Source organism: Syngnathus scovelli, unplaced genomic scaffold (assembly GCF_024217435.2).
Source record: "Syngnathus scovelli strain Florida unplaced genomic scaffold, RoL_Ssco_1.2 HiC_scaffold_32, whole genome shotgun sequence".
Lineage (NCBI taxonomy): Eukaryota > Metazoa > Chordata > Actinopteri > Syngnathiformes > Syngnathidae > Syngnathus > Syngnathus scovelli.
Window position 1 is genome coordinate 262,924 of NW_026061412.1, and position 72,089 is coordinate 335,012.

Below are 72,089 nucleotides of genomic sequence, written 5' to 3' on the forward strand. Positions count from 1 at the left end.
ACTGAACAACACCATGCCGCACTGAACAACACCATGCCGCACTGAACAACAACATGCCGCACTGAACAACAACATGCCGCACTGAACAACAACATGCCGCACTGAACAACACGACGCCGCACAGAACAACACGACGCCGCACAGAATAACACAATACCGCACAGAACAACACCATGCCGCACAAACAGTTTTAGATAATATTACGTCGCAGTCATGCGACGCGGACATGACGTCAATAGGCGGAACTCATGGCAAAATTATAATCCGTGGGCGTGGCTTGCAACAGGAAGTAGGAAAGCGGCAATGCTGGCAAACAAGACACAGCGGTTAGTAACACGACGACTAACAAGACAAATATTTTTGTTTTCAGCTTGCAACTTGACCGTCTAGAGCGTACAAGGTAATTACAACTCATTGTTTTGAAAAATATGTTTTTTTGTTGGCCTGAAAAGCGAGGCAGTGTGGCATTTGGGAGGAACGTCGAACTCGGCGTCTGCTTCCAGCCACAGACGCCAAATTTCGACGATTATTTCGACTGGTCAACGTTTGTAAATTATTGCGTTGATTAAAAACTTTATTTAACTCTACTCTTAACTTTGCCGTTTCAGATATGCGGGTATTACACCGCGGAAATGACGTCAATAGGCTGAACTCTGGCCAAAATTCAAATCTGTGGGCGCAATGGCCTTGAGCGAGACAACGGATACAAACACGACGATTATCAACAGAAATATCTTTATTTTCTGCTTGCAAGTGGACCGTCTAGAGCGTACACGGTAAGTACAACTCATTGTGTTTTAAAAGATTTATGTTTGTGTAGTTTGCGTTGCGTTGTATCTGTGAATGTTGGTTGAGGCTAAATGTTAATGTTTAATTTCCTTCCTTTAGGTTCCACGGTGTTTGTTGGCTGTATGTTTTCCACTGCAAGAAGAGGCTCGTATCATTGACCAGCAGGAGCTACAATGGTGAGTACCCCTTTCGTCGTCCATTTATGTTAAACACTTCCTGTTTCATGTCTAACAGTACTCGATTTAACAAATAACCATAAATAAATACAGTGTGGGCAGTCAAGTTAACATATGTGATTATCCTGCCTAATATGTTTATCACAAATATGTCACTAATATGTTTATTTGTTTATCACAACACCTTTGGACCTTCAGCAATCGATTATTTCCCTTCATCTACATAGAGACAGAACGATGGTGTCTTAAACATCTCATTCATTTCACCAAATAACTTCACGCAGGTGGATAACGGCCGTCTCGGTCACGCTATGTTGCGTGATGCAGTTTTGAAGAACCAAATGCATTTATTCAATGAATAAGTCAAGCTAGATCTATGTTTATGATGTTGTACGTTACGGTACCGATTGAAGTTGAGTCCGAAGCCAGTGGAAAACAGCGCTGCGTTTGTGCTCTCCAGGTACAAATGTTGTGATCTCTGACTGACGACCGGGCGAGACTCGAGTAAGAGATGTCCAAACGAGCTCCGGCAGGGCGGGTCAAGGCGGAGCGAACGGACGCCTTTCAGGCCGCCAATGACGAGCTGAGAGCCAAACTGATGGACGTCCAGTTAGAACTTCAGCAGGAGAAGAACAAGGTGAAAACCTCAACAGACAGACACTGCCTTCCTCCCTGCCTGCTTCCCTGCCTGCCTCCCTGCCTGCCTCCCTGCCTGCCTGCCTCCCTGCTTGCCTCCCTCCCGCCCTCCCTCCCTCCCTCCCTCCCTCCCTCCCAGTTTCCCCGATGTAGATTTGACATGCGTGTGCCATGACTGTGTCAGCCTACGTCAACAAATGCACCGAGGACGTCAGCACCACTAAGAATATCATCACCCGGGGCAACCAACGACCCTGGATGACTGAGGAGGTACGTCAAACGCTACGAGCGCGGAACTCTGCCTTCAAGTCTGGCGACAAGGAGACACTGAGGACAGCGAGAGCCAACTTGAACCGTGCCATCAGGGTAGCGAAGCGAGACCACAGTCGAAAAATTCAGGATCGTTTCCACGACGCCAACAACACCAGGAGTATGTGGCAAGGCATACGGGCGATTACAGACTACAACTCACCCTCCCCCCCCGGTGGGTGAAGTTGATGCTGACTTTCTAAATGGTCTAAATAACTTCTTTGGGAGGTTCGAGGCACTAAACGGCACTCCAGCAGTTAAAACTGTCCCCCATCAGGAAGAGGAGGTACTCTGCCTTGACTCCGCCGATGTGTTGAAGACCCTGAGGAGAGTCAACCCCCGTAAGGCCCCTGGCCCCGACAACATTCCTGGGCGTGTGTTCAGGGAATGTGCAAGTCAGCTGGCTGGGGTCATCACAGACATTTTTAACACCTCGCTGGGCCAAGCCACAGTGCCAGCGTGCTTTAAGACTGCCTCCATCATTCCGGTGCCGAAGAAACCTCAAATCACCTCATTTAATGATTACCGGCCTGTTGCACTGACTCCGGTCATGATGAAGTGCTTCGAACGGCTGCTTAAAGATCACATCGTTTCCAGACTCCCCCCATTATTTGACCCGTTCCAGTTTGCCGACCGGCAAAACCGCTCCACTCAGGACGCCATCTCCTCCGTTCTTCACCTGAGCCTGGCTCACCTGGAGGAGAAGAACACCCATGTTCGGATGCTGTTCCTGGACTTCAGCTCAGCGTTTAACACCATCATCCCACAGCATCTAGTAGGAAAATTGGAACACCTGGGCTTCAACACCCCCCTTCGCAACTGGCTGCTAGACTTCCTCACCAACAGACCTCAGTCAGTCCGGGTCGGACAGAACACCTCTGATGTCATCACCCTCAGCACAGGCTCCCCTCAGGGCTGCGTCCTGAGCCCCCTGCTGTTCACCCTGATGACACACGACTGCGTCCCCAGGTTCACCACCAATCACATCGTGAAGTTCGCAGACGACACAACGGCGGTGGGGCTCATCAGAGACAACAACGACCTGGACTACAGAGAGGAGGTGGAGCAGCTGGTGGGCTGGTGCAGAGACAACAGCCTGATCCTGAATGTGGAGAAGATGAAGGAGATCATCGTCGACTTCAGGAAAAACCAGCCTCACCACGCTCCACTGATCATCAACAGCTCAGCTGTGGAGGTGGTCAGCAGCACCAAATTCCTGGGGGTCCACATCACAGAAGACCTCACCTGGACTATGAACACTACGGCACTGATCAAGAGGGCACAGAAGCGCTTGTACTTCCTGCGGAGGATGAGCCCACCTGCCCCCACCCATCATGAGGACGTTCTACAGGAGCACCATAGAGAGCATTCTGACAAGCTGACTCTCTGTGTGGTGTGGAGGCTGCACCGCCTCCGATTGGAAGAACGTGAGGAGAGTGGTGAGGACAGCAGAGAGGATCATAGGGGCTCCTCTTCCCTCCATTCAGGACATTTCATCTCAGCGCTGCATGTCCCGTGCCCGTAACATCATCAATGACCCATCACACCCCCACCATGGACTGTTCTCCCTGCTGCCCTCTGGGAAGAGGTTTCGCACAATCCGCTGCAGGTCCACCAGGTTCTGCAACAGCTTTTTCCCTGCTGTCATCAGACTGTTGAACATTAGAACTGTTGAGCTCTAAACTGAACTCTGCATCACACATTCACAGAACTGTACTTTATGACACTACGGACCTCTATCTTGCACTATCTCGCACTACCAACTTTACTGAACTTGTGTAAACCCTTTAAATAGAAGTTTAATACATGGTTTAGCATTCCTCTGCACACTCTTGAATACTGTTTTGCCTACTTGCACTATTGCATAATTAGCACTGCTGCACTTTATACTTATTTGTAATATATATATATATACAGTATATGTATATATATATTTTCATAGGATATGTTACTTCTATTCAACTGCAATATCACTACTTTGTTGTAAGCCGTGTGCAACGAAATTTCGTTTTGTATGCACCATGTGCAGACAAGATGACAATAAAGTTTGTCTAAGTCATGTCAGGTCAGCTGTCTGGAGAGAGAGAGAAGTCAGGACCTGCGGGCGGAGCACCACCGTGCCACCGCCGCCATGACGGAACTCAAAAGCAAACTCCATGAGGAGAAGCAGAAAGAGTTAGCCGTTACCAGGGAGACATTACTGCGGCAGCATGAAATGGAGCTGATGAGAGTGATCAAAATCAAAGATGGAGAGATCCAGCGACTGAATGCCTTGGTCCTCAGCCTGAGGGACGGCTCCATGGACAAGGTGATCCGCTCAATCCGTGTCTGACTATCCGCACGCCACGTCGGGCTCCGATGCGGCCGCTACCGTATTGTGTAGCTTGTCCTCAGTAAGCGTCGCGGCGCTCCGTTGCGGTCTCAACGGCCCGATGTGGCGCAATGTCTGCTCAGGTGAGGAGCGGGGGCGCTTTGCTGGCGGAAGTGGAGGAGACGCGGCGGTGTCGGGAGACCGAGCGGTGTCGCCTCCACCAGGAGCGCGGAAGAAGCCCTGGCAGCGGCCCAGCAGGCCTGGCAGTCCCGAGCGGCCGAGCTCCGATCGGCTCATCACCAGCATCGGGAGGAGCTGAGCCGAACCAAGAGAGACTGCGAGAGGGAGATCCGCCGACTGGTAGGACTGATCAGATGCGCGGTGCGTGGCTATGTTCCCAATTTCGTTGTATACCTGCAGTGCAATGACACCTAAGGCATTCTATTCTATTCTATTTCACAAGAAGAAAACGTCCGGTTGCTCGCTTCGCTTTTGTCACAGCAATGGTGTTCTAGTCGATTCAAGATAAAAATTGGCCGGTTGCTCTCTTTGTTTTTGTCACAATTCTGGCAAATGAGTTTGCCCGCCTGCCTGAGCGCTCCCCGTTTGTACATCCAGATGGATGAGATCAAGCTGAAAGACAGAGCGGTTAGTGTTTTGGATAAATCCCTGGGGCCGGCCACGTCCACCGCCTTCAGCTGCAGACTCAGGCTGCCGAGCAGCAGATCGCTGCCCTGAGGGATTCCCAAAGGGCGGGCCTAAACTACCCTGGAAGTGGGGTCAACGGCGCTACTAGCAATCCTCTTCATAGCGTAAGCCACCTCATCACACACTTGCAGTACGCATGACTTAGTTCGTTGCTGGAGGAAGGTAGCACAAAAACAGTTTTGAACTTTGAACGAGTGGTTGTGTGTGTGTGTTGCGGGGCGTTTTCAGTCTCAGGAGGATCGGGACACGCGAAGGTTTCATCTGAAAATCGCTGAGCTCAGCGCAGTCATCAGGAAACTGGAGGATCGAAACGCCCTGCTTTCTGAAGAGCGCAATGAACTGGTAATTTATTGACGGCACGCTTGAAGGTTTGCGCTACGTTTGATGCGCGCCATCCAGCGAGGCACCCATTGCGCTTGCTTATTAGTTGAGCGGCGCGGCGAGTCGGTTGCCTGGTAGATGTCTTTTATTGGGAGCCAAAGCCACGATTCCGTTCAAACCGATGCAAAAGGAATGGATACGTTCTGGCCCGCGTGTTGTGCGTCTTTCGCATCCCGCACTTCATGCTTGCAGCTTAAGCGACTGAGAGAAACAGAAAGCCAGTTTCTGCCACTCCTGTACAAAAACAAACGCCTGAGCAGGAAGAATGAAGAACTCTCACTGGTGCTGTGTCGCCTTGAAAACAAAGTGCGCTTTGTCACCCAGGAGAACGAGGAGATGGCAAGCTTGGTAAGTCGACGCGGACAACGGCGGCGTGCCAACAGAGTCCACTGCATTTGTGTTCCACAGAGAAGGCCTAGTTCGCTCAATGACCTGGAGCGCGGTTGCGGCCAGCAGGACGGTGAAATGGAGTTCCTTCAAGTTGTGGAGCAGCGGCACATCATCGACGACTTGTCCAAGGTCTTCAGGCAGGTGACTCGGTGCACGTACGGCAGCGCCGCGCTCGCTCGCTGTCGCCAGGAAACCTTTTCCGTCCAAAGCTTGGCCGGCGGCCGCCATCCAAAAAATTGGCCCCTTAAACTCCGACCTTTCAAGCAGGAGCATTGTGCGCACGCGTTTGAACACGCTTTAGACTTGTTTTGCCGTTTTCAGCAGCTCAAAGCTCCCGTTTTGTCAGCGCCTTTGCCACTCGCTGTGCGCTGAAAACGACGGACTCGCCCGGCTGCTCAGCCCGTCAACCATGAGCCGCGAGCGCGACGTCATTGTCCGTAGGCAGCTAGTGGCAAAATGCACCCTGTTAGAGTTGCGCTCGCTCCAACTTATTTTGCAAGAACCACACGGGAGACAAGTAAGTTCTTTTGGACACCTGCAGGTGGAGAGTCCATCCGTTGTACGAATGAAGTCTGACTCTCGGCTCCCGCACGAGCATTTTTATTAAGAGAAACAGGGTGGGTGTAAGAGTGGATTGAATAGAGAAAGCCCTTGACCTCTAGTCAAAACATAGCAAGGGATGTTTTACGACTTTGTGTAGGAAGGGATAAGCGATAGGGATAAATAAGGGATAAATAATATTATTTATTACAGGTTGCAGTCAAAGTCAAAGCAACATAATCATACGATAAAGATAATCTGGAAAACCCTGACACACCCTGTAGTTGTCACTTTTGGAAAAGACGAGCGTCCCTCCAATCATCGCCGGTGACGGGTTTTTCAGGCTCTGGAGACAGGAGCTCATGTCAGAAATGTCATCGTGAGTCGCGTTTGTTTCTGCGCCGGAGCCGTTCGTTCCCTTTGCATCCAAAGAATCTCAAAGGCGGATTATTTGTGTCGACAGGAGAGAGATTTGCTGCTACGATACCGACGTCGAGAATCTCTGAGGAGGAACAAAGCGTGAGGTCCTGCAAGGTGAGTCTGTTTGTTTGCGGCTGCTTGGTGTTGCGCAAGATGAAATGGCCTTTTTCTCGCTATCGTTCCTCTCGTCGATTCATCGTGAGGTGTCGCTTCAGTTTGTTCAGAGAGATGTTTGCTTCCGCGCCCGCAGGTCATCGAAACATTTTACGGCTACGACGAAGACGTGTTGGTGGACTCGGACGGATCGTCCTTGTCTTTTCACACCGACAGAACCCCCGACACGGAACCCGAAGAGGTAGCCCGCCATTTCTGCCAGCGTATTGGCGCCAAACATTCCTCTTCAGCCTGGAATCGGACTCGTCTTTGCGTCGCGGGTGCTTTGTCGCCGGTCTGACTGATTCTGGTACTAGTGCTGTGTTGCATTGGTGTGTGCATGAGGAGGCGGAGCTTCGCTACCGCCAGCTGACGCAAGAATATCAAGCGCTGCAACGAGCCTACGCTCTGCTAGCCCAGACCAGCGGAGGGGACTACGACGCCGAGAAGGAGATCAAGGTGGCGCCCCTTCCCGCAACCCCCGGCCGGGTCGCAGCCTCCCCGTTCTCACCCAGCCTCGGGTGTTCTCTGGTCTGAAAGGAGGAGGAGGAGCCTCCCTCCTCCTCCTTTCAGACCAGAGAAAAGCTGATGGTAGTGTCAAACGCACCTCTTTCAATAATCACTCTTCCCTTAAATATCTACGAAAGTTATTTAATTCTCTAACATGTTCGGAGTTACTTTTTACGCGGCCCGTCAAAAGGGGAAACGGGCCTGCGCCCTTCAAATAATTAAATTACTTTCAGTTCTACACCAAACCGATAATCCGATTCAAACACTTCCGTTAATTTATTCAGACGAAGCAAACTTTCAAACGGATTGAAATTCACTCGTGTCTCAAATAACTACGAAAGTTATTCAATTCTCTAAAATTGTCTGATGTTACTTTTATTTATTACGGTCCTATGTTATACCATAATAACCCCCCGCACATTAATCAAATTGTCAAATCAACCCCGAACCATCGATTGTACATTCAGTACAAATCAGCGCACAACAAAGTAGATGAATATACACAACACATTTATTGAAGAAACATGAAATAGAATTACAAATCTTAATCACTCCAGAAACCGAACAATTTCACCCACTGATACCCGTGTTAATAAAATCATTCAATCCCAGAACAATTCGATTGCAAAACACAGTTCATGAAAGAGGGAATCAATTTTTAGCCAAGCAAAGAAATCAAGAAGTAAAAATCACATTTGTGCTTCTCCAAACAATTTATGTCACGCCACTATTCTCATAGTGACGGGTCCCTTGATCGAATTGACTAACAATATTGCTTTAAGCTGTTACAGAATACATTTTTAGCCAAGCAAAGAAATCAAAAAGTAAAAATCACATTTGTGCGTCCATGCGTGACTCACAATCCGACACCGTGTTCCTGTTTTATTTCTATTTTAACTTGCTTAGCTTATTTTGGCCCCTTTTTTGGTCTCATGTTTTGGTCTGGCGCCATCTTTTGGACAAATTTGGAATTTCAGCTCTGCCAATTTATTCCTGTGAACAATCCATATTTTACCATTTGCACCATCTCTTCCCCCCATGTTACATGACAGTAGAAATGGGTCACTATCAAAGCAGAGTAGCAGATCTGGAGTCAGCGCTGAAGCAACAAGGACAGGTAAGCTTATCAATGAGCACACCTTTTTCTCAGACAAAATAGCTACATTCTTCAGTCACTCATTCGTCTGGCATTACTGGACCAACACCCCCCCCCCCCCCCCCCTGAACGTGGCTGGGAAAATGTGGAGAAAAGCAAATGTCATTTTCCAGTCAACCAAAGAATTTGTGGATGAAAATGACACAACATTCCAAAGCTGTCCACGCGTTTGTCTCTTCTAGAATGTCAAGTGGGTGGAGGAGAAGCAGCTGCTGCGTCAGAGCAATCAGCAGTTGGCCGAAAAGGTGACGGAAAGAAAGGCGCTGGGCGGAGTCGCTTGGCGTCACACCCGTCCGGAAGCCCCGCAGATGAGGTCTGACTGTCTTTTCAGGTCAGGCGGATGGAGGCGGAAGAAGCGCGTCTGAAAGAGCACATCCAGGATATCCGAGACCAAAACGAACTGCTTGAGTTCCGCATCCTGGAGCTGGAGGTGGGAAGACTCGCACAAGCGTTTTGAGGCCAGAGATGTGACGGACGGACGGACGGACGGATGCATGCCTCTGCCTTTCAGGAGAGGGAGTGGCGCTCCCCCGTCTTGAAGTTTCTGCAAGTCCGTTTCCCAGACGGCCTCAGCCCTTTGCAGATCTACTGCGAGGCCGACGGCGTGAGCGTACGTAAGGCGTCCCTCGCAACCCTAACCTTAACCTGAGGTCCCAGAACACCTTACATTGCTCCTTGCGCCTTTCCCCAGGACATCGTCATCAGTGATCTGATGAAGAAGCTGGACATCCTGGGCGATAACGCCGTAAGTGTATGTCGAACTCCTTATGTTCGCACTCCACGAGACTCGGCGGCTCAAATGTGACTTTTGGAAGGCTTTGCGCTGAAAGAACCTTGTTGACGCTGTGCCTTTGGGCTCTTGCAGAATCTCACCAACGAGGAGCAGGTGGTCGTGATTCACGCCAGGACCCTTCCCACCCTAGCCGAGAAGGTAACGCGCACGTCCACGCACGCTCTCGCATTCTGCTTATGTGACAGCAGCCTTTCCTCAGTGGTTAGAATACATCAAAGTGACCAAGTCAGCACTTCAACAGAAGATGTTGGACATTGAAAGTGAGAAGGTAGACAGACACGCGACATCAGCCAAGGGGAACTCGGGGCAATGTGCCCCAACAATTCTGACCTTGAGCTGTGCTAGGATATGTTCTGCAACCAGAAGGGCTACCTGGATGAAGAGTTGGACTTCAGGAAGCGTTCCATGGACCAGGCTCATAAGGTAAGCCGCCCTCAAATCTCCCGCCGGACTACTGATGGACGAGGATTGCGGCCCAGAGGATCATGGAGCTGGAGGCCATGTTGTACGAGGCGCTACCGCAGCGGGACTGCCCCGCCACGGACGGCGAAAAAGCCAGCCACGCTGGCGTGAATGACGTGCTGACGGCGGATCAGAGACAAGAGCTTAGGAGCGCCGTGGACCAATGGAAGCGAGCCCTGATGTGGGAGTTGAGGGAGCGCGACGCTTGCATCCTCCAAGAGAGAATGGATCTGCTGCACAGCGCGCAACAGGTAAGGGCCCAAAGCCAGCCCGGCACTTACTTGCACGCTTACTGGCTTTTGAAGGCTACTTTCCATTTGTCCGTCCTAGAGGAACAAAGAGCTGAAAGAATTCATCGAAGCTCAGAAGAGACAAATCAAACAATTGGAGGAGAAGTTTCTGTTTCTCTTTCTAGTCTTCTCCTTGGCCTTCATTCTGTGGCCCTAACACCAGCTGGTGAGTGAGCTCCAGCGGCACCGCACTCGACACCTCCGATACACTGCCAGCCGGTCTCAGACGTTGGCAGACGCTCCGATGCCGACGTATACCCCCCGCCACGGTGACAGAGGCACCGCGTCACACCGGCGCTCATCCAATCAGAAGGCAGGAAAGGCAAATTCACATGCAGGGCACTCTTGAACCAGAAGAGAGCGCCACAAAAAACGGTTGTTGCCCCAAACGCGCACTAAAAAGGGTCAGAATAACAAGAGTCCCACCGGCCAGCCGGGGCCACCCGTCCATCCATTTCTTCAGGGGGGGAAAAAATTGGAGTCACCGGTGAGTACATTTTGCATTTAGCTCTGCTTTTCTGCTTCTGTCTTCAAGTGTGTGGCATCCTGCGACCAAAGATTCAGCCAACCCCAAAGCGGTTGACCTCAACGTCCCACCACCATTCCTACCAGAGCAGGTGACGTGATGCTTTGGACATCCTTCCGTCTCAGATGCCCAAAAGTACTCTTTGCCACATCTGCGGCAATACGGTGTCTTTTCAAAGGTGCAAATAAATCCAGCGTGGGCGGAACACGCACGTCTTCGGTTTTTCCCGCTTTGTTTGTGTGACAGCTGTTGTGAAAATTTTACACAAATAAAGTTGTATAGTACAGGTTTGGCCAAGCCGCAACTCCCGAACCGCATGCGGCTCTTTTATGTTCATATCAACATTTGTGTGTGTGTGTGTAGGTGTGTGTGTGTGTGGGGGGGGGGGGGGGGGGGGTTGTGCGTGTTGGCTTCACTTGAGTTCAATTTAGTATTTTCGTCAAAAGCGCATGTGGTGAAATTCCACAAAGTAGTAAAGGAAAATGTGCTTTCGGCAGTTTGCAAACATATGTTTTAAGGTTGTGTTAAACTTATAATCATATTAATATCTAGTATTAGAGTGCTCGTGTGGATTGGTGGGGGGCGAGGAATGTGCAGACAAACTGCATGAACTTGTTTTCTTCAAAGTGTTGTGGAATAGGCCCGGATAGGGAGTACCGGAGGAGACCATCTCAAGGTCGGTTAGGAACAAGAACAACAGCACGTCTATGAGACCGGCCTTCGAGGGAAAAACCCAACTGTCTGACCTCAGCGACACCTGGACCGGGGAGGAGATGGCCATCGACCAATCATCTCACAATATTTTGCATGCTTTAATATTCATATTGTGTTTCTTTAAAACTGGGCAACCCGGAAGAATGTGTCGTCTTTTGGTGGTCACAAAAACGCACGAGTTTTAGTGTGAGGGACCCGGGACCCAGGCCTGTATTAGTGCGCTCTGTCAGGAATAAATAATTGGTAAATTTGGTCTGATTGATCTACTGGTCTTCTCTTTGACAGAACGAACTCGCAAAATTGTTAGGTGCGCCAGTGTGTGGATTAGGACATAGCAATTTATGTGTTAAGTGTTGATCGCAATTTGGAGTCAGATCAATAACTAGAATCCGTAACCTAACAGTAGGATGGGCAAACACATTCCAGTAAACTATTAGTGTCAATTGGGCTCTCGAAATGGCAGGGAAAAGATGCACAGCAAAACGAAAATATGTAGATGAACACAGGACGTTTTTATCAGAGTGGGAAAGTTTCTATTTTTTGTTGAACGTGATGGCAAACCATTCTGCCTGATACGTCAGACCTCAGCGCATTTCAAAGATTCAAATCTTCAGCGCCATGCACTTCAACTCACTCCATGCTAACATTGATCAGGCGTCGAACCCGCAACATCATGCTTAAGAGGTGGACATGCTAACCAGTGCGCCATTATGTCAACGCATAACAACTGTAAGAACTTCCGCCGGAATTCAAATCCGCGGGGAGAGTTAACTTGTTTAAAAGGGAGTGGGCAGAAGAATTATTTAATTTATTTAAATCTATTTGGAGTGTGCGCCATTATGTCAATGCATAACAACTGTAAGTCTACTAAACAAAACAGCGGTTGCTATATGACGTCTGCCACGTCGTGGTCACGTGACGCGGACGTGACGTCGACGCCTACTTTACATCCCACCGATCACAGGACCCCTCGGCTGCATAACCGCGCCCCCTTCCCAACCAATCGGATTTGCTATACGCGAAAACGACGCCAATGGGCGGGCTCTTCCGCCAGAATTTAAATCCGTGGGCGTGGCTCGCAACAGGAAGTAGGAAAATGGCGATGTTGACAAAGACACAGCGGATGGTAACATACGACTAACGAGAGAAATATTTTTATTTTCTGCTTGCAACTGGACCGTCCAGAGCGTACACGGTAAGTACAACTCATCGTTTTTAAAAAGAAGTACTTTTGTTGCCCTGAAAAGCGAGTGAGTGTGGCGTTTGGGGGGAACGTCGAATTTCGACGATTCTTTCTGGTCAACGGTTGTAAATGATTGCGTTGATTAAAAAAGAAAACTTGATGTAACTCTACTTTTAACTGCCGTTTCAGATAAGCGGGTATTACGTCGCAGTCATGTGCCGCGGATATGACGTAATTGGCTGACCTTCCACCTAAATTCAAATCTGTTGGCGCGATGGCCGTGAGCCACTGAGCAACGACGAATATCAACAGAAATATCTTTATTTTCTGCTTGCAACTGGACCGTCTACAGCGTACACGGTAAGTAACACTCATTGTGTTTAAAGAGATTTACGTTTGTAATAGCAACGTGTAGCTGAGGCGCTAGCAGAAGTGTAGCCGCGTTGCGTTGTACGTGTGAATATTGGTCCAGGCGAAATGTTAATGTTTAATTTCATTCCTTTAGGTTCCACGGTGTTTGTTGGCTGCAAGTTTTCCACTGCAAGAAGAGGCTCGTATCATTGACCAGGAGCGAGCTACAACGGTGAGTAGCCATAACATTTATGTTAAACACTTCCTATTTCATGTCTAACAGTACTTGATTTAACAAATAACCATAAATAAATACAGTGTGGGCACTGAAGTTAACATATGTGATTATACTGCCTAATCTGTCACCGAGTATATTGTTGCAAAGTAATATAAGATCCAAAGTTGTAATTCAGAATAGTTTTCAAAAGAAGGCCATTAGAATTATATACAAGTCTGATTACCCTGAACATAACAACAAGCTATTAATTAAATCACAAATTCTTCAATTCAAAGATTTGGTAGATTATCAGAATAATAATGTCTAACAGTAATTGATTTAACACATCACGATAAGTAGATTGAGTGTGGGCACTCTCAAGTTAACATATGTGATTATACTGCCTAATCTGTTACAGAGTATGTTGTTGCCAAGTAATGTAGAATAGATCCAAAGTAGTAATCCAGAATAGTTTTGAAAAGGCCATTAGAATAATAAACAAATCTGATTACCTTGAACATAATAGTTAAGTGTTGAATATGTCCTATGAAGTCAAAATTTGGCACCATCATGTGGTGAAATTTGGAATTGCATCACATCCAATTTTGCCTGGGAACAAACAGATTAAATAAATCTTAGACTTAAATAAGCCACTCCTTCTCAAACAAGTAAACTCTGCCCATTTTGCGCAGTAGATGTTCTGTTAATATCTAGTATTTATACAAAGTCATAATTTAAATTGCTTTTAACCTTCATTCATCGCTTCAACCAACATTACTCGCTCTTATTACCAACTTGTATCGATTTAACTGAGCGTTTAATACTTCCTATCAGGTCTCAAGTCAAGATTTGGCAAAATACAATTTCAGCAAATCCAATTTTGCCAGGCAACAAAAAGAGATTAAATAAACTAAATAAGTCTTCTTCCCATTAAATAAATCAGAAAAGTCTGTCTTGCAACCAGTCCTCTTCAAACAAGTAAAGTCTGCCCGTTTTGTGCCGTAGATTTTGTGTCTATGCCTAGTATTTATACAAAATCATAATTTAAACGACTTCATTCCTTCATTCACTTTGGAAATTTGGAATTGCAGCAAATCGAATTTTGCCAGGGAACAAAAATAGATCAATTAAACTAAATAAGTCTTCTTCCCATTAAATAAATTAAAAAAGTCTGTCTTGTAACCAGTCCTTTTCAAACAAGTAAAGTCTGCCCATTTTGTGCCGTAGATTTTGTGTTTATGCCTAGTATTTATACAAAATCATAATTTAAAGGATTTCATTCCTTCATTCACTTTGGAAATTTGGAATTGCAGCACGTCAAATTTTGCCTAGGAAGAAAAGTAGATTAAATAAATTTAATAAGTCTTACTACTTCCCAATAAATAAATTAAATACGTCTTACTTGTTCCCACTCCTTTTCAAAAAAGTAGTTTAAAACGAGGGCCCTTCACTCAACCTTTAACCTCAACACCGCACGTCACATTGTGTTGTATCTGTGAATGTTGGTTGTGGCCAAATGATAGTTTTCTTTCATTCGTTTAGGTTCCACGGTGTTTGTTGGCTATATGTTTTCCACTGTCAGAAGGATGAAAATACAAAGTACAACGCTTGGACGTGGGCGACGACGTCACCGGTGAGTCCTTCCTTCCTATTTATTTACCTTCTAGGTGCTAGGTGCCGCACTGAACAACATTATGCCGCACTGAACAACACCATGCCGCACTGAACAACATTATGCCGCACTGAACACCATGCCGCACTGAACAACACCATCCCGCACTGAACAACACCATCCCGCACTGAACAACACCATCCCGCACTGAACAACACCATGCCGCACTGAACAACACCATGCCGCACTGAACAACACCATGCCGCACTGAACAACACCATGCCGCACTGAACAACACCATGCCGCACTGAACAACACCATCCCGCACTGAACAACATTATGCCGCACTGAACAACATTATGCCGCACTGAACAACATTATGCCGCACTGAACAACATTATGCCGCACTGAACAACATTATGCCGCACTGAACAACATTATGCCGCACTGAAAAACACCATGCCGCACTAAACAATACCATGCCGCACTGAACAACACCATGCCGCACTGAACAACACCATGCCGCACTGAACAACACCATGCCGCACTGAACAACACCATGCCGCACTGAACAACACCATGCCGCACTGAACAACACCATGCCGCACTGAACAACACCATGCCGCACTGAACAACACCATGCCGCACTGAACAACACCATGCCGCACTGAACAGCACCATGCCGCACTGAACACCACCATGCCGCACTGAACAACACCATGCCGCACTGAACAACACCATGCCGCACTGAACAACACCATGCCCCACTGAACAACATTACGCCGCACTGAACAACATTACGCCGCACTGAACAACACCATGCCGCACTTAACACCATGCCGCACTGAACAACACCATGCCGCACTGAACAACACCATTCCGCACTGAACAACACCATGCTGCACTGAACAACACGACGCCGCACTGAACAACACCATGCCGCACTGAACAACACCATGCCGCACTGAACAACACCATGCCGCACTGAACAACACCATGCCGCACTGAACAACACCATGCCGCACTGAACAACACCATGCCGCACTGAACAACACCATGCCGCACTGAACAACACCATGCCGCACTGAACAACACCATGCCGCACTGAACAACACCATGCCGCACTGAACAACACCATGCCGCACTGAACAACACTATGCCGCACTGAACAACATTATGCCGCACTGAACAACACCATGCCGCACTGAACAACACCATGCCGCACTGAACAACACCATCCCGCACTGAACAACACCATCCCCCACTGAACACCATCCCGCACTGAACAACACCATGCCGCACTGAACAACACCATGCCGCACTGAACAACACCATGCCGAACAACACCATGCCGCACTGAACAACACCATGCCGCACTGAACAACAACATCCCGCACTGAACAACAACATCCCGCACTGAACAACACCATCCCGCACTGAACAACACCATCCCGCACTGAACAACACCATGCCGCACTGAACAACACCATGCTGCACTGAACAACACCATGCCGCACTGAACAACACCATCCCGCACTGAACAACACCATCCCGCACTGAACAACACCATCCCGCACTGAACAACACCATCCCGCACTGAACAACACCATTCCGCACTGAACAACACCATGCCGCACTGAACTACACCATGCCGCACTGAACTACACCATGCCGCACTGAACTACACCATGCCGCACTGAACAACATTATGCCCCACTGAACAACAATATACCGCACTGAACAACACCATGCCGCACTGAACAACACTATGCCGCACTGAACAACATTATGCCGCACTGAACAACACCATGCCGCACTGAACAACACCATGCCGCACTGAACAACACCATCTCGCACTGAACAACACCATCCCGCACTGAACACCATCCCGCACTGAACACCATCCCGCACTGAACAACACCATGCCGCACTGAACAACACCATGCCGCACTGAACAACACCATGCCAAACTGAACAACACCATCCCGCACTGAACAACACCATCCCGCACTGAACAACACCATCCCGCACTGAACAACACCATGCCGCACTGAACAACACCATGCCGCACTGAACAGCACCATGCCGCACTGAACAGCACCATGCCGCACTGAACAACACCATCCCGCACTGAACAACACCATGCCGCACTGAACAACATTATGCCCCACTGAACAACAATATACCGCACTGAACAACATTATGCCGCACTGAACAACATTATGCCGCACTGAACAAAACCATGCCGCACTGAACAACATTATGCCGCACTGAACAACATTATGCCGCACTGAACACCATGCCGCACTGAACAACACCATCCCGCACTGAACAACACCATGCCGCACTGAACAACACCATGCCGCACTGAACAACACCATGCCGCACTGAACAACACCATGCCGCACTGAACAACACCATGCCGCACTGAACAACACCATGCCGCACTGAACAACACCATGCCGCACTGAACAACACCATGCCGCACTGAACAACACCATCCCGCACTGAACAACACCATGCAGCACTGAACAACACCATGCAGCACTGAACAACACCATGCAGCACTGAACAACATTATACCGCACTGAACAACATTATGCCGCACTGAACAACACCATGCCGCACTGAACAACATTATGCCGCACTGAACAACATTATGCCGCACTGAACACCATGCCGCACTGAACAACACCATCCCGCACTGAACAACACCATCCCGCACTGAACAACACCATGCCGCACTGAACAACACCATGCCGCACTGAACAACACCATGCCGCACTGAACAACACCATGCCGCACTGAACAACACCATGCCGCACTGAACAACACCATGCCGCACTGAACTACACCATGCCGCACTGAACAACACCATGCCGCACTGAACAACACCATGCCGCACTGAACAACACCATGCCGCACTGAACAACACCATGCCGCACTGAACAACACCATGCCGCACTGAACAACACCATCCCGCACTGAACAACACCATGCCGCACTGAACAACATTATGCCGCACTGAACAACATTATGCCGCACTGAACAACATTATGCCGCACTGAACAACATCATGTCGCACTGAACAACACCATGCCGCACTGAACAACACCATGCCGCACTGAACAACACCATCCCGCACTGAACAACACCATGCCGCACTGAACTACACCATGCCGCACTGAACAACACCATGCCGCACTGAACTACACCATGCCGCACTGAACAACACCATGCCGCACTGAACAACACCATGCCGCACTGAACAACACCATGCCGCACTGAACAACACCATGCCGCACTGAACAACACCATGCCGCACTGAACAACACCATGCCGCACTGAACAACACCATGCCGCACTGAACAACACCATGCCGCACTGAACAACACCATGCCGCACTGAACAACACCATCCCGCACTGAACAACACCATGCAGCACTGAACAACACCATGCAGCACTGAACAACATTATACCGCACTGAACAACATTATGCCGCACTGAACAACATTATGCCGCACTGAACAACACCATGCCGCACTGAACAACATTATGCCGCACTGAACAACATTATGCCGCACTGAACACCATGCCGCACTGAACAACACCATCCCGCACTGAACAACACCATCCCGCACTGAACAACACCATGCCGCACTGAACAACACCATGCCGCACTGAACAACACCATGCCGCACTGAACAACACCATGCCGCACTGAACAACACCATGCCGCACTGAACAACACCATGCCGCACTGAACAACACCATGCCGCACTGAACAACACCATGCCGCACTGAACAACACCATCCCGCACTGAACAACATTATGCCGCACTGAACAACTTTATGCCGCACTGAACAACATTATGCCGCACTGAACAACATTATGCCGCACTGAACAACATTATGCCGCACTGAAAAACACCATGCCGCACTGAACAACACCATGCCGCACTGAACGACACCATGCCGCACTGAACGACACCATGCCGCACTGAACGACACCATGCCGCACTGAACAACACCATGCCGCACTGAACAACACCATGCCGCACTGAACAACACCATTCCGCACTGAACAACACCATGCTGCACTGAACAACACGACACCGCACTGAACAAAACGACGCCGCACTGAACAACACCATGCCGCACTGAACAACACCATGCCGCACTGAACAACACCATGCCGCACTGAACAACACCATGCCGCACTGAACAACACCATGCCGCACTGAACAACACCATGCCGCACTGAACAACACCATCCCGCACTGAACAACACCATGCCGCACTGAACAACATTATGCCGCACTGAACAACATTATGCCGCACTGAACAACATTATGCCGCACTGAACAACATCATGTCGCACTGAACAACACCATGCCGCACTGAACAACACCATGCCGCACTGAACAACACCATCCCGCACTGAACAACATTATGCCGCACTGAACAACATCATGTCGCACTGAACAACACCATGTCGCACTGAACAACACCATGCCGCACTGAACAACACCATCCCGCACTGAACAACACCATGCCGCACTGAACTACACCATGCCGCACTGAACTACACCATGCCGCACTGAACTACACCATGCCGCACTGAACAACACCATGCCGCACTGAACAACACCATGCCGCACTGAACAACACCATGCCGCACTGAACAACACCATGCCGCACTGAACAACACCATCCCGCACTGAACAACACCATGCCGCACTGAACAACATTATGCCCCACTGAACAACAATATACCGCACTGAACAACAATATACCGCACTGAACAACATTATGCCGCACTGAAAAACACCATGCCGCACTGAACAACATTATGCCGCACTGAACAACATTATGCCGCACTGAACACCATGCCGCACTGAACACCATGCCGCACTGAACAACACCATGCCGCACTGAACAACACCATGCCGCACTGAACAACACCATGCCGCACTGAACAACACCATGCCGCACTGAACAACACCATCCCGCACTAAACAACACCATGCCGCACTGAACAACACCATGCCGCACTGAACAACACCATCCCGCACTGAACAACACCATGCCGCACTGAACAACACCATGCCGCACTGAACAACACCATGCCGCACTGAACAACACCATGCCGCACTGAACAACACCATCCCGCACTGAACAACATTATGCCGCACTGAACAACATTATGCCGCACTGAACAACATTATGCCGCACTGAACAACATCATGTCGCACTGAACAACACCATGCCGCACTGAACAACACCATGCCCCACTGAACAACATTACGCCGCACTGAACAATATTATGCCGCACTGAACAACACCATGCCGCACTGAACAACACCATGCCGCACTGAACAACACCATGCCGCACTGAACAACACCATGCCGCACTGAACAACACCATGCCGCACTGAACAACACCATGCCGCACTTAACAACACCATGCCGCACTGAACAACACCATGCCGCACTGAACAACACCATGCCGCACTGAACAACAACATGCCGCACTGAACAACAACATGCCGCACTGAACAACAACATGCCGCACTGAAAAACACGACGCCGCACAGAACAACACGACGCCGCACAGAATAACACAATACCGCACAGAACAACACCATGCCGCACAAACAGTTTTAGATAATATTACGTCGCAGTCATGCGACGCGGACATGACGTCAATAGGCGGAACTCATGGCAAAATTATAATCCGTGGGCGTGGCTTGCAACAGGAAGTAGGAAAGCGGCAATGCTGGCAAACAAGACACAGCGGTTAGTAACACGACGACTAACAAGACAAATATTTTTGTTTTCAGCTTGCAACTTGACCGTCTAGAGCGTACAAGGTAATTACAACTCATTGTTTTGAAAAATATGTTTTTTTGTTGGCCTGAAAAGCGAGGCAGTGTGGCATTTGGGAGGAACGTCGAACTCGGCGTCTGCTTCCAGCCACAGACGCCAAATTTCGACGATTATTTCGACTGGTCAACGTTTGTAAATTATTGCGTTGATTAAAAACTTTATTTAACTCTACTCTTAACTTTGCCGTTTCAGATATGCGGGTATTACACCGCGGAAATGACGTCAATAGGCTGAACTCTCGCCAAAATTCAAATCTGTGGGCGCAATGGCCTTGAGCGAGACAACGGATACAAACACGACGATTATCAACAGAAATATCTTTATTTTGTGCTTGCAAGTGGACCGTCTAGAGCGTACACGGTAAGTACAACTCATTGTGTTTAAAAAGATTTACGTTTGTGTAGTTTGCGTTGCGTTGTATCTGTGAATGTTGGTTGAGGCTAAATGTTAATGTTTAATTTCCTTCCTTTAGGTTCCACGGTGTTTGTTGGCTGTATGTTTTCCACTGCAAGAAGAGGCTCGTATCATTGACCAGCAGGAGCTACAATGGTGAGTACCCCTTTCGTCGTCCATTTATGTTAAACACTTCCTGTTTCATGTCTAACAGTACTCGATTTAACAAATAACCATAAATAAATACAGTGTGGGCAGTCAAGTTAACATATGTGATTATCCTGCCTAATATGTTTATCACAAATATGTCACTAATCTGTTTATTTGTTTATCACAACACCTTTGGACCTTCAGCAATCGATTATTTCCCTTCATCTACATAGAGACAGAACGATGGTGTCTTAAACATCTCATTCATTTCACCAAATAACTTCACGCAGGTGGATAACGGCCGTCTCGGTCACGCTATGTTGCGTGATGCAGTTTTGAAGAACCAAATGCATTTATTCAATGAATAAGTCAAGCTAGATCTATGTTTATGATGTTGTACGTTACGGTACCGATTGAAGTTGAGTCCGAAGCCAGTGGAAAACAGCGCTGCGTTTGTGCTCTCCAGGTACAAATGTTGTGATCTCTGACTGACGACCGGGCGAGACTCGAGTAAGAGATGTCCAAACGAGCTCCGGCAGGGCGGGTCAAGGCGGAGCGAACGGACGCCTTTCAGGCCGCCAATGACGAGCTGAGAGCCAAACTGATGGACGTCCAGTTAGAACTTCAGCAGGAGAAGAACAAGGTGAAAACCTCAACAGACAGACACTGCCTTCCTCCCTGCCTGCTTCCCTGCCTGCCTCCCTGCCTGCCTGCCTCCCTGCTTGCCTCCCTCCCGCCCTCCCTCCCTCCCAGTTTCCCCGATGTAGATTTGACATGCGTGTGCCATGACTGTGTCAGCCTACGTCAACAAATGCACCGAGGACGTCAGCACCACTAAGAATATCATCACCCGGGGCAACCAACGACCCTGGATGACTGAGGAGGTACGTCAAACGCTACGAGCACGGAACTCTGCCTTCAAGTCTGGCGACAAGGAGACACTGAGGACAGCGAGAGCCAACTTGAACCGTGCCATCAGGGTAGCGAAGCGAGACCACAGTCGAAAAATTCAGGATCGTTTCCACGACGCCAACAACACCAGGAGTATGTGGCAAGGCATACGGGCGATTACAGACTACAACTCACCCTCCCCCCCCGGTGGGTGAAGTTGATGCTGACTTTCTAAATGGTCTAAATAACTTCTTTGGGAGGTTCGAGGCACTAAACGGCACTCCAGCAGTTAAAACTGTCCCCCATCAGGAAGAGGAGGTACTCTGCCTTGACTCCGCCGATGTGTTGAAGACCCTGAGGAGAGTCAACCCCCGTAAGGCCCCTGGCCCCGACAACATTCCTGGGCGTGTGTTCAGGGAATGTGCAAGTCAGCTGGCTGGGGTCATCACAGACATTTTTAACACCTCGCTGGGCCAAGCCACAGTGCAAGCGTGCTTTAAGACTGCCTCCATCATTCCGGTGCCGAAGAAACCTCAAATCACCTCATTTAATGATTACCGGCCTGTTGCACTGACTCCGGTCATGATGAAGTGCTTCGAAAGGCTTCTTAAAGATCACATCGTTTCCAGACTCCCCCCATTATTTGACCCGTTCCAGTTTGCCGACCGGCAAAACCGCTCCACTCAGGACGCCATCTCCTCCGTTCTTCACCTGAGCCTGGCTCACCTGGAGGAGAAGAACACCCATGTTCGGATGCTGTTCCTGGACTTCAGCTCAGCGTTTAACACCATCATCCCACAGCATCTAGTAGGAAAATTGGAAGACCTGGGCTTCAACACCCCCCTTCGCAACTGGCTGCTAGACTTCCTCACCAACAGACCTCAGTCAGTCCGGGTCGGACAGAACACCTCTGATGTCATCACCCTCAGCACAGGCTCCCCTCAGGGCTGCGTCCTGAGCCCCCTGCTGTTCACCCTGATGACACACGACTGCGTCCCCAGGTTCACCACCAATCACATCGTGAAGTTCGCAGACGACACAACGGCGGTGGGGCTCATCAGAGACAACAACGACCTGGACTACAGAGAGGAGGTGGAGCAGCTGGTGGGCTGGTGCAGAGACAACAGCCTGATCCTGAATGTGGAGAAGATGAAGGAGATCATCGTCGACTTCAGAAAAAAACAGCCTCACCACGCTCCACTGATCATCAACAGCTCAGCTGTGGAGGTGGTCAGCAGCACCAAATTCCTGGGGGTCCACATCACAGAAGACCTCACCTGGACTATGAACACTACGGCACTGATCAAGAGGGCACAGAAGCGCTTGTACTTCCTGCGGAGGATGAGGAGAGCCCACCTGCCCCCACCCATCATGAGGACGTTCTACAGGAGCACCATAGAGAGCATTCTGACAAGCTGACTCTCTGTGTGGTGTGGAGGCTGCACCGCCTCCGATTGGAAGAACGTGAGGAGAGTGGTGAGGACAGCAGAGAGGATCATAGGGGCTCCTCTTCCCTCCATTCAGGACATTTCATCTCAGCGCTGCATGTCCCGTGCCCGTAACATCATCAATGACCCATCACACCCCCACCATGGACTGTTCTCCCTGCTGCCCTCTGGGAAGAGGTTTCGCACAATCCGCTGCAGGTCCACCAGGTTCTGCAACAGCTTTTTCCCTGCTGTCATCAGACTGTTGAACATTAGAACTGTTGAGCTCTAAACTGAACTCTGCATCACACATTCACAGAACTGTACTTTATGACACTACGGACCTCTATCTTGCACTATCTCGCACTACCAACTTTACTGAACTTGTGTAAACCCTTTAAATAGAAGTTTAATACATGGTTTAGCATTCCTCTGCACACTCTTGAATACTGTTTTGCCTACTTGCACTATTGCATAATTAGCACTGCTGCACTTTATACTTATTTGTAATATATATATATACAGTATATGTATATATATATTTTCATAGGATATGTTACTTCTATTCAACTGCAATATCACTACTTTGTTGTAAGCCGTGTGCAACGAAATTTCGTTTTGTATGCACCATGTGCAGACAAGATGACAATAAAGTTTGTCTAAGTCATGTCAGGTCAGCTGTCTGGAGAGAGAGAGAAGTCAGGACCTGCGGGCGGAGCACCACCGTGCCACCGCCGCCATGACGGAACTCAAAAGCAAACTCCATGAGGAGAAGCAGAAAGAGTTAGCCGTTACCAGGGAGACATTACTGCGGCAGCATGAAATGGAGCTGATGAGAGTGATCAAAATCAAAGATGGAGAGATCCAGCGACTGAATGCCTTGGTCCTCAGCCTGAGGGACGGCTCCATGGACAAGGTGATCCGCTCAATCCGTGTCTGACTATCCGCACGCCACGTCGGGCTCCGATGCGGCCGCTACCGTATTGTGTAGCTTGTCCCCAGTAAGCGTTGCGGCGCTCCGTTGCGGTCTCAACGGCCCGATGTGGCGCAATGTCTGCTCAGGTGAGGAGCGGGGGCGCTTTGCTGGCGGAAGTGGAGGAGACGCGGCGGTGTCGGGAGACCGAGCGGTGTCGCCTCCACCAGGAGCGCGGAAGAAGCCCTGGCAGCGGCCCAGCAGGCCTGGCAGTCCCGAGCGGCCGAGCTCCGATCGGCTCATCACCAGCATCGGGAGGAGCTGAGCCGAACCAAGAGAGACTGCGAGAGGGAGATCCGCCGACTGGTAGGACTGATCAGATGCGCGGTGCGTGGCTATGTTCCCAATTTCGTTGTATACCTGCAGTGCAATGACACCTAAGGCATTCTATTCTATTCTATTTCACAAGAAGAAAACGTCCGGTTGCTCGCTTCGCTTTTGTCACAGCAATGGTGTTCTAGTCGATTCAAGATAAAAATTGGCCGGTTGCTCTCTTTGTTTTTGTCACAATTCTGGCAAATGAGTTTGCCCGCCTGCCTGAGCGCTCCCCGTTTGTACATCCAGATGGATGAGATCAAGCTGAAAGACAGAGCGGTTAGTGTTTTGGATAAATCCCTGGGGCCGGCCACGTCCACCGCCTTCAGCTGCAGACTCAGGCTGCCGAGCAGCAGATCGCTGCCCTGAGGGATTCCCAAAGGGCGGGCCTAAACTACCCTGGAAGTGGGGTCAACGGCGCTACTAGCAATCCTCTTCATAGCGTAAGCCACCTCATCACACACTTGCAGTACGCATGACTTAGTTCGTTGCTGGAGGAAGGTAGCACAAAAACAGTTTTGAACTTTGAACGAGTGGTTGTGTGTGTGTGTTGCGGGGCGTTTTCAGTCTCAGGAGGATCGGGACACGCGAAGGTTTCATCTGAAAATCGCTGAGCTCAGCGCAGTCATCAGGAAACTGGAGGATCGAAACGCCCTGCTTTCTGAAGAGCGCAATGAACTGGTAATTTATTGACGGCACGCTTGAAGGTTTGCGCTACGTTTGATGCGCGCCATCCAGCGAGGCACCCATTGCGCTTGCTTATTAGTTGAGCGGCGCGGCGAGTCGGTTGCCTGGTAGATGTCTTTTATTGGGAGCCAAAGCCACGATTCCGTTCAAACCGATGCAAAAGGAATGGATACGTTCTGGCCCGCGTGTTGTGCGTCTTTCGCATCCCGCACTTCATGCTTGCAGCTTAAGCGACTGAGAGAAACAGAAAGCCAGTTTCTGCCACTCCTGTACAAAAACAAACGCCTGAGCAGGAAGAATGAAGAACTCTCACTGGTGCTGTGTCGCCTTGAAAACAAAGTGCGCTTTGTCACCCAGGAGAACGAGGAGATGGCAAGCTTGGTAAGTCGACGCGGACAACGGCGGCGTGCCAACAGAGTCCACTGCATTTGTGTTCCACAGAGAAGGCCTAGTTCGCTCAATGACCTGGAGCGCGGTTGCGGCCAGCAGGACGGTGAAATGGAGTTCCTTCAAGTTGTGGAGCAGCGGCACATCATCGACGACTTGTCCAAGGTCTTCAGGCAGGTGACTCGGTGCACGTACGGCAGCGCCGCGCTCGCTCGCTGTCGCCAGGAAACCTTTTCCGTCCAAAGCTTGGCCGGCGGCCGCCATCCAAAAAATTGGCCCCTTAAACTCCGACCTTTCAAGCAGGAGCATTGTGCGCACGCGTTTGAACACGCTGTTAGGGTTTTCCAGGTTATCTTTATCATAGGATTATGTTGGAATGCAACAGGTAATAAATACCTTACCTTGTCCTCCTTATCACAAGATCGTAAAACATCCCCTGAGATGTTTAGACTAGAGGACAAGGGCTTTCTATTCAGCCCACTCATACCCCCACTCTGTTCCTCCTAATAAATATGCCCTTGCAGGAAGGAGACCTTTCAGACTTCATTCGATAATCGCTGTTCAGACAGCGACGAATGGACTCTCCACCTGCAGGTGTCTAAAAGAACTTGCCTTGTCTCTTGTGGTTCTTGCAAAATAAGTTGGAGTGAGCAAATCTCTAACATTTTGGTGCCGAAACCCGGGATCCTCATACCCACCATCTGACCGGCGAAGGAGGACGTGCTGCATTGTCGACAAGCCAGCGTCCATTAGGAGGACCTGGAAAAGAAAGTCCTGGGAAGAGAATTCTTCGCTGGGCCAGCATCTTAGGTCTGCCTTCGTCTGACAGAGGTGGATTGACGGGATCCGGCGGTGCAACGAACCAGGGGACAAGTAAGTTAAAGCGCTAAAGATACGGCTTTGGTTTGTCCGAGCTATGAGATACGGCTTTGGTTTGTCCGAGCTATGAGATTCGGCTTTGGTTTGTCCGAGCTATGAGATACGGCTTTGGTTTGTCCGAGCTATGAGATACGGCTTTGGTTTGTCCGAGCTATGAGATTCGGCTTTGGTTTGTCCGAGCTATGAGATTCGGCTTTGGTTTATCCGAGCTATGAGATACGGCTTTGGTTTGTCCGAGCCATGAGGCCTAAAAAAGCGCTGGAGTTAGTGTGATTGAGTGTGTGACTGGTAGGATAAAATGACTAAAAAGCAGTTCTAGCGTTGATCCATGGCAATAAAACAGGCTAGTAATCTGTTGGAAGGTCAATTTAAACCTGCATTGAGGATCCTCAAAGAAAAAAAAATTGAAAAAAATTGTAAAACCTTAAGCTACTAAAATTAAGATGGGAAATAAGAACGGTAAATCTCTTGCTCTGCTCTTCTTTAAAACGAGAAGTTCATGGCAAGTAGATTTCTTAATTGTATGCAATACATGCTGAAGTGGAAGAAAATGTATGGAGTACAAGGAAATTTGAAATGTGGAAGAAGTGGTAGAAGTGCTAGAGTGTGGTTGAAAGCTTCACAAGAAAGAAGAGAACAAATCCAAAAGACAAAAGATAGAAAGTTGAAAAGTGATGAGGCCGCCATTCAATTGGGATTTGAAAAAGAATTCAGGGTGCATAGTGGCATCCCATTCAATGATACAGCTGAGAGTGCTTATCAACAACAGCTTAAAAATGCGCTCCTCACTAATTTCCGCCCTGAAATAGGCAACTGGGTGAGGAAACATTTGGTGGAAGTGGATGTTGCAAGTGTGACAACAACTATGCAATGGGCCAGACATGCTGAAAAAAGTGATCAAAAAAAAGGCAAAAGACTGATGTATTTCATCTAGATAATGATGATGATGAACTAGATGAAGATACAACAGTCTTCTTCCAAGGGTCCCAGCTAGGCAGAGGGAGAGGTAGAGGCCAACAAGGTCGCAGGCCGCCATATAATTCAAAACCCCCACGGGATTCTGACAACTGTTGGAACTGTGGGAGACGAGGACACTTCGCACGAGAGTGTCGTTTTGCAAAACAATATCAATCAAAGGGTGGAGGAAGGAAAAGAGGAAAAGCCTCATTTTTAGCATGACAAGCTTCCTCCTCTTTGACCGCTTATGCTCATACAGAGAAAGAAAGAATAGATGCCCATATGACAGCAAAACATGTCATTGTCAGATTATTAGAATTTTTTTAGATTATTAGAAGTCCTGTCCATCCAAGAAGTATGACAATGCTGTTTGTATGTCCAAATTACAAATGACTAGAGCTCAAATTGTGTTACACTGAAGTTAAAATATGCAAATCAAGTGGTAAAGAAATGCAACTTGCTTCTAGAAGATAAATAAATAAAATTAGAATGTGCTGTCCTCGTGTGCATGGGAGGGACCAGCTCATGATCGACCACAGGAAATGGCCAGCCTGTGACGAATCATTGTTGCTGGGAACTACCTTTTGCATGCGAGAGCTGTGCATGTGTGTGCGTATATGTTAAAATGATGAACATTGGCTAAAGTTTTAGTATAAAAAAATTTGCTAGACTGTGGTCTATCCAATTTGCACCGCAGAACAGAAATGATTTTGAAAGATAAAAATGAGAGGAAAAAGAGAGAAATCTGTTTGCAAGCAGAAACTAATCCACACTAGTGCATGTTAAGTGTCAAGCCCACATGAGAAATTCGAAAAAAAAAAAAATGACAGAACATGCTTTCAGGAATTGGAAGAAGCTAAATTGTGAATTTAAGATTTTGCAATGCTACATTTAATAGGAATAATTGATTGGTTGTGTTATAAGATTATACAAAATTCTAAATGCAAGCTAAATCTGAGAGATTGAGTTCTTCAAATTTAAAAACAAAGAAAAAAAATTCAGATTAATTTGCCAATTGTTTGTTGTAGTTAAGTTTTTTTGAATTGGTGGATTGCTCTACCAGGAAACCTAAGTTGGAAATGATATATGAATGTTGTGTGGTGAGCTTGGATGAATTGGGACCAATGTGATAGAAAGACTCCTTTTTGGAGACTGCGTGTGAGATGCAAATGAACATTGATGAATGATAGCCTGAATGAAAAGAAATTACAGGTTGAATGGTTGAAGTCGTTGGCGACTACTATAGAAAATTAGTAGAGCGACTTTGATGAAAGAATGATTTTGAGCAGGTTGAATGTTAGAAAGAAACACGTAGCTTTTGGATTGATAATTAACTAGAAAAAAAACTGGAGAACCAGTAACACATGTAGAAGATGTGTGAACTGAGAAATTGAGAAGCGTTTTGGAAAGAAAGTCAAATTAAATGATGATGGAATCGTATGTAGTAAAGAACGCATTCTCCCAAAAAGTTTGTCAAGGTGTGAGGCATGGGCGTTGCCAAGCCTCAGAAGGGGGGGAGTGAGTAGGACTAGGACAGATAGTGGAAGATAGTAATAATACAACACTTTATGACAATGAATTTTCGAATACATTTGGTGTTATATTGTGGTAAATTTTTTGTTCTGGTGTAGATAGTTTAGCAACACGAGAGATTTAGAGGTTCAAAAGAAAGACAGTTAAAAGGAAACATTTTTGATTTGGACAATTGCAGGCTAACAGGAACATGAGAACGATAAGAACTACGAGGTGGGATCCAATTTCATTGGGGAGATTGAGAATTCACAGCACCATACTCTAAGTCACATTTTTGAGCAAGCATGACAATAACATGTGAGAGGTCAAGACATACAGATCAGGGCTTGATGTGGAAAGCAGACCTCGATGAGTTGATTTTCAATAATGATACTGAAGACAACATACTGTCCGATTAAATTGGAACTATAGATAAAATGTAGCTCAAAAATAGGATGAGTTGCAGGATTTACGATATAAAAACGAGACCTCTGTTATTAGAAGAATTTGAAGTTTGGTAAACAAACATTACCAGCAAATTGATGGAAGCAGCTACATTTGGAGATAGTCTTACAAGTGTTCAAACCAGCCTGTCATTCTCAGTGTCAGGGCCCCTGAAACCCAATCCAAGACTTCGCCTGCAGCCGTGAACAACCACAAAATGGTGCCTGGCTCTGAAGCACCTTTGACCTTTGGCGAAGGACAAGAAAAGACTGCTGTTGTGCTTGGAGGAGGACAAGTACACTCCGGAGGAAATACAACATCCTCGGGGACGGAAAAGACAGTGAAAAGCGGAGGAACTCACAATGATGAAAATTGACTCATTTGAACAATGGACTCATTCAAGAGTGATGGATGGGGTCGCTCTGAAGCAACAACAAAAGAACACCAACTTGATAGGGTGAAGTGCGGCAAAAAGATATGGACTTGGAGTGTCTGACAACCAAATCGCACTCCTTGCTACGGCGTTCCCAAATTTGGTGAAGCTTGGTTCAAAGTGGAAGGGAGGTTCATTGTGCACTGAGTTTGACAGAACTGAGGAGATTTGATAAATAAATAAATAAAAATTTGAAAAATACGTAGGGGTACAGATTATAATCAGAGATTGAACGGATTTGGATAAAACAAATAGGCTAAAACGGTAGGAAACAAGAGCAAGATCTGATATTTTGGCTCATCAAGCTTAAGACGTAGAGGTCGAGTTATATAAATTTTAGAACAGGACATTTGGCAGTCAGGAGGAAGCTAGGTTGCTCAATGTACCTACTCAATACAATAGTAAGGTTTTTTTTGCACCACAGTGGAGGTTGGATGGTCAGAAAGTTAGGTACGTTCAATTTTTGACATTCACACAATCATGCATAGGAGTCACAAGGCAACAGTTAACAAGACAATGACTGCAATAGGGGCCACCTACGACTGCACCGACATGGAAAAGTAGAAGTGAGAGAGCAGAGTATGGGATTATATGCTAAAACGTCTGCTATACAGTTACCGATAGGAGATTCTATCAAGAGAAGCTACATGAGAGATGGATTAGAATCTCTTTGTCTGCGTGGGTGCGTGTGCGTGTGTGTGTGTGTGTGTTCACACCCTGTGTGGATGCGAGCGTGTGAGGAGAAAGAAGGCATGGGTAAGACAATCTCTTTTAAACCAGGAGGCAATAAATGGGAACGCCCCTGTCATAAATAGTTTTTGGTTAAAGGGAATCATTAGGAAGTGTTCAAACTCTTCCCGCAAACATTCCTATTTGCCAGTTAAATGGGCACTACAATTGACTACGAGAGTTGCAAACAACAGATGAAGAGCAGTCCTTGGCAGATTATATGATCAGGACGCTCAAACTGTGTCAAAGACAAATTTACTGCCGCTTGATCTTTCCTCCTCACAGGTCGACAACCCCATCAATCCAGGAGACTGGGTCTACATCGAGGTCATCAAAGGAAGGAACTGGGCCAGCCACGACGGGAGGGAGCATTCCAAGTCTTGCTGACTACACATGTTGCACCCAAGGTTGCAGGACCCACAAATGCATTAACGATGACTGCTCTCCAGGAGGAAACTGGATGGGAGCTTTGGACATCACCGCTGTGTGCCAGGATGAGAGAGCCGTTTTCAAGGTGTAAGGGCTCTACTACCAACATGGCTGCACCATCGGACGGGACCTACTTCAGCCAGAAGTTCAGAGGCACTGCCCCACCTGCATCCTATGAGTGCACGTGCCTGTTCAGTACGGATCATGGTTTTGTGGTCACAGGAGTTGTCCGATGCTGCCTGCCAACTGGACAAGAGTGTGTGCGCCGGTGTGTGTGACAGACCTCACCTACAGACTAGAACATCATCAGCTGACGAAAACACGGGCACATATACAACTTCTTAGACGTGACAGTTGTGATAATGATAATGAGACGTGGATTGCGTAGATGCTGTTCTGTTGAGCATGTTTTACAGAAACTTGATGATTTGACCACCGAAAATGCTTCACAAGTGATGGATACAATGATGTACTGTTTCTGTGTTTTTGTTTTTTATTGATAGCATTCTGGTCGCCTTAAGGCAAAGGGACCGTGTAAGAATTTTCCTGCTAATAACATCTGGCCAGCAGGTTTTTCGCTTACACAATAAGTTTGATCTGGGGTATTAAGGTAATGCCTCATCTTCACTGGAAAGTGTTGCTATCATTGTTTGTTGTTTTTATTTTTCCTATTCTTCTTTCTTCATTATACATATATATGTGTTTTTTTTCTTACTTGTCTTTGTTGTTTGGGGTAGCATAATCATATGATAAAACAGGAGGGAGATGTTAGGGTTTTCCAGGTTATCTTTATCATAGGATTATGTTGGAATGCAACAGGTAATAAATACCTTACCTTGTCCTCCTTATCACAAGATCGTAAAACATCCCCTGAGATGTTTAGACTAGAGGACAAGGGCTTTCTATTCAGCCCACTCATACCCCCACTCTGTTCCTCCTAATAAATATGCCCTTGCAGGAAGGAGACCTTTCAGACTTCATTCGATAATCGCTGTTCAGACAGCGACGAATGGACTCTCCACCTGCAGGTGTCTAAAAGAACTTGCCTTGTCTCTTGTGGTTCTTGCAAAATAAGTTGGAGTGAGCAAATCTCTAACACACGCTTTAGACTTGTTTTGCCGTTTTCAGCAGCTCAAAGCTCCCGTTTTGTCAGCGCCTTTGCCACTCGCTGTGCGCTGAAAACGACGGACTCGCCCGGCTGCTCAGCCCGTCAACCATGATCCGCGAGCGCGACGTCATTGTCCGTAGGCAGCTAGTGGCAAAATGCACCCTGTTAGAGTTGCGCTCGCTCCAACTTATTTTGCAAGAACCACACGGGAGACAAGTAAGTTCTTTTGGACACCTGCAGGTGGAGAGTCCATCCGTTGTACGAATGAAGTCTGACTCTCGGCTCCTGCACGAGCATTTTTATTAAGAGAAACAGGGTGGGTGTAAGAGTGGATTGAATAGAGAAAGCCCTTGACCTCTAGTCAAAACATAGCAAGGGATGTTTTACGACTTTGTGTAGGAAGGGATAAGCGATAGGGATAAATAAGGGATAAATAATATTATTTATTACAGGTTGCAGTCAAAGTCAAAGCAACATAATCATACGATAAAGATAATCTGGAAAACCCTGACACACCCTGTAGTTGTCACTTTTGGAAAAGACGAGCGTCCCTCCAATCATCGCCGGTGACGGGTTTTTCAGGCTCTGGAGACAGGAGCTCATGTCAGAAATGTCATCGTGAGTCGCGTTTGTTTCTGCGCCGGAGCCGTTCGTTCCCTTTGCATCCAAAGAATCTCAAAGGCGGATTATTTGTGTCGACAGGAGAGAGATTTGCTGCTACGATACCGACGTCGAGAATCTCTGAGGAGGAACAAAGCGTGAGGTCCTGCAAGGTGAGTCTGTTTGTTTGCGGCTGCTTGGTGTTGCGCAAGATGAAATGGCCTTTTTCTCGCTATCGTTCCTCTCGTCGATTCATCGTGAGGTGTCGCTTCAGTTTGTTCAGAGAGATGTTTGCTTCCGCGCCCGCAGGTCATCGAAACATTTTACGGCTACGACGAAGACGTGTTGGTGGACTCGGACGGATCGTCCTTGTCTTTTCACACCGACAGAACCCCCGACACGGAACCCGAAGAGGTAGCCCGCCATTTCTGCCAGCGTATTGGCGCCAAACATTCCTCTTCAGCCTGGAATCGGACTCGTCTTTGCGTCGCGGGTGCTTTGTCGCCGGTCTGACTGATTCTGGTACTAGTGCTGTGTTGCATTGGTGTGTGCATGAGGAGGCGGAGCTTCGCTACCGCCAGCTGACGCAAGAATATCAAGCGCTGCAACGAGCCTACGCTCTGCTAGCCCAGACCAGCGGAGGGGACTACGACGCCGAGAAGGAGATCAAGGTGGCGCCCCTTCCCGCAACCCCCGGCCGGGTCGCAGCCTCCCGGTTCTCACCCAGCCTCGGGTGTTCTCTGGTCTGAAAGGAGGAGGAGGGAGGCTTCTCCTCCTCCTTTCAGACCAGAGAAAAGCTGATGGTAGTGTCAAACGCACCTCTTTCAATAATCACTCTTCCCTTAAATATCTACGAAAGTTATTTAATTCTCTAACATGTTCGGAGTTACTTTTTACGCGGCCCGTCAAAAGGGGAAACGGGCCTGCGCCCTTCAAATAATTAAATTACTTTCAGTTCTACACCAAACCGATAATCCGATTCAAACACTTCCGTTAATTTATTCAGACGAAGCAAACTTTCAAACGGATTGAAATTCACTCGTGTCTCAAATAACTACGAAAGTTATTCAATTCTCTAAAATTGTCTGATGTTACTTTTATTTATTACGGTCCTATGTTATACCATAATAACCCCCCGCACATTAATCAAATTGTCAAATCAACCCCGAACCATCGATTGTACATTCAGTACAAATCAGCGCACAACAAAGTAGATGAATATACACAACACATTTATTGAAGAAACATGAAATAGAATTACAAATCTTAATCACTCCAGAAACCGAACAATTTCACCCACTGATACCCGTGTTAATAAAATCATTCAATCCCAGAACAATTCGATTGCAAAACACAGTTCATGAAAGAGGGAATCAATTTTTAGCCAAGCAAAGAAATCAAGAAGTAAAAATCACATTTGTGCTTCTCCAAACAATTTATGTCACGCCACTATTCTCATAGTGACGGGTCCCTTGATCGAATTGACTAACAATATTGCTTTAAGCTGTTACAGAATACATTTTTAGCCAAGCAAAGAAATCAAAAAGTAAAAATCACATTTGTGCGTCCATGCGTGACTCACAATCCGACACCGTGTTCCTGTTTTATTTCTATTTTAACTTGCTTAGCTTATTTTGGCCCCTTTTTTGGTCTCATGTTTTGGTCTGGCGCCATCTTTTGGACAAATTTGGAATTTCAGCTCTGCCAATTTATTCCTGTGAACAATCCATATTTTACCATTTGCACCATCTCTTCCCCCCATGTTACATGACAGTAGAAATGGGTCACTATCAAAGCAGAGTAGCAGATCTGGAGTCAGCGCTGAAGCAACAAGGACAGGTAAGCTTATCAATGAGCACACCTTTTTCTCAGACAAAATAGCTACATTCTTCAGTCACTCATTCGTCTGGCATTACTGGACCAACCCCCCCCCCCCTTGAACGTGGCTGGGAAAATGTGGAGAAAAGCAAATGTCATTTTCCAGTCAACCAAAGAATTTGTGGATGAAAATGACACAACATTCCAAAGCTGTCCACGCGTTTGTCTCTTCTAGAATGTCAAGTGGGTGGAGGAGAAGCAGCTGCTGCGTCAGAGCAATCAGCAGTTGGCCGAAAAGGTGACGGAAAGAAAGGCGCTGGGCGGAGTCGCTTGGCGTCACACCCGTCCGGAAGCCCCGCAGATGAGGTCTGACTGTCTTTTCAGGTCAGGCGGATGGAGGCGGAAGAAGCGCGTCTGAAAGAGCACATCCAGGATATCCGAGACCAAAACGAACTGCTTGAGTTCCGCATCCTGGAGCTGGAGGTGGGAAGACTCGCACAAGCGTTTTGAGGCCAGAGATGTGACGGACGGACGGACGGACGGATGCATGCCTCTGCCTTTCAGGAGAGGGAGTGGCGCTCCCCCGTCTTGAAGTTTCTGCAAGTCCGTTTCCCAGACGGCCTCAGCCCTTTGCAGATCTACTGCGAGGCCGACGGCGTGAGCGTACGTAAGGCGTCCCTCGCAACCCTAACCTTAACCTGAGGTCCCAGAACACCTTACATTGCTCCTTGCGCCTTTCCCCAGGACATCGTCATCAGTGATCTGATGAAGAAGCTGGACATCCTGGGCGATAACGCCGTAAGTGTATGTCGAACTCCTTATGTTCGCACTCCACGAGACTCGGCGGCTCAAATGTGACTTTTGGAAGGCTTTGCGCTGAAAGAACCTTGTTGACGCTGTGCCTTTGGGCTCTTGCAGAATCTCACCAACGAGGAGCAGGTGGTCGTGATTCACGCCAGGACCCTTCCCACCCTAGCCGAGAAGGTAACGCGCACGTCCACGCACGCTCTCGCATTCTGCTTATGTGACAGCAGCCTTTCCTCAGTGGTTAGAATACATCAAAGTGACCAAGTCAGCACTTCAACAGAAGATGTTGGACATTGAAAGTGAGAAGGTAGACAGACACGCGACATCAGCCAAGGGGAACTCGGGGCAATGTGCCCCAACAATTCTGACCTTGAGCTGTGCTAGGATATGTTCTGCAACCAGAAGGGCTACCTGGATGAAGAGTTGGACTTCAGGAAGCGTTCCATGGACCAGGCTCATAAGGTAAGCCGCCCTCAAATCTCCCGCCGGACTACTGATGGACGAGGATTGCGGCCCAGAGGATCATGGAGCTGGAGGCCATGTTGTACGAGGCGCTACCGCAGCGGGACTGCCCCGCCACGGACGGCGAAAAAGCCAGCCACGCTGGCGTGAATGACGTGCTGACGGCGGATCAGAGACAAGAGCTTAGGAGCGCCGTGGACCAATGGAAGCGAGCCCTGATGTGGGAGTTGAGGGAGCGCGACGCTTGCATCCTCCAAGAGAGAATGGATCTGCTGCACAGCGCGCAACAGGTAAGGGCCCAAAGCCAGCCCGGCACTTACTTGCACGCTTACTGGCTTTTGAAGGCTACTTTCCATTTGTCCGTCCTAGAGGAACAAAGAGCTGAAAGAATTCATCGAAGCTCAGAAGAGACAAATCAAACAATTGGAGGAGAAGTTTCTGTTTCTCTTTCTAGTCTTCTCCTTGGCCTTCATTCTGTGGCCCTAACACCAGCTGGTGAGTGAGCTCCAGCGGCACCGCACTCGACACCTCCGATACACTGCCAGCCGGTCTCAGACATTGGCAGACGCTCCGATGCCGACGTATACCCCCCGCCACGGTGACAGAGGCACCGCGTCACACCGGCGCTCATCCAATCAGAAGGCAGGAAAGGCAAATTCACATGCAGGGCACTCTTGAACCAGAAGAGAGCGCCACAAAAAACGGTTGTTGCCCCAAACGCGCACTAAAAAGGGTCAGAATAACAAGAGTCCCACCGGCCAGCCGGGGCCACCCGTCCATCCATTTCTTCAGGGGGGGAAAAAATTGGAGTCACCGGTGAGTACATTTTGCATTTAGCTCTGCTTTTCTGCTTCTGTCTTCAAGTGTGTGGCATCCTGCGACCAAAGATTCAGCCAACCCCAAAGCGGTTGACCTCAACGTCCCACCACCATTCCTACCAGAGCAGGTGACGTGATGCTTTGGACATCCTTCCGTCTCAGATGCCCAAAAGTACTCTTTGCCACATCTGCGGCAATACGGTGTCTTTTCAAAGGTGCAAATAAATCCAGCGTGGGCGGAACACGCACGTCTTCGGTTTTTCCCGCTTTGTTTGTGTGACAGCTGTTGTGAAAATTTTACACAAATAAAGTTGTATAGTACAGGTTTGGCCAAGCCGCAACTCCCGAACCGCATGCGGCTCTTTTATGTTCATATCAACATTTGTGTGTGTGTGTGTAGGTGTGTGTGTGTGTGGGGGGGGGGGGGGGGGGGGTTGTGCGTGTTGGCTTCACTTGAGTTCAATTTAGTATTTTCGTCAAAAGCGCATGTGGTGAAATTCCACAAAGTAGTAAAGGAAAATGTGCTTTCGGCAGTTTGCAAACATATGTTTTAAGGTTGTGTTAAACTTATAATCATATTAATATCTAGTATTAGAGTGCTCGTGTGGATTGGTGGGGGGCGAGGAATGTGCAGACAAACTGCATGAACTTGTTTTCTTCAAAGTGTTGTGGAATAGGCCCGGATAGGGAGTACCGGAGGAGACCATCTCAAGGTCGGTTAGGAACAAGAACAACAGCACGTCTATGAGACCGGCCTTCGAGGGAAAAACCCAACTGTCTGACCTCAGCGACACCTGGACCGGGGAGGAGATGGCCATCGACCAATCATCTCACAATATTTTGCATGCTTTAATATTCATATTGTGTTTCTTTAAAACTGGGCAACCCGGAAGAATGTGTCGTCTTTTGGTGGTCACAAAAACGCACGAGTTTTAGTGTGAGGGACCCGGGACCCAGGCCTGTATTAGTGCGCTCTGTCAGGAATAAATAATTGGTAAATTTGGTCTGATTGATCTACTGGTCTTCTCTTTGACAGAACGAACTCGCAAAATTGTTAGGTGCGCCAGTGTGTGGATTAGGACATAGCAATTTATGTGTTAAGTGTTGATCGCAATTTGGAGTCAGATCAATAACTAGAATCCGTAACCTAACAGTAGGATGGGCAAACACATTCCAGTAAACTATTAGTGTCAATTGGGCTCTCGAAATGGCAGGGAAAAGATGCACAGCAAAACGAAAATATGTAGATGAACACAGGACGTTTTTATCAGAGTGGGAAAGTTTCTATTTTTTGTTGAACGTGATGGCAAACCATTCTGCCTGATACGTCAGACCTCAGCGCATTTCAAAGATTCAAATCTTCAGCGCCATGCACTTCAACTCACTCCATGCTAACATTGATCAGGCGTCGAACCCGCAACATCATGCTTAAGAGGTGGACATGCTAACCAGTGCGCCATTATGTCAACGCATAACAACTGTAAGAACTTCCGCCGGAATTCAAATCCGCGGGGAGAGTTAACTTGTTTAAAAGGGAGTGGGCAGAAGAATTATTTAATTTATTTAAATCTATTTGGAGTGTGCGCCATTATGTCAATGCATAACAACTGTAAGTCTACTAAACAAAACAGCGGTTGCTATATGACGTCTGCCACGTCGTGGTCACGTGACGCGGACGTGACGTCGACGCCTACTTTACATCCCACCGATCACAGGACCCCTCGGCTGCATAACCGCGCCCCCTTCCCAACCAATCGGATTTGCTATACGCGAAAACGACGCCAATGGGCGGGCTCTTCCGCCAGAATTTAAATCCGTGGGCGTGGCTCGCAACAGGAAGTAGGAAAATGGCGATGTTGACAAAGACACAGCGGATGGTAACATACGACTAACGAGAGAAATATTTTTATTTTCTGCTTGCAACTGGACCGTCCAGAGCGTACACGGTAAGTACAACTCATCGTTTTTAAAAAGAAGTACTTTTGTTGCCCTGAAAAGCGAGTGAGTGTGGCGTTTGGGGGGAACGTCGAATTTCGACGATTCTTTCTGGTCAACGGTTGTAAATGATTGCGTTGATTAAAAAAGAAAACTTGATGTAACTCTACTTTTAACTGCCGTTTCAGATAAGCGGGTATTACGTCGCAGTCATGTGCCGCGGATATGACGTAATTGGCTGACCTTCCACCAAAATTCAAATCTGTTGGCGCGATGGCCGTGAGCCACTGAGCAACGACGAATATCAACAGAAATATCTTTATTTTCTGCTTGCAACTGGACCGTCTACAGCGTACACGGTAAGTAACACTCATTGTGTTTAAAGAGATTTACGTTTGTAATAGCAACGTGTAGCTGAGGCGCTAGCAGAAGTGTAGCCGCGTTGCGTTGTACGTGTGAATATTGGTCCAGGCGAAATGTTAATGTTTAATTTCATTCCTTTAGGTTCCACGGTGTTTGTTGGCTGCAAGTTTTCCACTGCAAGAAGAGGCTCGTATCATTGACCAGGAGCGAGCTACAACGGTGAGTAGCCATAACATTTATGTTAAACACTTCCTATTTCATGTCTAACAGTACTTGATTTAACAAATAACCATAAATAAATACAGTGTGGGCACTGAAGTTAACATATGTGATTATACTGCCTAATCTGTCACCGAGTATATTGTTGCAAAGTAATATAAGATCCAAAGTTGTAATTCAGAATAGTTTTCAAAAGAAGGCCATTAGAATTATATACAAGTCTGATTACCCTGAACATAACAACAAGCTATTAATTAAATCACAAATTCTTCAATTCAAAGATTTGGTAGATTATCAGAATAATAATGTCTAACAGTAATTGATTTAACACATCACGATAAGTAGATTGAGTGTGGGCACTCTCAAGTTAACATATGTGATTATACTGCCTAATCTGTTACAGAGTATGTTGTTGCCAAGTAATGTAGAATAGATCCAAAGTAGTAATCCAGAATAGTTTTGAAAAGGCCATTAGAATAATAAACAAATCTGATTACCTTGAACATAATAGTTAAGTGTTGAATATGTCCTATGAAGTCAAAATTTGGCACCATCATGTGGTGAAATTTGGAATTGCATCACATCCAGTTTTGCCTGGGAACAAACAGATTAAATAAATCTTAGACTTAAATAAGCCACTCCTTCTCAAACAAGTAAACTCTGCCCATTTTGCGCAGTAGATGTTCTGTTAATATCTAGTATTTATACAAAGTCATAATTTAAATTGCTTTTAACCTTCATTCATCGCTTCAACCAACATTACTCGCTCTTATTACCAACTTGTATCGATTTAACTGAGCGTTTAATACTTCCTATCAGGTCTCAAGTCAAGATTTGGCAAAATACAATTTCAGCAAATCCAATTTTGCCAGGCAACAAAAAGAGATTAAATAAACTAAATAAGTCTTCTTCCCATTAAATAAATCAGAAAAGTCTGTCTTGCAACCAGTCCTCTTCAAACAAGTAAAGTCTGCCCGTTTTGTGCCGTAGATTTTGTGTCTATGCCTAGTATTTATACAAAATCATAATTTAAACGACTTCATTCCTTCATTCACTTTGGAAATTTGGAATTGCAGCAAATCGAATTTTGCCAGGGAACAAAAATAGATCAATTAAACTAAATAAGTCTTCTTCCCATTAAATAAATTAAAAAAGTCTGTCTTGTAACCAGTCCTTTTCAAACAAGTAAAGTCTGCCCATTTTGTGCCGTAGATTTTGTGTTTATGCCTAGTATTTATACAAAATCATAATTTAAAGGATTTCATTCCTTCATTCACTTTGGAAATTTGGAATTGCAGCACGTCAAATTTTGCCTGGGAAGAAAAGTAGATTAAATAAATTTAATAAGTCTTACTACTTCCCAATAAATAAATTAAATACGTCTTACTTGTTCCCACTCCTTTTCAAAAAAGTAGTTTAAAACGAGGGCCCTTCACTCAACCTTTAACCTCAACACCGCACGTCACATTGTGTTGTATCTGTGAATGTTGGTTGTGGCCAAATGATAGTTTTCTTTCATTCGTTTAGGTTCCACGGTGTTTGTTGGCTATATGTTTTCCACTGTCAGAAGGATGAAAATACAAAGTACAACGCTTGGACGTGGGCGACGACGTCACCGGTGAGTCCTTCCTTCCTATTTATTTACCTTCTAGGTGCTAGGTGCCGCACTGAACAACATTATGCCGCACTGAACAACATTATGCCGCACTGAACAACACCATGCCGCACTGAACAACACCATGCCGCACTGAACAACATTATGCCGCACTGAACACCATGCCGCACTGAACAACACCATCCCGCACTGAACAAGACCATCCCGCACTGAACAACACCATCCCGCACTGAACAACACCATGCCGCACTGAACAACACCATGCCGCACTGAACAACACCATGCCGCACTGAACAACACCATGCCGCACTGAACAACACCATGCCGCACTGAACAACACCATGCCGCACTGAACAACACCATCCCGCACTGAACAACATTATGCCGCACTGAACAACATTATGCCGCACTGAACAACATTATGCCGCACTGAACAACATTATGCCGCACTGAAAAACACCATGCCGCACTGAACAACACCATGCCGCACTGAACAACACCATGCCGCACTGAACAACACCATGCCGCACTGAACAACACCATGCCGCACTGAACAACACCATGCCGCACTGAACAACACCATGCCGCACTGAACAACACCATGCCGCACTGAACAACACCATGCCGCACTGAACAACACCATCCCACACTAAACAACACCATGCCGCACTGAACAACATCATGCCGCACTGAACAACATCATGCCGCACTGAACAACATCATGTCGCACTGAACAACACCATGCCGCACTGAACAACACCATGCCGCACTGAACAACACCATCCCGCACTGAACAACACCATGCCGCACTGAACTACACCATGCCGCACTGAACAACACCATGCCGCACTGAACAACACCATGCCGCACTGAACAACACCATGCCGCACTGAACAACACCATGCCGCACTGAACAACACCATGCCGCACTGAACAACACCATGCCGCACTGAACAACACCATGCCGCACTGAACAACACCATGCCGCACTGAACAACACCATGCCGCACTGAACAACACCATGCCGCACTGAACAACACCATGCCGCACTGAACAACACCATGCCGCACTGAACAACACCATGCCGCACTGAACAACACCATGCCGCACTGAACAACACCATGCCGCACTGAACAACATTATACCGCACTGAACAACATTATGCCGCACTGAACAACATTATGCCGCACTGAACAACACCATGCCGCACTGAACAACACCATGCCGCACTGAACAACATTATGCCGCACTGAACAACATTATGCCGCACTGAACAACACCATCCCGCACTGAACAACACCATCCCGCACTGAACAACACCATGCCGCACTGAACAACACCATGCCGCACTGAACAACACCATGCCGCACTGAACAACACCATGCCGCACTGAACAACACCATGCCGCACTGAACAACACCATGCCGCACTGAACAACACCATGCCGCACTGAACAACACCATGCCGCACTGAACAACACCATCCCGCACTGAACAACATTATGCCGCACTGAACAACATTATGCCGCACTGAACAACATTATGCCGCACTGAACAACATTATGCCGCACTGAACAACATTATGCCGCACTGAACAACATTATGCCGCACTGAACAACATTATGCCGCACTGAACAACATTATGCCGCACTGAACAACACCATGCCGCACTGAACAACACCATGCCGCACTGAACAACACCATGCCGCACTGAACAACACCATGCCGCACTGAACAACACCATGCCGCACTGAACAGCACCATGCCGCACTGAACAGCACCATGCCGCACTGAACAGCACCATGCCGCACTGAACAGCACCATGCCGCACTGAACAGCACCATGCCGCACTGAACAACACCATGCCGCACTGAACAACACCATGCCGCACTGAACAACACCATGCCCCACTGAACAACATTACGCCGCACTGAACAACACCATGCCGCACTTAACAACACCATGCCGCACTGAACAACACCATGCTGCACTGAACAACACGACGCCGCACTGAACAACACGACGCCGCACTGAACAACACGACGCCGCACTGAACAACACCATGCCGCACTGAACAACACCATGCCGCACTGAACAACACCATGCCGCACTGAACAACACCATGCCGCACTGAACAACACCATGCCGCACTGAACAACACCATGCCGCACTGAACAACACCATCCCGCACTAAACAACACCATGCCGCACTGAACAACATTATGCCGCACTGAACAACATTATGCCGCACTGAACAACATTATGCCGCACTGAACAACATCATGTCGCACTGAACAACACCATGCCGCACTGAACAACACCATGCCGCACTGAACAACACCATCCCGCACTGAACAACACCATGCCGCACTGAACTACACCATGCCGCACTGAACAACACCATGCCGCACTGAACTACACCATGCCGCACTGAACAACACCATGCCACACTGAACAACACCATGCCGCACTGAACAACACCATGCCGCACTGAACAACACCATGCCGCACTGAACAACACCATGCCGCACTGAACAACACCATGCCGCACTGAACAACACCATGCCGCACTGAACAACACCATGCCGCACTGAACAACACCATGCCGCACTGAACAACACCATCCCGCACTGAACAACACCATGCAGCACTGAACAACACCATGCAGCACTGAACAACATTATACCGCACTGAACAACATTATGCCGCACTGAACAACATTATGCCGCACTGAACAACACCATGCCGCACTGAACAACATTATGCCGCACTGAACAACATTATGCCGCACTGAACACCATGCCGCACTGAACACCATGCCGCACTGAACAACACCATCCCGCACTGAACAACACCATCTCGCACTGAACAACACCATGCCGCACTGAACAACACCATGCCGCACTGAACAACACCATGCCGCACTGAACAACACCATGCCGCACTGAACAACACCATGCCGCACTGAACAACACCATGCCGCACTGAACAACACCATGCCGCACTGAACAACACCATGCCGCACTGAACAACACCATGCCGCACTGAACAACACCATCCCGCACTGAACAACATTATGCCGCACTGAACAACTTTATGCCGCACTGAACAACATTATGCCGCACTGAACAACATTATGCCGCACTGAACAACATTATGCCGCACTGAAAAACACCATGCCGCACTGAACAACACCATGCCGCACTGAACAACACCATGCCGCACTGAACAACACCATGCCGCACTGAACAACACCATGCCGCACTGAACAACACCATGCCGCACTGAACAACACCATGCCGCACTGAACAACACCATGCCGCACTGAACAACACCATTCCGCACTGAACAACACCATGCTGCACTGAACAACACGACACCGCACTGAACAACACGACACCAGACTGAACAACACCATGCCGCACTGAACAACACCATGCCGCACTGAACAACACCATGCCGCACTGAACAACACCATGCCGCACTGAACAACACCATGCCGCACTGAACAACACCATGCCGCACTGAACAACACCATCCCACACTGAACAACACCATGCCGCACTGAACAACATTATGCCGCACTGAACAACATTATGCCGCACTGAACAACATTATGCCGCACTGAACAACATCATGTCGCACTGAACAACACCATGTCGCACTGAACAACACCATGCCGCACTGAACAACACCATCCCGCACTGAACAACACCATGCCGCACTGAACTACACCATGCCGCACTGAACTACACCATGCCGCACTGAACTACACCATGCCGCACTGAACAACACCATGCCGCACTGAACAACACCATGCCGCACTGAACAACACCATGCCGCACTGAACAACACCATGCCGCACTGAACAACACCATGCCGCACTGAACAACACCATGCCGCACTGAACAACATTATGCCCCACTGAACAACAATATACCGCACTGAACAACAATATACCGCACTGAACAACATTATGCCGCACTGAAAAACACCATGCCGCACTGAACAACATTATGCCGCACTGAACAACATTATGCCGCACTGAACAACATTATGCCGCACTGAACAACATTATGCCGCACTGAACACCATGCCGCACTGAACAACACCATGCCGCACTGAACAACACCATGCCGCACTGAACAACACCATGCCGCACTGAACAACACCATGCCGCACTGAACAACACCATCCCGCACTAAACAACACCATGCCGCACTGAACAACACCATGCCGCACTGAACAACACCATCCCGCACTGAACAACACCATGCCGCACTGAACAACACCATGCCGCACTGAACAACACCATGCCGCACTGAACAACACCATGCCGCACTGAACAACACCATGCCGCACTGAACAACACCATGCCGCACTGAACAACACCATCCCGCACTGAACAACACCATCCCGCACTGAACAACATTATGCCGCACTGAACAACATTATGCCGCACTGAACAACATTATGCCGCACTGAACAACATCATGTCGCACTGAACAACACCATGCCGCACTGAACAACACCATGCCCCACTGAACAACATTACGCCGCACTGAACAATATTATGCCGCACTGAACAACACCATGCCGCACTGAACAACACCATGCCGCACTGAACAACACCATGCCGCACTGAACAACACCATGCCGCACTGAACAACACCATGCCGCACTGAACAACACCATGCCGCACTGAACAACAACATGCCGCACTGAACAACAACATGCCGCACTGAACAACACGACGCCGCACTGAACAACACTACGCCGCACAGAACAACACGACGCCGCACAGAATAACACAATACCGCACAGAACAACACCATGCCGCACAAACAGTTTTAGATAATATTACGTCGCAGTCATGCGACGCGGACATGACGTCAATAGGCGGAACTCATGGCAAAATTATAATCCGTGGGCGTGGCTTGCAACAGGAAGTAGGAAAGCGGCAATGCTGGCAAACAAGACACAGCGGTTAGTAACACGACGACTAACAAGACAAATATTTTTGTTTTCAGCTTGCAACTTGACCGTCTAGAGCGTACAAGGTAATTACAACTCATTGTTTTGAAAAATATGTTTTTTTGTTGGCCTGAAAAGCGAGGCAGTGTGGCATTTGGGAGGAACGTCGAACTCGGCGTCTGCTTCCAGCCACAGACGCCAAATTTCGACGATTATTTCGACTGGTCAACGTTTGTAAATTATTGCGTTGATTAAAAACTTTATTTAACTCTACTCTTAACTTTGCCGTTTCAGATATGCGGGTATTACACCGCGGAAATGACGTCAGTAGGCTGAACTCTGGCCAAAATTCAAATCTGTGGGCGCAATGGCCTTGAGCGAGACAACGGATACAAACACGACGATTATCAACAGAAATATCTTTATTTTCTGCTTGCAAGTGGACCGTCTAGAGCGTACACGGTAAGTACAACTCATTGTGTTTTAAAAGATTTATGTTTGTGTAGTTTGCGTTGCGTTGTATCTGTGAATGTTGGTTGAGGCTAAATGTTAATGTTTAATTTCCTTCCTTTAGGTTCCACGGTGTTTGTTGGCTGTATGTTTTCCACTGCAAGAAGAGGCTCGTATCATTGACCAGCAGGAGCTACAATGGTGAGTACCCCTTTCGTCGTCCATTTATGTTAAACACTTCCTGTTTCATGTCTAACAGTACTCGATTTAACAAATAACCATAAATAAATACAGTGTGGGCAGTCAAGTTAACATATGTGATTATCCTGCCTAATATGTTTATCACAAATATGTCACTAATATGTTTATTTGTTTATCACAACACCTTTGGACCTTCAGCAATCGATTATTTCCCTTCATCTACATAGAGACAGAACGATGGTGTCTTAAACATCTCATTCATTTCACCAAATAACTTCACGCAGGTGGATAACGGCCGTCTCGGTCACGCTATGTTGCGTGATGCAGTTTTGAAGAACCAAATGCATTTATTCAATGAATAAGTCAAGCTAGATCTATGTTTATGATGTTGTACGTTACGGTACCGATTGAAGTTGAGTCCGAAGCCAGTGGAAAACAGCGCTGCGTTTGTGCTCTCCAGGTACAAATGTTGTGATCTCTGACTGACGACCGGGCGAGACTCGAGTAAGAGATGTCCAAACGAGCTCCGGCAGGGCGGGTCAAGGCGGAGCGAACGGACGCCTTTCAGGCCGCCAATGACGAGCTGAGAGCCAAACTGATGGACGTCCAGTTAGAACTTCAGCAGGAGAAGAACAAGGTGAAAACCTCAACAGACAGACACTGCCTTCCTCCCTGCCTGCTTCCCTGCCTGCCTCCCTGCCTGCCTCCCTGCCTGCCTGCCTCCCTGCTTGCCTCCCTCCCGCCCTCCCTCCCTCCCTCCCTCCCTCCCTCCCTCCCTCCCAGTTTCCCCGATGTAGATTTGACATGCGTGTGCCATGACTGTGTCAGCCTACGTCAACAAATGCACCGAGGACGTCAGCACCACTAAGAATATCATCACCCGGGGCAACCAACGACCCTGGATGACTGAGGAGGTACGTCAAACGCTACGAGCGCGGAACTCTGCCTTCAAGTCTGGCGACAAGGAGACACTGAGGACAGCGAGAGCCAACTTGAACCGTGCCATCAGGGTAGCGAAGCGAGACCACAGTCGAAAAATTCAGGATCGTTTCCACGACGCCAACAACACCAGGAGTATGTGGCAAGGCATACGGGCGATTACAGACTACAACTCACCCTCCCCCCCCGGTGGGTGAAGTTGATGCTGACTTTCTAAATGGTCTAAATAACTTCTTTGGGAGGTTCGAGGCACTAAACGGCACTCCAGCAGTTAAAACTGTCCCCCATCAGGAAGAGGAGGTACTCTGCCTTGACTCCGCCGATGTGTTGAAGACCCTGAGGAGAGTCAACCCCCGTAAGGCCCCTGGCCCCGACAACATTCCTGGGCGTGTGTTCAGGGAATGTGCAAGTCAGCTGTCTGGGGTCATCACAGACATTTTTAACACCTCGCTGGGCCAAGCCACAGTGCCAGCGTGCTTTAAGACTGCCTCCATCATTCCGGTGCCGAAGAAACCTCAAATCACCTCATTTAATGATTACCGGCCTGTTGCACTGACTCCGGTCATGATGAAGTGCTTCGAACGGCTGCTTAAAGATCACATCGTTTCCAGACTCCCCCCATTATTTGACCCGTTCCAGTTTGCCGACCGGCAAAACCGCTCCACTCAGGACGCCATCTCCTCCGTTCTTCACCTGAGCCTGGCTCACCTGGAGGAGAAGAACACCCATGTTCGGATGCTGTTCCTGGACTTCAGCTCAGCGTTTAACACCATCATCCCACAGCATCTAGTAGGAAAATTGGAACACCTGGGCTTCAACACCCCCCTTCGCAACTGGCTGCTAGACTTCCTCACCAACAGACCTCAGTCAGTCCGGGTCGGACAGAACACCTCTGATGTCATCACCCTCAGCACAGGCTCCCCTCAGGGCTGCGTCCTGAGCCCCCTGCTGTTCACTCTGATGACACACGACTGCGTCCCCAGGTTCACCACCAATCACATCGTGAAGTTCGCAGACGACACAACGGCGGTGGGGCTCATCAGAGACAACAACGACCTGGACTACAGAGAGGAGGTGGAGCAGCTGGTGGGCTGGTGCAGAGACAACAGCCTGATCCTGAATGTGGAGAAGATGAAGGAGATCATCGTCGACTTCAGAAAAAAACAGCCTCACCACGCTCCACTGATCATCAACAGCTCAGCTGTGGAGGTGGTCAGCAGCACCAAATTCCTGGGGGTCCACATCACAGAAGACCTCACCTGGACTATGAACACTACGGCACTGATCAAGAGGGCACAGAAGCGCTTGTACTTCCTGCGGAGGATGAGGAGAGCCCACCTGCCCCCACCCATCATGAGGACGTTCTACAGGAGCACCATAGAGAGCATTCTGACAAGCTGACTCTCTGTGTGGTGTGGAGGCTGCACCGCCTCCGATTGGAAGAACGTGAGGAGAGTGGTGAGGACAGCAGAGAGGATCATAGGGGCTCCTCTTCCCTCCATTCAGGACATTTCATCTCAGCGCTGCATGTCCCGTGCCCGTAACATCATCAATGACCCATCACACCCCCACCATGGACTGTTCTCCCTGCTGCCCTCTGGGAAGAGGTTTCGCACAATCCGCTGCAGGTCCACCAGGTTCTGCAACAGCTTTTTCCCTGCTGTCATCAGACTGTTGAACATTAGAACTGTTGAGCTCTAAACTGAACTCTGCATCACACATTCACAGAACTGTACTTTATGACACTACGGACCTCTATCTTGCACTATCTCGCACTACCAACTTTACTGAACTTGTGTAAACCCTTTAAATAGAAGTTTAATACATGGTTTAGCATTCCTCTGCACACTCTTGAATACTGTTTTGCCTACTTGCACTATTGCATAATTAGCACTGCTGCACTTTATACTTATTTGTAATATATATATATACAGTATATGTATATATATATTTTCATAGGATATGTTACTTCTATTCAACTGCAATATCACTACTTTGTTGTAAGCCGTGTGCAACGAAATTTCGTTTTGTATGCACCATGTGCAGACAAGATGACAATAAAGTTTGTCTAAGTCATGTCAGGTCAGCTGTCTGGAGAGAGAGAGAAGTCAGGACCTGCGGGCGGAGCACCACCGTGCCACCGCCGCCATGACGGAACTCAAAAGCAAACTCCATGAGGAGAAGCAGAAAGAGTTAGCCGTTACCAGGGAGACATTACTGCGGCAGCATGAAATGGAGCTGATGAGAGTGATCAAAATCAAAGATGGAGAGATCCAGCGACTGAATGCCTTGGTCCTCAGCCTGAGGGACGGCTCCATGGACAAGGTGATCCGCTCAATCCGTGTCCGCACGCCACGTCGGGCTCCGATGCGGCCGCTACCGTATTGTGTAGCTTGTCCTCAGTAAGCGTCGCGGCGCTCCGTTGCGGTCTCAACGGCCCGATGTGGCGCAATGTCTGCTCAGGTGAGGAGCGGGGGCGCTTTGCTGGCGGAAGTGGAGGAGACGCGGCGGTGTCGGGAGACCGAGCGGTGTCGCCTCCACCAGGAGCGCGGAAGAAGCCCTGGCAGCGGCCCAGCAGGCCTGGCAGTCCCGAGCGGCCGAGCTCCGATCGGCTCATCACCAGCATCGGGAGGAGCTGAGCCGAACCAAGAGAGACTGCGAGAGGGAGATCCGCCGACTGGTAGGACTGATCAGATGCGCGGTGCGTGGCTATGTTCCCAATTTCGTTGTATACCTGCAGTGCAATGACACCTAAGGCATTCTATTCTATTCTATTTCACAAGAAGAAAACGTCCGGTTGCTCGCTTCGCTTTTGTCACAGCAATGGTGTTCTAGTCGATTCAAGATAAAAATTGGCCGGTTGCTCTCTTTGTTTTTGTCACAATTCTGGCAAATGAGTTTGCCCGCCTGCCTGAGCGCTCCCCGTTTGTACATCCATGGATGGATGAGATCAAGCTGAAAGACAGAGCGGTTAGTGTTTTGGATAAATCCCTGGGGCCGGCCACGTCCACCGCCTTCAGCTGCAGACTCAGGCTGCCGAGCAGCAGATCGCTGCCCTGAGGGATTCCCAAAGGGCGGGCCTAAACTACCCTGGAAGTGGGGTCAACGGCGCTACTAGCAATCCTCTTCATAGCGTAAGCCACCTCATCACACACTTGCAGTACGCATGACTTAGTTCGTTGCTGGAGGAAGGTAGCACAAAAACAGTTTTGAACTTTGAACGAGTGGTTGTGTGTGTGTGTTGCGGGGCGTTTTCAGTCTCAGGAGGATCGGGACACGCGAAGGTTTCATCTGAAAATCGCTGAGCTCAGCGCAGTCATCAGGAAACTGGAGGATCGAAACGCCCTGCTTTCTGAAGAGCGCAATGAACTGGTAATTTATTGACGGCACGCTTGAAGGTTTGCGCTACGTTTGATGCGCGCCATCCAGCGAGGCACCCATTGCGCTTGCTTATTAGTTGAGCGGCGCGGCGAGTCGGTTGCCTGGTAGATGTCTTTTATTGGGAGCCAAAGCCACGATTCCGTTCAAACCGATGCAAAAGGAATGGATACGTTCTGGCCCGCGTGTTGTGCGTCTTTCGCATCCCGCACTTCATGCTTGCAGCTTAAGCGACTGAGAGAAACAGAAAGCCAGTTTCTGCCACTCCTGTACAAAAACAAACGCCTGAGCAGGAAGAATGAAGAACTCTCACTGGTGCTGTGTCGCCTTGAAAACAAAGTGCGCTTTGTCACCCAGGAGAACGAGGAGATGGCAAGCTTGGTAAGTCGACGCGGACAACGGCGGCGTGCCAACAGAGTCCACTGCATTTGTGTTCCACAGAGAAGGCCTAGTTCGCTCAATGACCTGGAGCGCGGTTGCGGCCAGCAGGACGGTGAAATGGAGTTCCTTCAAGTTGTGGAGCAGCGGCACATCATCGACGACTTGTCCAAGGTCTTCAGGCAGGTGACTCGGTGCACGTACGGCAGCGCCGCGCTCGCTCGCTGTCGCCAGGAAACCTTTTCCGTCCAAAGCTTGGCCGGCGGCCGCCATCCAAAAAATTGGCCCCTTAAACTCCGACCTTTCAAGCAGGAGCATTGTGCGCACGCGTTTGAACACGCTTTAGACTTGTTTTGCCGTTTTCAGCAGCTCAAAGCTCCCGTTTTGTCAGCGCCTTTGCCACTCGCTGTGCGCTGAAAACGACGGACTCGCCCGGCTGCTCAGCCCGTCAACCATGAGCCGCGAGCGCGACGTCATTGTCCGTAGGCAGCTAGTGGCAAAATGCACCCTGTTAGAGTTGCGCTCGCTCCAACTTATTTTGCAAGAACCACACGGGAGACAAGTAAGTTCTTTTGGACACCTGCAGGTGGAGAGTCCATCCGTTGTACGAATGAAGTCTGACTCTCGGCTCCCGCACGAGCATTTTTATTAAGAGAAACAGGGTGGGTGTAAGAGTGGATTGAATAGAGAAAGCCCTTGACCTCTAGTCAAAACATAGCAAGGGATGTTTTACGACTTTGTGTAGGAAGGGATAAGCGATAGGGATAAATAAGGGATAAATAATATTATTTATTACAGGTTGCAGTCAAAGTCAAAGCAACATAATCATACGATAAAGATAATCTGGAAAACCCTGACACACCCTGTAGTTGTCACTTTTGGAAAAGACGAGCGTCCCTCCAATCATCGCCGGTGACGGGTTTTTCAGGCTCTGGAGACAGGAGCTCATGTCAGAAATGTCATCGTGAGTCGCGTTTGTTTCTGCGCCGGAGCCGTTCGTTCCCTTTGCATCCAAAGAATCTCAAAGGCGGATTATTTGTGTCGACAGGAGAGAGATTTGCTGCTACGATACCGACGTCGAGAATCTCTGAGGAGGAACAAAGCGTGAGGTCCTGCAAGGTGAGTCTGTTTGTTTGCGGCTGCTTGGTGTTGCGCAAGATGAAATGGCCTTTTTCTCGCTATCGTTCCTCTCGTCGATTCATCGTGAGGTGTCGCTTCAGTTTGTTCAGAGAGATGTTTGCTTCCGCGCCCGCAGGTCATCGAAACATTTTACGGCTACGACGAAGACGTGTTGGTGGACTCGGACGGATCGTCCTTGTCTTTTCACACCGACAGAACCCCCGACACGGAACCCGAAGAGGTAGCCCGCCATTTCTGCCAGCGTATTGGCGCCAAACATTCCTCTTCAGCCTGGAATCGGACTCGTCTTTGCGTCGCGGGTGCTTTGTCGCCGGTCTGACTGATTCTGGTACTAGTGCTGTGTTGCATTGGTGTGTGCATGAGGAGGCGGAGCTTCGCTACCGCCAGCTGACGCAAGAATATCAAGCGCTGCAACGAGCCTACGCTCTGCTAGCCCAGACCAGCGGAGGGGACTACGACGCCGAGAAGGAGATCAAGGTGGCGCCCCTTCCCGCAACCCCCGGCCGGGTCGCAGCCTCCCCGTTCTCACCCAGCCTCGGGTGTTCTCTGGTCTGAAAGGAGGAGGAGGAGCCTCCCTCCTCCTCCTTTCAGACCAGAGAAAAGCTGATGGTAGTGTCAAACGCACCTCTTTCAATAAGGTGCCCCCGGCTTCCCGGTAACGTGTTTGTCTTAGCCGAGTAACTCAATTCGAGGCAAGACTTCGAAGTGACCGCATCGTATTGATGGCTCCCCGCTAATGTTTGAAGTTCTTATTATGTTACGGATATTTTTAGATGTCTTTGTTAAGACCTCAGGGATTCGTTTGTATAGCGCACCCTAGCACTAGTTTTGCCGAAGTAAATGTTGATATGGGTCCGTTCTACTTGGTCGCTCAAGCAGCGAGCCGACCAACTTGTTTATTCGAAAGAGAATCGAATTAATAAAAGTGTGACAATAATAGCATTTAAGGAGAAAATTAATGCACTTTACGTTATTAATTCTAACTTCTTATATGTAGATCTAGCACTTAACTGTCGGAGTGCTTCACCCCACTTGATTGCTTTAAAAAGAATAACAACTTTCTTAAAACGAATAAAAATGTCTTACTCTATTTAGATTTGCCCAGTAATTAATTTGGAAGGCAAGTCTATTTTTCGATCGTGTCCTGTTTAACTTTTGACGCGGCCCGACAAAATTAAGAACTGGGCCGCGCCCGACGGACAATCGAAATACTTTTATCCTTCACCAACTCAAATGATCTATTTTAACCATCGTCGTTATTTTATTTAGAGGAAGTAAATTTTCAAACGAATTCACTTTTGACGAAATTCACTCTTCCCTTAAATATCTACGAAAGTTATTTAATTCTCTAACATGTTCGGAGTTACTTTTTACGCGGCCCGTCAAAAGGGGAAACGGGCCTGCGCCCTTCAAATAATTAAATTACTTTCAGTTCTACACCAAACCAATAATCCGATTCAAACACTTCCGTTAATTTATTCAGACGAAGCAAACTTTCAAACGGATTGAAATTCACTCGTGTCTCAAATAACTACGAAAGTTATTCAATTCTCTAAAATTGTCTGATGTTACTTTTATTTATTACGGTCCTATGTTATACCATAATAACCCCCCGCACATTAATCAAATTGTCAAATCAACCCCGAACCATCGATTGTACATTCAGTACAAATCAGCGCACAACAAAGTAGATGAATATACACAACACATTTATTGAAGAAACATGAAATAGAATTACAAATCTTAATCACTCCAGAAACCGAACAATTTCACCCACTGATACCCGTGTTAATAAAATCATTCAATCTGATTTAAACACTTCCTTTAATTTATTCAGTCGAAACAACTTTCGAACGGATCGAAATTCACTCGTGGCTCAGATAACTACGGAAGTTATTTAAGTCTCTAACTTGTTCGGAGTTCCTTTTTACGCGGCCCGTCTAAAAGGGGAAGCGGGCCTGAGCCTTCGGTTGCATATTCAGTACAAATCCGCGCACAACGAAGTAAGTAATATACAAAACACATTTATTGTAGTAACATGGAATAGAATTACAAATCTCAATTACTCCAGAAACTGAACAATTTCACTCACTGATACCCGTGTTAATAAAATCATTCAATCCCAGAACAATTCGATTGCAAAACACAGTTCATAAAAAAGGGAAGAGGTAAATACCAGCTGCGTGCTATTTTTGGTGGAAGCAAAATCGAGTGATCAGTTCGATCTTGCTTCTAAAATCCAAATTAGAGAAACAGGCTGGCCACGAGGAAGCCGGCGGCCCGATGACTATTCCCCCCTCTCGCTAAAATACATAAAAACGGTCATCCTCACCGATTTCTCCTATAAAGTTGTCCAGTCCAATTTTTGGGAGTAAATCCAAGTTAATTTCAGTCCAGCGATCCTGCGTCTCACACAAAGATCTTTGGGACTTTGGAAAAAAAATCTTGAAACTCCTCCGGGCCTCTTCACCTATGAGCGCTCTTTTGGGGGAAAAAGCCCTGAAGCTGCTCCTGCAGGACCTTTTATAGACCTCTCCGTCCCCCCCCTCCCCTTTCTTTTCTCCTGTACTTTCCCTATAGGGTAAGACTGCCCAGTTTTCCCACGCCTATAGAAGGGACTGGCCAGCTTTCTCACGCCTATAGAGGGAACTGGCCAGTTTTCCCACGCCCATAGAGGGAACTGGCCAGTTTCCCCACGCTTGGTTATCTGTGGCCTTCAGCAGCTGTTTCCGCCCTGACCACGCAGTACTTTCCACCAAATGCACAGCTAGTGGTAAAACCTTTCACTTCCCCTTTTCTTCTCTTTCTGTTACATGAAAATAACTTTTTAAAGTTACGCTTCAATTAACTCTGAAATAAAAATCCAAACCCTTGACCTACTTTTCTAAACAATTTATGTCACGCCACTATTCTCATAGTGACGGGTTTCTTGATCGAATTGACAAATAATATTGCTTAAAGCGGTTACAGAATACATTTTTAGCCAAGCAAAGAAATAAAAAAATAAGAATCACATTTGTGCTTCTCCAAACAATTTATGTCACGCCCCTATTCTCATAGTGACGGGTCTCTTGATCGAATTGACAAATAATATTGCTTAAAGCGGTTACAGAATAAATTTTTAGCCAAGCAAGGAAATAAAAAAAAAATAAAAATCACATTTGTGCTTCCATGCGTGACTCACACTCTGACACCGTGTTCCTTTTTTATATCTATTTTAACCGGTTCAGCTTATTCTGGCCCCTCTTTTGGGCTCACGTTTTGGTCTGGCGCCATCTTTTGGACAAATTTGGAATTTCAGCTCTGCCAATTTATTCCTGTGAACAATCCATATTCTACCATTTGCACCATCTCTACCCCCATGTTACATGACACCCCCTCTTTGGATTGAAAACAGGTATAAATTATCCCTGATCCCCAAGAGCGACACAGCCATGTCGTCGTCTTCGTCTGAGATATTCACAACCTCAGCGGTCGTTGAAGTAGGGCAGGCCGCTGCCATGTCTCCCTGTCGGGCGATCTCTGCGAGGGCGTTGATCAGGCGCGACAACCGACCAGCAGCGTTGTCGTCGTCAGCGTGGTTCTCCACGGCGAGGGCTCTCAGCTCCGGTGGTGTTGAACCCCCTGTGGCCACACTCTTGACATCTGCATCCTCATTTTCAGCCTCGCTCCTGCGTCCTCCGTCTCGAGCCTCATCGTCGTCCTCAGACTCAGAAGGAGCTGCATCCACATCCAGCGGGCTTATCAGCCGTACGGGGCTGATGGGTGAGTCGAGGGGAGGATCGTCATTGTAGCCAGGCCCTCCATACGCACGGCTGCCGTCTGGATCCCGACGCCCCATGCAACCCTCGCATGGCTCTCTGCACCGGACGTAAGACCCATCCAGGGTCCAATGTCCAACACACCGTCCTCCTCCCCGACGCGCAGGCCGGACAAGCCCCACAGGGGCCTCGCTGGGCATCTCCATAGGTCGGTGTAATCCATATCCTGCGTTTGGGTGCGTGTAAAAGTCAGCCGAGAGAAAGCGATGAGGAGCGCTCACTCCCGTCCCGAACACACGTGCACGAGCTAATTTGTCCAGCCCGTACATCCATGGTTGGTCCGATCTCCCATTGTGAAAAGAACACCATTCGTGTCAAAATGGTAATTCGACACTGGTGGCACACCATGGCATCCAATACTTTGACTGGAAGCTTGTCCTCATTTCTCTGGGCAAATTCCAGCTCTCTTACTTCGGTGGTCAGTACAGATGGCATCATGAAGCCTACTCCCGACCACATAGTAGGCAACAGGTTGGGTGTCAAACAAATGACACAAGCTTCGTCGACCCATGTCCAGTGAAAATGTTCTGGTCCACTGGGTGTGCAACCCCGCTTGGCCAATCTCACCAGATTTAGGGCCCTTCCGGTCTGGATCCCATTTAGTGTTCTTCTTACGATGACCGCACCTTTGTGTGCGGCCATGCGCACGAAGGCCGGGATTGTTCCGTGGTCCGTTGCCATATGTTATTTGAATTACTTCTTGGCTTGATTCGGGTCAGCCGATAACGGCTTCAGCTGTTCAACTCCTTGGATACCTTTCTTCTTTAGTCGTACTGTGTTTCTATCCAAAACTTCACTAACGATGTCCGAGCAGTCGTACTTGGCCTTCACTGCCGTGTTGCTGTTCAGGTCCCTCGACTTGATCCACACCTTCTGTCCAACGCTGAACCGACACTTCTCCTTATTCTGGGACGAGCCGTCTTGGGTTCTGCCCACTTCTTGTGACACAAAGAGTCGTTGGTTCAGCTCTTCGGACGGGGAGGGCCGGCTGCTTCTGCTCCTCCCGTTCAGGTCCGCAACCAAATCAAGCAGTTTAGTACTCCACTCTTTTCCGTTAGCATTTTTTCCCAACCAGGTTTTGACCAGACCAATAGTTCTTTCTGCCACCCCATTTGCTTGTGGTGTATAAGGAGGCGAATAGACTCTGACTATTCCCCACCTACGACACCATTCGTCCACCTGGGCGTTTTTGAAATGTGTTCCATTGTCTGTTCTCAACTCTTTTGGGATTCCTAGCCACATGCACCCATCTTCCAGTGTCTTGATCACACTGTTTGCATTGGCTTTTCTCACTGCTTTCAGCCCGACGTGTCCTGACATCGAGTCTACCAGCACAACCAGGTATTTCTCACCCTTTGCGCCACTTATTCCCATGGGGCCAGCCACGTCCATACAAACCGAGCCCCACGGCACAGTACTCCTAATCGTCAATCCATCCGTGCATCGTCCTCTTCGCCCTGCGTTGTATTTGTTGCACGGATTACAATCCCGCAGGACCGCACGAATCGTCCGGTCAGGGACCCAGAGTTCCAGCATCTCTAACTTTTTTCGCGTAGGCAGTGGACCCGCGTGGCCTAGTGCTTCATGCACTGCCGACACGACTTGCCTCACGCTCTCATCTGGGACCACTTTTCCGCGTGGGGTCTTGTCCCATTTTTCTGCTCCTACAACTATTATTCTTCTTTCCTGGACGTATCGATCAACTTCGTTATTACCTCTCCAATGAGCTCCTTCCTTCACATGAGATTTCTGGTGAACCACATCCAGACTCAAATTTAGCCGTAACTCGGCTATCTTTTTCCACACTTCATAGTGGGCCACTAGTTTTCCTTTCGCGCCCTCAAAGCCATTCTCTTCCCAAATGGCTAGGTCGAATTTGAGAGCTTGCGCGCAATAATGACTGTCAGTTATAAGTCTTACGCGTCCAGCGTGACTTTTTTCCGCTTCTAATAGTCCTTCCAGCACTGCCGTGGCCTCTCCTGCTTGCGCGCTGCCGGGTGTCTTTCCTTTGCGGCGGCAACGCTCCACTCCATTTTGCTTCAGAATAAAACCCCAGTGGGCATTCTGCTCTCCTTCCTTTTTTGACCCATCGGTGTATAGAGTCCATTCGTAGGGCTTCTCTTCATCCATACTCTTTTTGAGTATCGGCTTCTTTGTGGAGGTTGTAGTTGGTCCAATTTCCAAGTCGGGGTCCAGTAGGATGTCTTCCCATCTGCCCCATCGAATGTTGGTCGCTTTAGTGCTCTCGATTGTAGTCTTTCTTAGAAAACGATGCACGTTACTTCCCGTCTGGACTTTGATACCTTGTCCTTGGGCCAGGTCTTTTAAATTACTCCAGTACCTTGCCAACACTGCAAGTTCTTTCTCCTCCTGGGGGAATTTTTTCTCGACGCTGGACAGGGTGTAGGTCCACAAGGCCACCAAACCGGCACCTTCGTTGCTGACCGACACCATTGCATCATTTTCTTCGCACTGCACCTTTGCGACCAGTCTTACTGTCAAACTTCGTGGCTCAAGCCGCACGGCTTCTCGGACGGCCTGTTTCAAATTATTCAAGTTCTGATTGTCACTGTCTGACCACTGCCACTTGGTTGGTTTTTGGCCCTCCGGAGTTTTCTTCAAGCGGCCGTACAGTGGCCTTGCATGCTTCTGATAGTGAGGAACATGATCCCACACATAATTGCACAGTCCAAGTATTCGCTGCAACTCTGTTTCTGATCTCGGGGGCGAGATCTGTTCGATTTTCTGTCGAAATCCTTCTGAGATTCCTAAGTTCTCAGTCACTTGGAATCCCAAGTAATCCACTTAGAATCGGGCTAGTTGGCATTTCTTGAGATTCAGCTTGAGACCGGCAGCGGAGACTCGTTCCACCACTTTCTGCAGCAAGTCCAAATGTTCCTCCTCTTCGTCATTTGAAACAAACACATCATCGATGTACACCGTAACATCCAAACCACTCAGAACTTGTAAAACCGCTGATTGAAACACATTTGGGGAGTTTTTGTATCCTTGTGGCAATCTTTGCCACACGTATGATTTCCCTTTGTGCGTGAATGCTGTTTTTCCTTGTGATGTTTTGGCCAGTCGTAGTGAAAAGAACCCGTTTACTAAATCAATGCATGATTTGTATTTCTTCACTCTTAGAGTCTTTAGGGATGCCTGGGGATTCATGAGGCTCGCTCGATTAGCCACCGTCCGGCGGTTAAGAGCTTTAAAGTTTATAACTGGCCTCCATCCTCCCCCAGACGCCTCTGGTTTTTTCACTGCCTGAATTGGGCTGTTGGTCACTGGATTTGATTCTTCCCGAATGATGCCAAGCTGTAGAAGTTCCTTCACGATTGTTTCCATTTCAGCCACTGCCTCGGGATTCAAGGGATATTGTCTCACCGGTGGATGCACTCCTCCTTCAATTGTGTGGATGTATTTTGATCCAAGGTCACCACAGTCGTTCTTGAAATGCGCCACAGTTGCCTTCTCCAATATAGCGGTCAGTTTCTGCTTCCCATCTGGAGACAGGTCGCTGTTTTGGACCAATTGGATCCGGACGGAATCCACATCCACAGGTTTGTACCATTCATTCAGTGGCATGGTTTTAGTTGGACCCACTCGGACTGTTTTTGCTTTGATGTTTTCCAATCTTGCTTTTACTGGCTGACGCTGATGTGCTGGTTTTGTCAGATCTTCGGCGTCTCTCAATGTCAGTAAATTGCGGGGCCCTTTCACCCAAACGATTCTTTTCCAGACTCCAATCGGCATGCTGGTCACTGATCCATCTGCCATCATAAGTTAGGTGTCCTATCACTTTCAAGGCTTTGCGGGTCATCGACACCTCGGCTCCGGTATCTACTAAATACGGAGCTCCATCAATATCAGTGTAGAGATTGTCTCCCTCTCTGTACACGCCCGTTTGTTTGCGGCTGCTTGGTGTTGCGCAAGATGAAATGGCCTTTTTCTCGCTATCGTTCCTCTCGTCGATTCATCGTGAGGTGTCGCTTCAGTTTGTTCAGAGAGATGTTTGCTTCCGCGCCCGCAGGTCATCGAAACATTTTACGGCTACGACGAAGACGTGTTGGTGGACTCGGACGGATCGTCCTTGTCTTTTCACACCGACAGAACCCCCGACACGGAACCCGAAGAGGTAGCCCGCCATTTCTGCCAGCGTATTGGCGCCAAACATTCCTCTTCAGCCTGGAATCGGACTCGTCTTTGCGTCGCGGGTGCTTTGTCGCCGGTCTGACTGATTCTGGTACTAGTGCTGTGTTGCATTGGTGTGTGCATGAGGAGGCGGAGCTTCGCTACCGCCAGCTGACGCAAGAATATCAAGCGCTGCAACGAGCCTACGCTCTGCTAGCCCAGACCAGCGGAGGGGACTACGACGCCGAGAAGGAGATCAAGGTGGCGCCCCTTCCCGCAACCCCCGGCCGGGTCGCAGCCTCCCCGTTCTCACCCAGCCTCGGGTGTTCTCTGGTCTGAAAGGAGGAGGAGGAGCCTCCCTCCTCCTCCTTTCAGACCAGAGAAAAGCTGATGGTAGTGTCAAACGCACCTCTTTCAATAAGGTGCCCCCGGCTTCCCGGTAACGTGTTTGTCTTAGCCGAGTAACTCAATTCGAGGCAAGACTTCGAAGTGACCGCATCGTATTGATGGCTCCCCGCTAATGTTTGAAGTTCTTATTATGTTACGGATATTTTTAGATGTCTTTGTTAAGACCTCAGGGATTCGTTTGTATAGCGCACCCTAGCACTAGTTTTGCCGAAGTAAATGTTGATATGGGTCCGTTCTACTTGGTCGCTCAAGCAGCGAGCCGACCAACTTGTTTATTCGAAAGAGAATCGAATTAATAAAAGTGTGACAATAATAGCATTTAAGGAGAAAATTAATGCACTTTACGTTATTAATTCTAACTTCTTATATGTAGATCTAGCACTTAACTGTCGGAGTGCTTCACCCCACTTGATTGCTTTAAAAAGAATAACAACTTTCTTAAAACGAATAAAAATGTCTTACTCTATTTAGATTTGCCCAGTAATTAATTTGGAAGGCAAGTCTATTTTTCGATCGTGTCCTGTTTAACTTTTGACGCGGCCCGACAAAATTAAGAACTGGGCCGCGCCCGACGGACAATCGAAATACTTTTATCCTTCACCAACTCAAATGATCTATTTTAACCATCGTCGTTATTTTATTTAGAGGAAGTAAATTTTCAAACGAATTCACTTTTGACGAAATTCACTCTTCCCTTAAATATCTACGAAAGTTATTTAATTCTCTAACATGTTCGGAGTTACTTTTTACGCGGCCCGTCAAAAGGGGAAACGGGCCTGCGCCCTTCAAATAATTAAATTACTTTCAGTTCTACACCAAACCAATAATCCGATTCAAACACTTCCGTTAATTTATTCAGACGAAGCAAACTTTCAAACGGATTGAAATTCACTCGTGTCTCAAATAACTACGAAAGTTATTCAATTCTCTAAAATTGTCTGATGTTACTTTTATTTATTACGGTCCTATGTTATACCATAATAACCCCCCGCACATTAATCAAATTGTCAAATCAACCCCGAACCATCGATTGTACATTCAGTACAAATCAGCGCACAACAAAGTAGATGAATATACACAACACATTTATTGAAGAAACATGAAATAGAATTACAAATCTTAATCACTCCAGAAACCGAACAATTTCACCCACTGATACCCGTGTTAATAAAATCATTCAATCTGATTTAAACACTTCCTTTAATTTATTCAGTCGAAACAACTTTCGAACGGATCGAAATTCACTCGTGGCTCAGATAACTACGGAAGTTATTTAAGTCTCTAACTTGTTCGGAGTTCCTTTTTACGCGGCCCGTCTAAAAGGGGAAGCGGGCCTGAGCCTTCGGTTGCATATTCAGTACAAATCCGCGCACAACGAAGTAAGTAATATACAAAACACATTTATTGTAGTAACATGGAATAGAATTACAAATCTCAATTACTCCAGAAACTGAACAATTTCACTCACTGATACCCGTGTTAATAAAATCATTCAATCCCAGAACAATTCGATTGCAAAACACAGTTCATAAAAAAGGGAAGAGGTAAATACCAGCTGCGTGCTATTTTTGGTGGAAGCAAAATCGAGTGATCAGTTCGATCTTGCTTCTAAAATCCAAATTAGAGAAACAGGCTGGCCACGAGGAAGCCGGCGGCCCGATGACTATTCCCCCCTCTCGCTAAAATACATAAAAACGGTCATCCTCACCGATTTCTCCTATAAAGTTGTCCAGTCCAATTTTTGGGAGTAAATCCAAGTTAATTTCAGTCCAGCGATCCTGCGTCTCACACAAAGATCTTTGGGACTTTGGAAAAAAAATCTTGAAACTCCTCCGGGCCTCTTCACGTATGAGCGCTCTTTTGGGGGAAAAAGCCCTGAAGCTGCTCCTGCAGGACCTTTTATAGACCTCTCCGTCCCCCCCCCTCCCCTTTCTTTTCTCCTGTACTTTCCCTATAGGGTAAGACTGCCCAGTTTTCCCACGCCTATAGAAGGGACTGGCCAGCTTTCTCACGCCTATAGAGGGAACTGGCCAGTTTTCCCACGCCCATAGAGGGAACTGGCCAGTTTCCCCACGCTTGGTTATCTGTGGCCTTCAGCAGCTGTTTCCGCCCTGACCACGCAGTACTTTCCACCAAATGCACAGCTAGTGGTAAAACCTTTCACTTCCCCTTTTCTTCTCTTTCTGTTACATGAAAATAACTTTTTAAAGTTACGCTTCAATTAACTCTGAAATAAAAATCCAAACCCTTGACCTACTTTTCTAAACAATTTATGTCACGCCACTATTCTCATAGTGACGGGTTTCTTGATCGAATTGACAAATAATATTGCTTAAAGCGGTTACAGAATACATTTTTAGCCAAGCAAAGAAATAAAAAAATAAGAATCACATTTGTGCTTCTCCAAACAATTTATGTCACGCCCCTATTCTCATAGTGACGGGTCTCTTGATCGAATTGACAAATAATATTGCTTAAAGCGGTTACAGAATAAATTTTTAGCCAAGCAAGGAAATAAAAAAAAAATAAAAATCACCTTTGTGCTTCCATGCGTGACTCACACTCTGACACCGTGTTCCTTTTTTATATCTATTTTAACCGGTTCAGCTTATTCTGGCCCCTCTTTTGGGCTCACGTTTTGGTCTGGCGCCATCTTTTGGACAAATTTGGAATTTCAGCTCTGCCAATTTATTCCTGTGAACAATCCATATTCTACCATTTGCACCATCTCTACCCCCATGTTACATGACACCCCCTCTTTGGATTGAAAACAGGTCTAAATTATCCCTGATCCCCAAGAGCGACACAGCCATGTCGTCGTCTTCGTCTGAGATATTCACAACCTCAGCGGTCGTTGAAGTAGGGCAGGCCGCTGCCATGTCTCCCTGTCGGGCGATCTCTGCGAGGGCGTTGATCAGGCGCGACAACCGACCAGCAGCGTTGTCGTCGTCAGCGTGGTTCTCCACGGCGAGGGCTCTCAGCTCCGGTGGTGTTGAACCCCCTGTGGCCACACTCTTGACATCTGCATCCTCATTTTCAGCCTCGCTCCTGCGTCCTCCGTCTCGAGCCTCATCGTCGTCCTCAGACTCAGAAGGAGCTGCATCCACATCCAGCGGGCTTATCAGCCGTACGGGGCTGATGGGTGAGTCGAGGGGAGGATCGTCATTGTAGCCAGGCCCTCCATACGCACGGCTGCCGTCTGGATCCCGACGCCCCATGCAACCCTCGCATGGCTCTCTGCACCGGACGTAAGACCCATCCAGGGTCCAATGTCCAACACACCGTCCTCCTCCCCGACGCGCAGGCCGGACAAGCCCCACAGGGGCCTCGCTGGGCATCTCCATAGGTCGGTGTAATCCATATCCTGCGTTTGGGTGCGTGTAAAAGTCAGCCGAGAGAAAGCGATGAGGAGCGCTCACTCCCGTCCCGAACACACGTGCACGAGCTAATTTGTCCAGCTTGTACATCCATGGTTGGTCCGATCTCCCATTGTGAAAAGAACACCATTCGTGTCAAAATGGTAATTCGACACTGGTGGCACACCATGGCATCCAATACTTTGACTGGAAGCTTGTCCTCATTTCTCTGGGCAAATTCCAGCTCTCTTACTTCGGTGGTCAGTACAGATGGCATCATGAAGCCTACTCCCGACCACATAGTAGGCAACAGGTTGGGTGTCAAACAAATGACACAAGCTTCGTCGACCCATGTCCAGTGAAAATGTTCTGGTCCACTGGGTGTGCAACCCCGCTTGGCCAATCTCACCAGATTTAGGGCCCTTCCGGTCTGGATCCCATTTAGTGTTCTTCTTACGATGACCGCACCTTTGTGTGCGGCCATGCGCACGAAGGCCGGGATTGTTCCGTGGTCCGTTGCCATATGTTATTTGAATTACTTCTTGGCTTGATTCGGGTCAGCCGATAACGGCTTCAGCTGTTCAACTCCTTGGATACCTTTCTTCTTTAGTCGTACTGTGTTTCTATCCAAAACTTCACTAACGATGTCCGAGCAGTCGTACTTGGCCTTCACTGCCGTGTTGCTGTTCAGGTCCCTCGACTTGATCCACACCTTCTGTCCAACGCTGAACCGACACTTCTCCTTATTCTGGGACGAGCCGTCTTGGGTTCTGCCCACTTCTTGTGACACAAAGAGTCGTTGGTTCAGCTCTTCGGACGGGGAGGGCCGGCTGCTTCTGCTCCTCCCGTTCAGGTCCGCAACCAAATCAAGCAGTTTAGTACTCCACTCTTTTCCGTTAGCATTTTTTCCCAACCAGGTTTTGACCAGACCAATAGTTCTTTCTGCCACCCCATTTGCTTGTGGTGTATAAGGAGGCGAATAGACTCTGACTATTCCCCACCTACGACACCATTCGTCCACCTGGGCGTTTTTGAAATGTGTTCCATTGTCTGTTCTCAACTCTTTTGGGATTCCTAGCCACATGCACCCATCTTCCAGTGTCTTGATCACACTGTTTGCATTGGCTTTTCTCACTGCTTTCAGCCCGACGTGTCCTGACATCGAGTCTACCAGCACAACCAGGTATTTCTCACCCTTTGCGCCACTTATTCCCATGGGGCCAGCCACGTCCATACAAACCGAGCCCCACGGCACAGTACTCCTAATCGTCAATCCATCCGTGCATCGTCCTCTTCGCCCTGCGTTGTATTTGTTGCACGGATTACAATCCCGCAGGACCGCACGAATCGTCCGGTCAGGGACCCAGTGTTCCAGCATCTCTAACTTTTTTCGCGTAGGCAGTGGACCCGCGTGGCCTAGTGCTTCATGCACTGCCGACACGACTTGCCTCACGCTCTCATCTGGGACCACTTTTCCGCGTGGGGTCTTGTCCCATTTTTCTGCTCCTACAACTATTATTCTTCTTTCCTGGACGTATCGATCAACTTCGTTATTACCTCTCCAATGAGCTCCTTCCTTCACATGAGATTTCTGGTGAACCACATCCAGACTCAAATTTAGCCGTAACTCGGCTATCTTTTTCCACACTTCATAGTGGGCCACTAGTTTTCCTTTCGCGCCCTCAAAGCCATTCTCTTCCCAAATGGCTAGGTCGAATTTGAGAGCTTGCGCGCAATAATGACTGTCAGTTATAAGTCTTACGCGTCCAGCGTGACTTTTTTCCGCTTCTAACAGTCCTTCCAGCACTGCCGTGGCCTCTCCTGCTTGCGCGCTGCCGGGTGTCTTTCCTTTGCGGGGGCAACGCTCCACTCCATTTTGCTTCAGAATAAAACCCCAGTGGGCATTCTGCTCTCCTTCCTTTTTTGACCCATCGGTGTATAGAGTCCATTCGTAGGGCTTCTCTTCATCCATACTCTTTTTGAGTATCGGCTTCTTTGTGGAGGTTGTAGTTGGTCCAATTTCCAAGTCGGGGTCCAGTAGGATGTCTTCCCATCTGCCCCATCGAATGTTGGTCGCTTTAGTGCTCTCGATTGTAGTCTTTCTTAGAAAACGATGCACGTTACTTCCCGTCTGGACTTTGATACCTTGTCCTTGGGCCAGGTCTTTTAAATTACTCCAGTACCTTGCCAACACTGCAAGTTCTTTCTCCTCCTGGGGGAATTTTTTCTCGACGCTGGACAGGGTGTAGGTCCACAAGGCCACCAAACCGGCACCTTCGTTGCTGACCGACACCATTGCATCATTTTCTTCGCACTGCACCTTTGCGACCAGTCTTACTGTCAAACTTCGTGGCTCAAGCCGCACGGCTTCTCGGACGGCCTGTTTCAAATTATTCAAGTTCTGATTGTCACTGTCTGACCACTGCCACTTGGTTGGTTTTTGGCCCTCCGGAGTTTTCTTCAAGCGGCCGTACAGTGGCCTTGCATGCTTCTGATAGTGAGGAACATGATCCCGCACATAATTGCACAGTCCAAGTATTCGCTGCAACTCTGTTTCTGATCTCGGGGGCGAGATCTGTTCGATTTTCTGTCGAAATCCTTCTGAGATTCCTAAGTTCTCAGTCACTTGGAATCCCAAGTAATCCACTTAGAATCGGGCTAGTTGGCATTTCTTGAGATTCAGCTTGAGACCGGCAGCGGAGACTCGTTCCACCACTTTCTGCAGCAAGTCCAAATGTTCCTCCTCTTCGTCATTTGAAACAAACACATCATCGATGTACACCGTAACATCCAAACCACTCAGAACTTGTAAAACCGCTGATTGAAACACATTTGGGGAGTTTTTGTATCCTTGTGGCAATCTTTGCCACACGTATGATTTCCCTTTGTGCGTGAATGCTGTTTTTCCTTGTGATGTTTTGGCCAGTCGTAGTGAAAAGAACCCGTTTGCTAAATCAATGCATGATTTGTATTTCTTCACTCTTAGAGTCTTTAGGGATGCCTGGGGATTCATGAGGCTCGCTCGATTAGCCACCGTCCGGCGGTTAAGAGCTTTAAAGTTTATAACTGGCCTCCATCCTCCCCCAGACGCCTCTGGTTTTTTCACTGCCTGAATTGGGCTGTTGGTCACTGGATTTGATTCTTCCCGAATGATGCCAAGCTGTAGAAGTTCCTTCACGATTGTTTCCATTTCAGCCACTGCCTCGGGATTCAAGGGATATTGTCTCACCGGTGGATGCACTCCTCCTTCAATTGTGTGGATGTATTTTGATCCAAGGTCACCACAGTCGTTCTTGAAATGCGCCACAGTTGCCTTCTCCAATATAGCGGTCAGTTTCTGCTTCCCATCTGGAGACAGGTCGCTGTTTTGGACCAATTGGATCCGGACGGAATCCACATCCACAGGTTTGTACCATTCATTCAGTGGCATGGTTTTAGTTGGACCCACTCGGACTGTTTTTGCTTTGATGTTTTCCAATCTTGCTTTTACTGGCTGACGCTGATGTGCTGGTTTTGTCAGATCTTCGGCGTCTCTCAATGTCAGTAAATTGCGGGGCCCTTTCACCCAAACGATTCTTTTCCAGACTCCAATCGGCATGCTGGTCACTGATCCATCTGCCATCATAACAGTTAGGTGTCCTATCACTTTCAAGGCTTTGCGGGTCATCGACACCTCGGCTCCGGTATCTACTAAATACGGAGCTCCATCAATATCAGTGTAGAGATTGTCTCCCTCTCTGTACACGCCCGACAGGGTGACCCGCGCCTCCTTTTTACTTATTTTCTGGGCCCAGCAGGGGCCGCAGCCTTGCGAGCCTCTGCCAGGGCCTTTCTTTCTTCTGGTGACATTTTGTCATACACATCTTTTGCCACATAACCAGTTGAATTCACTTTGCCATAAAGTGGTTTGGGATTATCTTGGGTGTTTTGTCTCTTATTTTCATTAGATTTTTGCCCCTTCTCATAAGTTGGTCGTGGTGGTGGTTTCCGACCTGCTTGTGTATCTTCTGTGCGAGTGCGAGTGCTGCCCGATGGATTCGGCTTTTGTCTCTCCATGTAGTGTTTTGTTACTCTGTCCCATTTCTTTATGGATTCTTCGATTCGTGCCAGAGTTGCCTCCGCACCCAGCTTCACAAAAGTGGTGTCCTTGTCCTCGGTAACTGCTCTCAATACTTGCACGTATCTGTTCGGGCTTATCACTTGCTTCAACTTATGCCACACATTCAGCAAGGTGAGACCCTGCTTTAATGCTTCTTTAGCTCTGGTTATATGTGCATCTTCGTCATCTTCTTCATCATCCACCCACCTCTGGTAGGCATCCTGGGCTGTCTCATCCCTTCCAATGGGCTCGGCTGTAATATATTGCAGCCACAACTTCTTTGACAACTATCCGCCCGGACTGTCTTTGATTACCAGCCAGGTTGCCAATAAATATTCTTTGATGCTTTCCTTTTGGTACTTTACGCGTACCATTCCTTTTAGAGTTTTAAAGGCTCGTGTCTCTCTTTCCAGGTCATTTCCGGGCATCCCTGTATTTTCCAGATAAGTCGCTCCCAGTTGCGTGGTGCTCGGCTGAGCTTGTTGGGTGAAGTTTCCAATTATGTTGGTTTGTGTGGACATTGCGGGATTAACAGTGTGTGTGTCCAAATCTTCACACGCTCTCAGTTCTGCTTGAGCGGCATCATACACACCCTGCTTCATCCTCCGCAACAATACGTCATACATTACGGTCACAAAGCCTTCCCTAAAATTTTTTGTCAAATCTGTGTAACTTACCAGGGTGTGGTAGGCTGGTGTGTTTAACACATTCATTGCCTCCCTGTAAGTTAGTTTCACCGGGATATCTATATTTCTTTCTATTTTTTCCCACCAGGCTGGCGGGAAAGGGTATTCTTTCTGTCTGACTTCTGGGATGTAAGTTTTCCTTCCATCCTTGGTTTCCACCCATCCTAATTGAACTTCCCTTGCCAGCCTTTCCGAAGCCCGGAAGATGCTTAGCACTGGCTGTTGCTTCTTGGCTCCTTTCCGGGTTGCTCCTAGCACAACTCTCGGTGGGGGGTCATTAAGATCAGGAGGGACCACTGCCGACATCACCGAAGCCTGATTTTCCTCTTCGGAAACCACGTCATCACTTGAGGTGGCCGCCTCCCTGTCTTCTCCCTCTTCATCATTATCACCCTCTTCCTCGTTGGATGTATGAGCATGTTCAGTGGCCCCAACTTCGGTGTTCCTTGATTCTATTTGTTGACGTGGGCCCTGAACTGTGGAGGGTCTAATTTTGGGAGTAGACGTCAGGCGTGCTCGGTAAGAGGTACCAGCCACTTCTCGGTTTGATTTTAAAACCACTCTCCTCTCCCTTTCAATTCTTCTCCCTCTTTCCTGAGGTGGTTTCCCTGGAGCCGGGACCTCGGTTGGTGCCGGATCCGGCCCCCCTGGTTTGGTTATCTCTGGGTTGATTTCGTTGGCCACGGTCTCGTCCTCATCCCCTGTTGTTGGGGATGGTGTCCTTGACCGTACGGTCCTCACTTGCAATACTGGAGTAGAACTTGAGGCTGCCACTTTTTCCTCTTCTGTTCGAATTGCTTTGACCGATGGATGGGGCAGGACTGTCAACTTCTGTTGTGTTTGCTGTTCCATATTCTGCTCTTTCCGAGCCACCAGTAGCGCTTGGTCATATGTGGCTTCCAGAGCTACTAATTCCCTCTCTCTTCTTTGAGAGGCTGATATTGCCAACACAAACTCCAGCCCTTCCACTGCTGTGATCGGGGTGGCTATCTGCAGCTTATAAGCCCCTGCAATTGCTGTTTCTGCAATTTTCCATGACATCCGTCCAGATCTGACGCCATTCACTTCCGTAACTATTCTTCTGGCTCCTCTTTCGATGGCAGCATCCACCGCTTTCTCCAGAATTCTTGTCATCATCTTCAGATAGTCCTGCTGGTCCAGGTCTGCCCTCCACTTTTGCACGACGGCATGTATTATCATGTGGTATTTTGATCTTCCCCCACTTGTGAAGATGAAAGTAAGATCCTCCGGGTCATGCTCCATTTGTCGTCTTGCATCCTGTAGGTCCTCAATATATTTTTCACCGGCCATCAATCTCAGTCGTGAATCAAAGGTCTGGTTCCATGCACGGAATTTGTCGTTGGTGAAAACAATGAGGGCGTCTCCTGTCAGTGACCAAATATCTCCGACAAACTGGCACATCCACACTCCATTACCCACAATCACTTTCTTGGTTGATTCTTCCGGCAAAGACGGTAGGGGGTCTTTTCTAAAGAGGAGATTAAGCTTCGGTGCAAGGGCGCCTCCGCGCCTGGTGTCCTTGGCCTCCCACACCTCCTCTGTGTCCTTGCTAGTGCCCAGTCCTTCTTCTCCGTTAGGCACTTCCTCTTCTTCTTCACTGGAGAATACCGGTTGATCAGTCTTTTTCTCGAAAATACTTCTCATCTTCGCCAGGTGCTGCAGGCACTCGTAATAGCGAGGCACTGCCTTCACTTCTCCAGGTAATGGGGTTGCAAGCTCGCTCTCGATGCCAGCTTCGTTGGTCAGCATTTTCACTATTGAGTCCAAATCTGTACTTGTGCTTATTAATTTTCTCATATTACATTCCTCCACCATTTTTGCCCCCCATTCACACCAGTCAGGTGCTTCTCTTCGAGTGTAGCCCCTTTCAGGGTGGGCTGACACTATTATTGATAGTCCATCTTCTCTTGGTTGCTCGGCAAAAAATCTTCCATCCCTTTCGATGGCTTCTTTCATCCGCGTCGAGAGGCATCCCGCCTCTATCGACGGGTTTGATCCCACTATGTACTCAGTCCATTTCTGAGGCCACTTCTCTAAGCCTCCTCCATACAATATTACACATGCTGGTTCTTCATGTCGTCTTGGAGAGTCTGGATTAGACCCCTCCTTTCCGGTTCCTTTCATAGGATTTCCAGGTTCGGGATCCGATCTCCTTCCACCGCTAGCCATCTTTTCAATGAATAGCAGTTTCTCTAGTTGTAGGGTCGAGCTGTCTCCTTTCGAAGCCTTTCCGTGTGCACTCGGAACAGCGTCGATTCAGCTCTTAGTTACTCAGCGGCACCCTTTGCGTCGCCTCTACTCAGAACACCAATATGAGAACTTTTGCCTCGCTTATTGATGCTCTCAACGGCGGGATGCACTTCTTTTTCTTTTTCTTTTTTCCCCACCAGGTTTTCTACTGACAGGAAATTCTAACAAGGGTACATTCAATTGCAAATTCTAATTCAAACGTTATTGTAGCGAACAGGAAATGACGACTAATCATCAGCCCGAAGCCACTCAGCCTTTCAATTCTTGGGAACCTGTAAGTCACAGAAGGTCTCCAACAGTTAAGAATCATGTACCATACAAGCCTTAGAAGAATTATCTTGGCTGTTTTTCTTCTGCCTGGAGAGTAAGTACAGTTACTACTCCTGGTCAGCCTTTATTGTAGTCTTCAACAGCAGGAAAAAAAAAAAAAAAGAGAAAAGGGCAGAAAGAAGAAAAATCCTTTTGTGAGTTCAGCGGTCAAAAATCTGTAATCCTCTGATGCGTCCGGGAACAAAAATCTTTGTAATCCACACAGGTGTCCGGGAACAAGAGAATTTGTAATCCACACAGGTGTCCGGGAACAAAAAATTTGTAATCCACACAGGTGTCCGGGAACAAAAAATTTGTAATCCACATAGGTGTCCGGGAACAAAAAATTTGTAATCCACACAGGTGTCCGGGAACAAGAGAATTTGTAATCCACACAGGTGTCCGGGAAAAAAAATTGTAATCCACACAGGTGTCCGGGAACAAAAAAATTGTAATCCACACAGGTGTCCGGGAACAAAAAAAAAAAAAAATTGTAATCCACACAGGTGTCCGGGAACAAAAAAATTGTAATCCACACAAGTGTCCGGGAACAAAAAATTTGTAATCCACACAGGTGTTCGGGAACAAAAAATTTGTAATCCACACAGGTGTCCGGGAACAAAAAATTTGTAATCCACACAGGTGTCCGGTGTTAGGGTTTTCCAGGTTATCTTTATC

At 48.0% G+C, this 72,089-nt stretch overlaps 1 long non-coding RNA gene across 1 annotated transcript; it reads left to right on the plus strand.

Moving 5' to 3' along the window:
* The first annotated feature begins 26,072 nt into the window (after nt 1–26,072).
* LOC125966156 (uncharacterized) lies at nt 26,073–32,164 on the plus strand. The gene is made up of 2 exons (XR_011086403.1): nt 26,073–28,788; nt 28,866–32,164. It is a non-coding gene; the product is annotated as an uncharacterized lncRNA (long non-coding RNA).
* Nucleotides 32,165–72,089: the final 39,925 nt, after the last annotated feature.